The 67337-nt window shown below is 34.5% G+C and overlaps 7 protein-coding genes across 8 annotated transcripts; 3 read left to right on the top strand and 4 right to left on the bottom strand.

The window, feature by feature from the left end:
* Positions 1 to 1865: 1865 nt before the first annotated feature.
* LOC122602907 lies at positions 1866 to 9600 on the top strand. The gene is made up of 8 exons (XM_043775517.1): positions 1866 to 2116; positions 3229 to 3597; positions 3688 to 3947; positions 5353 to 5494; positions 5946 to 6317; positions 6430 to 6561; positions 6714 to 6842; positions 7610 to 9600. The coding sequence occupies exons 1-8, from the start codon at positions 2003 to 2005 to the stop codon at positions 9392 to 9394; spliced, it is 3303 nt and encodes a 1100-aa protein (XP_043631452.1). The 5' UTR covers positions 1866 to 2002; the 3' UTR covers positions 9395 to 9600.
* Positions 9601 to 10644: 1044 nt separating this feature from the next.
* On the bottom strand, positions 10645 to 13793 carry LOC122605146 (metal tolerance protein 4). The gene is made up of 7 exons (XM_043778028.1): positions 13351 to 13793; positions 12734 to 12909; positions 12451 to 12649; positions 12181 to 12359; positions 11939 to 12089; positions 11447 to 11580; positions 10645 to 11042 (listed from the first exon to the last, which is right to left on the bottom strand). The coding sequence occupies exons 1-7, from the start codon at positions 13535 to 13537 to the stop codon at positions 10863 to 10865; spliced, it is 1206 nt and encodes a 401-aa protein (XP_043633963.1). The 5' UTR covers positions 13538 to 13793; the 3' UTR covers positions 10645 to 10862.
* A 13207-nt stretch (positions 13794 to 27000) lies between these two features.
* On the bottom strand, positions 27001 to 29286 carry LOC122603765 (fibrillin-5, chloroplastic). The gene is made up of 7 exons (XM_043776563.1): positions 28966 to 29286; positions 28766 to 28881; positions 28554 to 28676; positions 27983 to 28081; positions 27545 to 27589; positions 27365 to 27438; positions 27001 to 27204 (listed from the first exon to the last, which is right to left on the bottom strand). Exons 1-7 carry the CDS (start codon positions 29237 to 29239, stop codon positions 27120 to 27122), a joined length of 816 nt encoding a protein of 271 aa, XP_043632498.1. The 5' UTR covers positions 29240 to 29286; the 3' UTR covers positions 27001 to 27119.
* Positions 29287 to 32321: 3035 nt separating this feature from the next.
* LOC122603748 (DEAD-box ATP-dependent RNA helicase 37-like) lies at positions 32322 to 35677 on the bottom strand. Its single transcript, XM_043776539.1, has 6 exons — positions 34863 to 35677; positions 34680 to 34763; positions 34293 to 34535; positions 33552 to 33716; positions 33306 to 33419; positions 32322 to 33199 (listed from the first exon to the last, which is right to left on the bottom strand). The coding sequence occupies exons 1-6, from the start codon at positions 35589 to 35591 to the stop codon at positions 32738 to 32740; spliced, it is 1797 nt and encodes a 598-aa protein (XP_043632474.1). The 5' UTR covers positions 35592 to 35677; the 3' UTR covers positions 32322 to 32737.
* A 1681-nt stretch (positions 35678 to 37358) lies between these two features.
* On the bottom strand, positions 37359 to 41574 carry LOC122603568 (lipid phosphate phosphatase delta-like). Its single transcript, XM_043776303.1, has 8 exons — positions 41392 to 41574; positions 40630 to 40725; positions 39963 to 40037; positions 39738 to 39868; positions 38657 to 38760; positions 38447 to 38575; positions 38157 to 38272; positions 37359 to 37942 (listed from the first exon to the last, which is right to left on the bottom strand). Exons 1-8 carry the CDS (start codon positions 41554 to 41556, stop codon positions 37529 to 37531), a joined length of 1230 nt encoding a protein of 409 aa, XP_043632238.1. The 5' UTR covers positions 41557 to 41574; the 3' UTR covers positions 37359 to 37528.
* A 4198-nt stretch (positions 41575 to 45772) lies between these two features.
* LOC122604462 lies at positions 45773 to 46729 on the top strand. Its single transcript, XM_043777355.1, has one exon. The coding sequence runs from the start codon at positions 45773 to 45775 to the stop codon at positions 46727 to 46729; it is 957 nt and encodes a 318-aa protein (XP_043633290.1).
* Positions 46730 to 61533: 14804 nt separating this feature from the next.
* On the top strand, positions 61534 to 63898 carry LOC122603632 (myb-related protein 2-like). 2 transcript variants are annotated; one of them, XM_043776392.1, is made up of 7 exons: positions 61534 to 61660; positions 61785 to 61974; positions 62093 to 62169; positions 62371 to 62431; positions 62518 to 62602; positions 62692 to 62761; positions 63207 to 63898. In XM_043776392.1, exons 2-7 carry the CDS (start codon positions 61815 to 61817, stop codon positions 63798 to 63800), a joined length of 1047 nt encoding a protein of 348 aa, XP_043632327.1. In that variant the 5' UTR covers positions 61534 to 61660; positions 61785 to 61814; the 3' UTR covers positions 63801 to 63898. The 2 variants fall into 2 exon arrangements, with proteins under 2 accessions (XP_043632327.1, XP_043632328.1); XM_043776393.1 differs by having other exon boundaries at positions 63213 to 63898.
* Positions 63899 to 67337: the final 3439 nt, after the last annotated feature.

The following is a 67337-nucleotide window of genomic DNA, read 5'->3' on the forward strand; positions in this document are numbered from 1 at the left end:
TGAGATAATTTATAAATATCCGTTAAAAAAACTATGCTCTTATTTTTAAAAATAGCTCTTCCTGTATATATGCTATTGAAAAAGAAACTCCAGCAACAAAAATATCAAAATAAAACACCGAAAATCACTCTCTTCTAAACCTAAAAGAGTAAAAGACTATCATTTTTACTAAATATATGAAATCAAATATCAATTTGCCAACATCATTAGGGTCTTTAACAAAAAAAAAAAAAAAAACATGCACTAAAATTAACAATGTAAATAAAGTTAACAAAATAAGGAAGTTCTTGAGTGTTCTCAGGCTATTTTCATTTTAAGGGTAATTATTTTAAGTAATAATAACTTTGTGGATTTTGTATAATGTTTATTATAATTATTTTTATTAAAAAGGAATTTAAAAACGCAAAATGCGAGTAAGATGTACTTGTATGTTTTATCCTTGGGAGGAAAGAATCAAACATGCAACACAAATATCTCTTATTAACTCAATAAATATGACAACATTCTTTCTGAGATATGACAACATTTTTTTCTATCTTCAGAAATAAAGTATATTATATTATATATTATTATATTTTAATGTGAAGTAAAATAATATATTAAAAGTTTATAAATTACAAAATCTTGCAGCAGTTAGTATAATTTTCAAGTTAAAACCTTATACAATGTTATTTAGATAAGAAAAACAGAAAGATGAACTATATTATAGAATGTTAAGTATTATGTTATATTATATAATATAATATAGCATATATAATATAATTAAAATTAATTGTTTTTATGCTTAACTTTATAAGAGGGTTATAGAAAACTATCAAATTTATTACTCTATTTTAAATTATTACATAACATTTTTTAATTAAATTAATAGCAATACTAAAATTAAAAGGTTAAATACATGTGCAAGTACACCCCTCACTTAATTTAATATTAATACAAACCCATCACAAGTAAATACACCTTTTTTAATTTCCTTTTCTCATTGATTTGTTTTTTTCTTCATGTAGTGGAGAAATGGATTTAACTTGAAATAAAAAGACAATTTTGACCACTTTTCCTTCTTGAAGTTTCCATTACATTTTTTCATGAATTTTCAATATTTGTATGTGGCTAGTGTTTATGTTCATTATAAATCAAAACAATCATTTACAAATTCAAAAATAATAATAATCTTACAATAAACTTGTTGTGATTGCGCATTAATGGAAAGAAATATATATTTTTTTAATGTAATTTCAAGTGAAATAAGTAAAAAGTACAACAATAATATGTAAATAAAAACTTTTCTTTTTTGAACAAAAAAATCATGAACAATAAAATACGAAGAATAAATAAAAATCAATAATTAATTGACTGAACTAGTGAACTCCAATTACTACTATTTTATTATTATGGAGTCCTTTTTTTTAACATATAATAAAATACAAACAAGCAAATATCAATAAATAAATAAAAAACAAAAATGAAAATAAAACAATAACAGTAACTATCTCATCATTGTTACCGTGCGCGCGTCCATGAACACAAGTCACACAACAACACACACACATATATATATATATAACACATATACATATACATACAACATATAGATATAGAATATAGAGATATATATACGCACAACTAAATCTCATCGAAATTATTCCTTGCCTTCTTTTTTTTCCTTTCCATTCGCCTCACAGATCCTTTTCTTTCCTTTTTTTTTATAACATTTCATCAGGTACACACACATACACATCCAATCATCAATCAATATATATATATATATATATATATACATTCATTTAACTATCAATTCAGATTTATATATAAATTTAATTAAATGATATAAATAATTATAATTATTATTAATTTTGTTAATTTTTTTTACTTTTTATACATCAGATTGTTGAATTATATGAGAAATCTGAGAATTTGAATCGGTTAATGGATAACTTGATCAAGATATGCGCGGAAGATTAAATTAAATTAAATTTAATAATTAAATAAATAAATAAAAGAGATGCCGGAATTAGCGTATGATGATACGACGACGTTTAATGGATCAGTTTCATCATCAAGTAGTGGATTTTGGTCTAAGCATCGAGGTGATATCAGCAGTAATCAGCTCCAGAAGGTTTTTTATTTATTTATTAATTTATTTTGTAATAATATTAGTTTCTAAAATGTATTTTATTTAGTTATTATAATAATGAATTGAAATAATTATATGCCATTTTGTATTGAATGTATTATTAGTGATTTGTAGTAGTTGATTGAAGGCTCATAACTTATTAGGTTACATATTGTTTCGGTGTCGGTGAGAGTAGCTTAAATTGTTTACTGATCATAAGAATAAAAAAGTATCATTGATTTAAAAAGTAAAAAAAGAGTTCGGCTATTTACCTCTTGAGCGCGTGGGTGCACCAGTTATCACTCCTGTTATGCAGGAGTGTGCGGGTTCCAACGTTCAACATACTGCCCACCTTGGATGTCACTGCTGGGGTTCGAACCATTAAAATCTAACACTTTGCCGTTCAAAAAAAAAAAAAAAAAAGAGTTCGGGCAATGAGACGAGACGGGATTAGAATTATTGACCTATTCTTTTACTGCATATGGTCCACCACTAGGCTAGAACAACTTTTTTATGAAGTAGTAAGGAGAGACTACCTGGAATGGTTTGGACATGTAATTACTCTAAGCCGCTTAGTGATTCATTTAATGTAAATGCATTTTGTTGACCTAATCAAGAACTTATATGGAAGAATGAAAATTCTAATGTCAAAAATGCTGGCAAAGTTTTTCACTTACAATGACATTTATCGAAAAGACTTTGAAGTAGCCAGCTCTTGTTTTAAGTGTACTAGTTGAATGACTTGTGGAAAATTTGATGATTTGTAGACAGGTTTAAGGAATATATAGCAATGCTCAATTGTACGTCTTTAAGTGAGGAAATCGTGTTCATTTTGTAAAACTCGGCAATGTCATTGCAACAAATGAGATAAAAAAAGAGGTTATTTTTGATTAGTTGGATCAATGTGGAGGGAGTCTGGGCTTGTGTTGTACACTTGTACTACCTTGATATGCAATGTCCGAACCACCAGTTCTGCCTTTTCTCTAATTTGCATGGAAGGTTAAAAGCATTTGTTAAAAGCCTTAAATCCCAATAAATATGAATTTAATTGTGTCTAATTTATAGGATATAAATCAAACTTGTTACTTATGTGGAATTTTTTGTATTTATTGCAGTTTTGGAGTGAACTATCACTGCAAGCGCGGCAGGAGCTTTTAAGAGTTGATAAGCAAACCCTTTTCGAACAAGCTCGGAAAAATATGTATTGTTCCAGATGCAATGGGTTACTTTTGGAAGGTTTTTTGCAGATTGTCATGTATGGGAAGTCTTTGCAGCAGGAAGGAGTAGTTGGTCAGGTTTCTTGCAATGGGCACAGGGCCTCAAAAAGTAAACCGATTGAAGACACTTGCTTGATATCCAAGTGTGATGATGACATTCAAGATCCATCTGTCCACCCTTGGGGAGGTCTAACCACTACTCGTGATGGAACACTTACCCTCCTAGATTGTTATTTATATTCAAAATCTCTAAAAGGGCTACAAAATGTACGCCGTTTTATAATTATTTAGTTGCTGCTTCACTGTATCTCATTCCGTGGAGTGATATTCTTTTTATCTCACATTCAACTCAATCAGGTCTTTGGAAGTGCCAGAGCAAGGGAACGGGAGCGTGAACTATTGTATCCTGATGCCTGCGGGGGTGGAGGTCGTGGGTGGATAAGCCAAGGAATGGTGGGCTATGGTAGAGGTCATGGTACTCGTGAAACATGTGCGTTGCATACTGCCAGACTTTCCGTTGACACTTTGGTTGATTTTTGGTCTGCACTTGGAGAAGAGACACGGCATTCTCTTTTAAAGATGAAGGAGGAGGATTTTATGGAGCGCCTTATGTATAGGTATACTCCCACGATTAACTATAACAAGTTATTAAGATATTCCCGCGAAGTATTCTAAATGCATATCCTCATCAACTGTGGAGAATATATCGGTATTCCCTTTTGGCAGTTCTGTATGTTTATATCACAGGAAAAACATCTGATGTATTTACATTTCTTTATATAGTCTTTTGGAAGGCTTGAATGGGATATAGTTGTGGGTCATTTGAAGTTTATTGAGGTTATAAGACAAGTAAGCTCACATTGGTTGAAAAGAATTTGCTAATTGAGCAAGCAACAAGTTTTGGATGACTTCTTTACTTTTAGAAATGGAATATTAGTCACATGTTTTGGATGCCTTCTCTAAGGCTGTACGTCAGTAAAATACTAGAATCAATGGGCTTTCATACGAAAGAGAAGAACTTCACTCAAAAAAGTTTATTCCAACAACTAAAAGAAAAATGATTCACTTCTCATCCTGATTTTGCAAACTTCGACATTTTGAAAAGTCCAAGAAGTATTTTCTTACAACTAAATGTAAAAAGGTCATTTAAAATTATATTTAAGGGGCAGTCTATTACTATTTACAGGGAAAAACATCCATGCATTTAACTGCATGGAGCATAGGTTTTTGTAGCCTATAGATTTTTGAAGGCCCGTGTGTAATCAACTATTCGTGTTAGATATACTGTGACACATTGAAATCTGTGGATGGTTAAGGGGTGTTTGCTTTTGTGTGTAGAGCTAACAGAGCTAGTTGACTTCATGTAGAAGGTAGATATGTTTGCTATCCTATAGATGGGGGCTAAGTTGATTCTGATTTCTTTTTGCTTATATGTAACTCGTTGCTTCTTGGTAGTTTGAAAAGTTAACTGCTGAATGCTGATTGCTTAAATGTTGATCACATACATTAGAGGCTGCTTAGAGTGGCACTTCAACATGTTCTCTTTTGGAGATCATTTGTACTTGTTTGTATTAAGAAACTACTCTGCCATTCATGGGTTGCTTGCTGGCTTTGACAAGTGACATCGAATGGGATCACCGGGCACTCTGATATGAGTGTGACTTTAATTGGAGTCTGAAACTTACTTGAACTCCTTCTAAGTTTATCCTGCCACCAAGTTCCAGTATTTCTTGCTCTCTGTTTTGCAACACTGTGTGAGGGATTCACTTTTCAGTCTCCATTGGTGCCTACTTTCCTCATGACCAAGACTAGGCACTTTTTGTGGAATGGATAATTTTTTGCCTTGAATAGGTTAATATAAGTCAGAATCCGCAGCTATAATAGAATCGTGAACCTGCATGTGAGAAATGAATGAGTTTTTGCGGATTGAATTTTTAAGCATTTTGCTTCCTTTCATAATTGCTGATTTTTTATTTGGTATTTCAGTACTTGTCTAACTACCTTTTGGCACTTGTGATACAGGTTTGATAGCAAGAGGTTCTGCAGAGATTGCAGAAAGAACGTTATTCGTGAGTTTAAGGAGCTAAAAGAATTAAAGCGCATGAGGAGAGAAGCTCGCTGCACGAGGTGGTTTTGTGTGGCTGATACAAGCTTACAGTATGAGGTGTGTCTGACAACAAATTATTTGACAACCATAACCACATGTTTCTTGCTCTTAGTGTTCAATAAAACATCAGTTTTCACACCTTAACTCTACTGTAAGTTATAGACCTTGGGCTAATTAGGTTTTAATTAGGTTTTTAACTTATTTAGACTTTAGACCTTGGGCCCCTGGCAGTTGATGTATCAGTAACTTTTTTCCCAACGTGGGGTCTGGAAACCGGTTAACTGGGTCAAACTCTGGTTGTTTTTTCCTCGAGTATAAGTAGTTGGCTAGCTAAGATAGAAATTTGGCCAAATATAGTTACTTTTACCATTTTATTTGTTTTGCCCTTAAACTTATGTCTCATGTGATTTTTTGCATTGCCGTTCTGGCAGTTGGAAAACAGTATGACTTCTAGTTCTTGTTATCAAGTGGAATTTGTAACTTAGATGAAAAAACTGTATTCTTGTAGGTGACTCAAGACACAATCCAGGCTGATTGGCATCAAAACTATGCTGATTCTGCAGGAACTTATCATCACTATGAATGGGCTGTTGGAACTGGAGAAGGAAAATCTGATATATTACCGTTTCAAAATGTCGGTTTGAATGTAAGGGCTAAAATGAAGGGTCTAGACCTGGCAGGTTTGAATGCCTGCTATATCACTCTAAGGGCATGGAAAAAAGATGGACGCTGCAATGAAATATCAGTAAAAGCTCATGCTTTAAAGGGTCAACAGTGTGTACATTGCAGACTTGTTGTTGGTGATGGTTTTGTCACAATCACAAGGGGAGAAAGCATTAGGAGGTTCTTTGAACATGCCGAAGAGGCTGAGGAAGAAGAGGTATTAATGTCTGCTGCCTTCGGGTGGGGTTTCCAGGGCCTTACAAAAAAATATGTGTCCAATAGCTTTTATCATTCTTCTAACTTCTTTGAAATTTGAATGTATCATTCAGGATGATGATTCCATGGACAATGATGGGAATGAACTGGATGGAGAATGCTCTCGTCCCCAAAAACATGCAAAAAGTCCTGAACTTGCTCGGGAATTTCTGTTAGATGCTGCAACTGTTATTTTTAAGGAACAGGTGTGTTTATCTATAACAAGAAGTCATTTTTCTGTGCTTTATCATAAGATTTAAACTAACAAAACAAAATTTTCAGGTTTATCTATACAATGTGCAATCTGGTATTAAATAAAGTGTATATTAACATAGTAACTTTTTTAAAATTTTGATAGGTTGAGAAGGCTTTTAGAGAAGGCACGGCACGTCAAAATGCCCATAGCATTTTTGTATCCCTTGCACTAAAATTGTTGGAAGACCGTGTGCTTGTCGCGTGCAAGGATATCATTACTTTGGAGAATCAGGTAATATCTAACTGCCTGATAAACCTTGTAGGTTATTGTATTGAACTGTAATTGTTGTATTATATTGTTGTAATTAAAGAGGATTACAAGAGGCTATATTTATAGAGTAGCCTAACCTAATACATGGAAACTAATACTATGGAAACTTAATATATAGAAACTAATATATGTCTATTGTCTAATACTGCCAATGCCCTTTTATGTTTTTAATGGTTGAAGTTTAACTGATTTATGTATGCCCGCGTTGCTTTGTGCAATGTCTTTTTCTTAAACAAGTCGTATAAATAATCATGGCTTAAAAGCTTTGGGTCAAATAGGTCTAAAGTGGTCAAAAGTATGTTTTTGATTCATAGATTTCTGCAAGTATACAACCTCCAAGTTTATTATATTTAAGAACTCAATTTCTTATAACTAAATAGTTTCTTGTAATCACATCCTAAAGACGTTTGTTTAATTAATTTTTCTTGTGAAATGGATGTAAAGTTTTTTCGGATTAGTATTAAGCTGATGTGAAGTATACAACCTCCAAGTTTATTATATTCAAGAATGTAAATTCTTACATTTGGGGTTTTTCGAGAGTCCTGGTTTCCATCCCAGGCATTCGTGTAAATTAGAACTAGGAGTAGAATAGTTTGTCATTAAAAAAAAAAAAGCACAGTTGTTTGTCATGTTGCCCCCTCCTGCCCAATTTTTCACTTCTAGTTTTCATGTGGTCCAGGAAGCACAATTTGTGTTTGGTGTATGTCTTAGCTCTATTCTTTTTGTAGGTTAAACTTCTTGAAGAGGAAGAGAAGGAAAAGCGTGATGAAGAAGAGAGAAAGGAGCGTAGAAGGGCAAAAGAAAAGGAAAAGAAACTGCGTAGGAAAGAAAGACTAAGGAGTAAGGAAAAAGAAAAAGAGAATTGTATACAAAATCAAGTTTCAGTTGTTTCCTATACACATGAGGAGGAGGAACCAACAACAAGTATAGACAATGAGTCAAATGCTAGTGACACGATAAATCCCCTTTGTAAATCAGAAGAAGATACAGCATCATCCATGCCCGTATCAGAAGAATGTAATACTCAAGACCAGAATTTGAATTGTGATGTTTCATATGCAAGTGATCACCCGAAACATCTTCGCAGGAAACCGAATTTTTCCTGGGATCAATCCTCAAAGTGGTCTGATAGAGGGAGGTTTGCAGTGGTCTCTGAAAGTGGGGGTATGGTAAGCAAAGCAGATCCAAGGATTCACAGTGATAGTTTTAGGATTAACAGACCACTAAGAACCAATAATGTTCGTGGTAACGTAAGGTCAAGTGGGTCAAGATATGGTGAGAGTCTATATTGTTCTCATAACAGGTCAAATGACATATACGACTCTCAAGCTTGCAGTTGCTACCAACATGATTATCCAGATGTCTCGAAACCATACAATCGTGGAAACAAGTTCAATAATCAAACAGAGTATGTTAAAAGCAATGTTTCAAGTGCAAAGAAAGCATGGGAACCTATAGATTCTCAAAAGAGATACACCCCCAAAAGCAAATCTGATACCTCTCCTGCAATCGAGGTTGAATCAGTCAAAGTCAAACCTATTGACCCATCGAATGGTAAGATCTCAGATGCAACAAATAACGAGCACAATGATTTGAAGGAATCCAAGAACACAGTAGAAAATGTAGATACAGTAAGCGAGCCTACAGATCTGTGCACCGCTAGCAACTCCAGTTCTGATAGTTGCTCATCGTGTCTCAGCGAAGTAGATGGAAATACTTCATTTTCATCGAACTCTCAAAATCCAGATTCGTCATCTACCTCAGATTCAGAAGATGCTAGCCCCCATTCAGAAGTAGCAAAGGAAAACGGCTTTCTGGACAAACAGGATAATATGAACGAAGCTGAAACTCAATTACCGTCAAAAACAGCACAATTTTGTGAAAATGACAAGAAAAATGGTGTTACAGGCTCTCTTCATGGTAATGTTATCCCACCTCCATTGCAACCTCAAGGCATTCACTTTCCAGTGTTTCAAAGTCCTACTGTTGGCTACTTCCATCAAGGGCCTGTTCCGTGGGTGGCTGCTGCCGCCAATGGGTTAATGCCACTACCACATCCAAATCACTACTTGTTCCCGAGCCCATATGGGTATGGTTTGAATGGGAATCCACACTTTCTTCAGTATGGAGTAGGTAACCTCCAACCCTTGGGTCCACCTTTGGTTAACCATTGTCAACAGCCAATGTACCAACCAGTTCCACAGGTCAGTGGTATTAGCATGAAGGATCATAATCATGGAAGGGTTCCAGTTCTACAAAAAGGCGAGAAAAATGGAGAAAAGTTGCATGATGAAAATTTTGACAAAACACCAAAGGGTAATAGTGGGTTCTCCCTTTTTCATTTTGGTGGGCCTGTAGATCTTTCGAACGGGTCAATTGAGGTTGATGCAAGTCTTCCCTCAAAGCCGTTAGGAGACGCCATTGAGGCTGGTCATTCTTGTGCAAAGGATGCCGTTGAAGTTGAAGAATATAACTTATTCGCAGCAAGTAATGGGATACGTTTTTCGTTCTAATATTATGTCGAGAATCATCTTTTTTTTCTTCTTACATTCGTTCATGCAATAAACCTCAAGAATCTTTGATGTATTAGTTTGATTGGTTGTATTTTCGGTCAAATTTTTTTCGTGTAAAGATATATAGAGTTTGAGTTGTTTGATGGGTGCTTTGTATAAGTTTTGTTCTTTTCATATAGCAATGGAACGTTTACTTTAATTTTTAATCGTGCTCCTTTTCTAATCTTTTTATTAACCATTTTGTTTGAATTTTATCCAAAGTCAACTAGTGCATAAATTTCGGTTATTTGGAAGGAAGTCTTCTACGCAAATTCTAAGTGATGAAATGAACGAAAAGAGAGTAAAAAAGGCAACTTAGCTAGACTATATTTGACATGTAGCATGTTTTCTTACTAACATTATGTTCAGGACCATGATCAAGATGGCTTATTAGGCCACTCCTTATAGTTCTTCTACGGGGTGTCCGAAGTGCTTCCGATGCAGCCAAGGAAGAAGACGCAAGTAGCACCAGGCGCGTCTAGGCCGGCGTGTGGTGCTTTCTTCTAATATTAGACACATGTTTTGTGAAGGAAAGTGGGGCCCGAAAAGATGATGTGAGTGGAAGAAGGGGGGTTATAAGGAGGGGGGTGTTCTTAGTGTGTCTAGAAAAGAGAGAAACTGATGAATAGTGGAAGACGTGGGTTAGAAGTGGGGTGTTATAAGGAGGGACGTTTTGGTTCGAAATCTTGTTTCCTTGTAAGAAGACTCAGAAACCTTTTTAAATAAACATCTTGAAGGGGCTCAGGGAACTTGCTGGAAACGGTCACGGGAATAGACAACTTACATCCAAGTAAAAAATATTCTGGTGTGTACATATACATAATTCTTTGGCACTTGGTAAATCCCAAGAACCTGTTATCATTTCTTAAAAGTACAAGGATAAGGAAAAGCTGCAAACCCCATCATCAGAGTCTTGCACCAGTAATCACAATAATCACACCAGTTGCAATATCAATATTTATAACTTGTGTGTTACAATACAAAACCACATCTTATATCCATTGTCACTACAATTAGAATTTATTTTTGCACTTTAAAGAATATAATTGAACTTATGACATAACCATGAATTGATGTCATGCACTGATGAAATTACCATTCAATGTATCATAGTTTTATCATGCTCTATGTTTTTAGATTTTGTACACAACTTTATCCAAAATGCCATGAAATGGAATTTCATAATCGGGATTCAAATTCGAGCAGCCTCATTAAATTCTTAAACTGAATTTGAACTCACTCTCTTCAAAGTAATCTTGTTCATAAACCACATTACATATGTTGATGCAATGTTGATGTTACATTTGAGATAAGATTACAGTCTCACATCAACATTTATCGTCCAAAAGACTTAAACCACCTAAACTCCATTCAAACTACCACAAACTAGACCTTTTCATTAAACAAACCTCTAGAGATGACCAAGTTTTCAAGGCTGACTGTTTGGAAGTCTGCTAAGAACAGAATGCTCTGGTTTGTGATCACACTCGTAATCAAGATGAACGAATGCTCGTTCCACTTCTGGAAGCTCTTCTATCTTGATTTGCAGCGATTCCCCGATTCCATGCGCTTCTTTCAGTGGCAAATCTTCAGGAAGTTCTATGTCAACCTGTTTTAGATCACAAAGTTAACACAAGCATTTTAAATTAACTTTCCATTACACTACCTATTTTTTTTCAACACCCATTACCCTATGTTTTTGAAATTATATGAATCGAAGCAGGTTAGATGAATCGACCCAAAGCTTTTTTTGTCCTAAAAAACTATGCTTTATAAATCATAAAGCGTGTCAAATACCATTACCAAAGTTATATTGTTTTAACTATTTCATCTTTTCAATAAAATGATATAGAGGGAATAATGGATTAAAAACAATCTTTGAGTGAATCTTGACATGTTGCCTTTTCAACGAGACTTACCACTTATAGTTAAAAAACTTTGCTCGCATAGACTTATTCATAAGTAAAGGAGCCGAAATGGAACAACTAATTCTATTATGAGGGAAAAACAAACCTCAACAAAATAGAGAACACCAAATGTGTATGCGCGAACTGTGTCCACTCTGCTGATCTTAGGATGGTGTCTTAGGACTAGATAAGTAAGTGTCTGTAGAAAATCAGGAGGTGCCGTTTGCCCAACTAGTGAAACTGCAATATGAAACGAGTACAATTTTTTTAGTCCATGATAAGTAGAACTCATATGCTTCCTGAAGCTCATTTAATTTGGACCGGTTCTGTTTTGATGTACCATGAGACTTTTAACAATGTTAAATACTGAGTAGTAACTTTCTGATCCAAAATTAGTTGTTACCAATTGCTATCCCTTCAAAGAACTGAAGATCTGATCAAATACCATTAGATTCTTCAACTTCTTCACTAATGAAGCGTATTCAAGACATTTAGGTAATAGTGAAAAGCATTTTAATTCAAGAGTAGCTTGGACATTACATTAACTGGTGAACCTTTCTATTAGTCTATATGCATATATGTGAGATTAGAGATAGACCTGCATTTTCCATGACAGTTCCAGACCAATTGCTAATCGTGTAAACAGCAAGAAGTATAGCACCAGCAGGATCAATCCACCAGTAGAACTCGTCACCAAGTACCGCAGCAACTAAACCAACCACATTTGTTACCACATCAAAATAATGGTCCTGCAAGTAGTCAAAATAATTAACTTGTTAAATTTAATATCAAAACATATGGTATTTACAAGGACAAAAAGTAGCATATTGTTTTTTGTACCTTGGCATAAGCTCGGACAATCTTGTTACCAGAGCTTCTGCAGTATATATAAAGTACTAGTTTTACACCAGTAGCGGTCAGCATAATTGCATACAACCAAATTAACTGAAAATCAGTCATCTTTTCAGATGGTGAATTTCTTATTAACTGCTCCACTGCCTGTATCAGCACTTGAAAGCCTGTGTATACATGATATGGCTGATAATGTTACAAAAATAGCCGATGTGTATGTGCATTTATTGAAGTTGTATACATAGAAAAAGAACACACCAAGAGTGGCCATAATTGCTGCAAATATGATAATGCCAACAGGCTGCACTCGCAGTTTTCCAATAGGGTATTTGTAGATGTTAATGCTTTTCATCGACCGATGAGTGAACCATAGAATACCTCCTGCCATGAGATCAAGCAAAGAGTCCAGTGTCGACGCTGCAATTGCCAAGGATCCACTTTGTACTGTTGCATAAATCTGCATTTCATAAAAAAATATTCCATTAATATCAAAAAGTAATCTACAATAATATGAAGTCTGTAAAAAACAAAACCAGTTTACCTTAAGTGCAAGTAAAAAGATGTTTGCCCAATTAGACACATTAATTGCTCTTTCGTGTTGAGCTTGTTCTTTCAATTCTTGCTCTTCATTATCCGTAACATTGGTTGATTGTAAAGAGTCGACTTCCTCAAAAGATTTCAAAGCTGCAAATTGCTTCTCATAGTATTCTTTCTCCCCTGATCACAAGCAGCAGATAAATATATAAGATACAAAACAGTATTCAATATGCATAACTCATTTCAGTACATATCTGAACTACAAATATGCATTATAAAAACCATCCTTGCTCAATTTTATCACAAAACTTTTAAAGATCATGAGTTCTAGTATAAAGATGAAATATATATATATATATATATATATATTTTTCAACTAATATCAGACAAATTTGTATAAGTTAAAGGTTCAAGTAGGAAGCCTCCTTAACATAGAAAATGTATATGAAAAAGTTTTAACACTTTGATCCACCACTTTTTACACTTCAATGCACAAAATAAAAAACTTCAATATCTTATAGCTGCATCAAAGTGTAAAAACTAGTGCATTTTATACTTTCAGGCCGCTTCTCTCCATAATCTCACTCGTTTAACAAATACGAACCGAAAGCTTTGAATTACCTTCTATTAGTCCAGTAGTTTTCGAAAGATCAACTTGGAACGGCTCCTCAGGGTCAAGTACACACCGGACTTTTTCAGGCAATTTCGAAACGAAATCACCTCTCAAGCTAGTAACCGATGTACGCCTATTCCTTCTAATATGCTTAGAGTCTCCCTCACTTGACAACAAGGGTGTTTTTGTATCCATTTGATTTACAATCTTGACACTAAAAGATCTAATTTTTATCAAGAAAACACACCTTGATCCACTTGCATTACCATAAAACTTTTTTCTTTAAGAAAAATCTTATGTTCACAAAACCATGCACATATATCACAAAACCATTGTCATGAATATATATATATATATTATTGATCTTTTGAAACAAACACACAAATTAACCATCCTTTAAGAGTCCAATTATATATATACATACAAACATGTACATGTGATACACCACGTACATCCAGCCAGCCTTTTATGAAATTATGAAAAAATAGATATATACGTATATAAAATGTATAGTAGTAGTATAGATGATGTGCATATCTCATTTTTCTGATATGTTTTTGTTGTTTTGTGTAATTGTTGGTATGCTAAATTCAGATGGGAATTTTTGTTGGTTAGTTAGATATGATTACAAATGTTTGGTATTGAGACAATGGTTTGTTAAGTTGATCCATCAGACTCTCTCTACATACATATGTCATTGGCTCATGCACACTTGAGATAATTTAGTGTATTTCATTTCTGTACATATTTGATTTTGTACATATTTCCAAAAAAATATCACACATTTCCATGTTGCTGTTAAGTCAATACTGTATCTTTGTACGTATATCAACGCTTTTAATTCCGTGAGTATTTTATAGGTTATATTTGATTTGTAGTGACGATTCGACAACAAGAGATCTAGCATACGTTGTCTTAACCGGGTCCGTGCTAGAGAGTTTTTTCGAAGTAGAAATGTCTATTTCAAATAACCAATAGGGGAAAAACCCCTACTAATCCGCCCAAAACACGAAGATTAATAAAGGTAAATCCTGCCCGCTCAGACTTGAACCTGAGAATGCTCAAGCCAAACCTTCATAAAAGACTACCTTATATCTCAAAATTGATGGAATAGAGATTCGAACTTGAGACCTAAAAATCACTAAAGGAACTCCAAACCACTACCTTATATCTCATGTTAGAAGTTAATTAGTACAAAAAGTAGTCTTCCATTTTGATGTATGTGACGCCGCCAGTATCCTCGTGATTATTTACTAAATATTTTCTCAAGATATTTATCTAATAATGTTTAAACTCAAGCTTATGGTAAAAGTTCAAAATGTCTTATGACTATGCACTGGCGTCATGATTCTCATTTTATGTCGTCAAACACTTTTTATAATACTAACAAAGATTATAAATTAAGCTATAGAATTAAATTACATTAGTTTAAAGTTGTCAATTACCTTTAAAACTATTAGTCAAATTGGTCAGAGTTATCCCAAGTTTTAACCAAGGTTTAGAGTTTAATCCTTAGGGATGACAAAGTCTTGAGGTTTTTTCCTCCAAATAATTGTAATAGCTCATGGTCAACATCTCGCTGCCTAGGATACGTGCAAGGCTTCACCATTATACGGTGAGGTTTTCCTGATGTCCCATACCGACTGAATGTTCGAAAAAAAATATATACATAAATAGTATTAGAGTTCTATAAAAATGATGGAGTTGTCATCTCATGGCCACCCTTGACCAATCCAGAGCTGGCCTTGCATATGGGCAAGCTGGGCGCAGGCCCAAGGCAGAAAAAGGATGGGAGGCGCCCAAGGCAGAAAAAGGTAGTACGTTTTACCGATAGATAGTAGTCTTATTTTTTTGCTTTTAATCCTTAGCCCATCAAATAAAAAAGAGAATTGATATTCGTACAAATGTTTTTAACTATTTTACTGCATTTGTGCAGTGAATACTTTTACAGTATGTTATGACACTTTTATATTGTGCTAAAAGTATTAAACATCATGGTACGATTATCAGGTCCTAATAAAAAATAAGTATAAAAAATTTCATAGTCATATTGCAATATTGCATTGACTTTTGAGTTTCATACGGAATACTTGCCATTTGAATAAAATAAAATGAAAACGTCAAGATTATATATTTTTATTATACAGTCTAATTCAAGTAGGTAACATCTTTCCAAATTTTCATTATATTTTTTTATATTTTTTTTATGTTAAAATTTATTTAGTTTAATATGTATTAGAAGTTTAATAGAATAAAATATATTTTTTGTAGTATTCTTTACTTAATTTAATTTGTATCAGAAGTTCTGTTTAAAAAGTTATACAATTATATATGTCTCCTCGAAAACACACTTGACAAGAGTTTTTAAATAGGTATTTTGTTTAACAAAGAAGATGAATATGATTCTAAATGTTTTACATGCATAGCTAACCATAGCCGCATATGAAAAATGAAGTTTTCCAAAACTGAAGTCGTTTCAAAACTTATTTACGAAGTACCATGAGTCGAGAGTAGTAAAATGGAGTTAAAAATTCTAAGTAGTGAAATTAAATTTAGCTAATATAGATTATGACAAAATAATTGAAGTTTTTGCAACATAAAATGTACCTAAAAATCATTTTAGGTGATCCGTATGTTGTAATTTCAATTTAAAGTCTATCTTATCGGAGTGTAAATTTGTAACTTTTTTATAGTAAATTCGGCATGGGGATGATTCTTGTAGACTAGGTTCCAAACCCTTGTATTGTGTTGTATTATTTAAGGTGTTTTACATGGGCATAACTACAACCACTGAGCCCTGAGCATCCAAAATTTTAGGACCGGCCTTGACCACCACAAAGCTCCGACAGTATAACTATGTTACATAAAAGATCGTTTTATGTATTGTTAGATGAAATGTTTTATTTAATGTATTGTTTTATGTGAGGCCTTTATAAAAATGATTAACTTTGAATTTCATAAAACTAAAATGTGTAATCAACTTTTTTATACATACTTTCTACTCTTTTTTATTTTTCATCCTCTTTTTTAATTGTCATATGTTTAATATCTATTTAGACATATTTAAGTCTATTAAATTTGGTGATTTGTACATTTTTGTTTGATAGAGTTTGATTTTATGCTATTAATCATATATTTAAACAAATTAGTGTGTGTTAGTTGAACTAACACGAATCTTAAATGTTGCATGTGAGTTAATCAACATTTGGTTCTAAAGTGAATCATACTATCATGTGGTGGTTTGTTCAATCAATAATTTATTAATTTATAATATTTTTTTAATAATTATAATGTCCAAAATACATTTTGCTATCCTGATTAATTAGATTTTTTAACTACCTTAAATTATAAAAGGCCTAAGAGAATTTCCCGAACTTGAGTAACAAAGTTTTCATAATAATTTGTTTCAAATAACGAGCATTTTAAATTTCAAATAACTATGTATCATATCTATTTGATTTAATATTCAAAATAAAATATATTTAAAATCTCATTATTTCTAAAAGGTATATATTATAATGGTTTTATTGAAAATCTCATTATTTCTAAAAGGTATATATTATTTAAGATAACTTGTGTACAAACATGATAACTAAAATTCACCCAAAATGAGAAAAATTCCAAATGGAAATAATTGTACGTAGAAAAACTTAACTAGTTTTTTAATCATTATTTTTGAAAGCCCAAAAAAATCTTTTAGTAACCTCAATCAAAGTGGTTATTAGGTATTTTACTTTTCTATACTAAAAACGTAAATTAATTATGCTAAATGAGAATTACTCACTCTTATGTATATTTGAAATGATTTCCATACAATGCAGTGACAATGGTGATGATATTGACGGCACTGTGGTGTTGGTGGTGGCGATTAGTGATGGTTGTGATAGCGTCGAATAGTCTAGATTATTAATATAAAATTAATTGTCATAAAAAAAAAGTTGTGTAATTATGTTAGGAAAAAAAAAAAGATTTTGATAGTATAATCATAATTTTTACATTTTTAAATTGAATGGTTAGGGGTGGGGAAGGTTTTAATATGTTTTTATATACTCCCGCCTCATTAAAAGTATTGAAAATTCAAAGATTTTTTTTTTAAAATTTTGTCCTTAAATGTATGTTGTTAATATATAATACCTGATGATTAGCTTTATCTAATAGAATTATATTTAAAACTCAATCAATTAATAAAATTTTTATCAAGAGACGATAAAATTGTAGCCATTATTTTTATATGTATTTTTTGGTGTTTGACCACTGACACGTAAAATATAATTTTATCCACACACCCATTATTATTGTTTCATGGTGTGATACATGTGACACCACATATCACAAGTAAATTAAAAAAAGAAAATCAATATTATACAAGTCAAGTCTCATAAATTAATTCAAACACTTATTTGGTGGCAAATAATGCTACAACAAAACAATATATGCACATGCATGTATTTGCAAATATACACATACATATAAAAAAAATTAATGGGGGAATATTAACCTCGATATTACAATTAGATACTTATCGACTTATCCCATTCGAGCCATATGTATAAGATCTTCATCTTAATACCAACATAATTTGGGCAGCCCAATCGAACTCGTGTATTTAGAACTTCACATGTCGGCTTAGACTTCATCGTTAACAAGAGAGGATCAAACTTGTGTCATCAAGTGTTAAGCGGGTTTCACATTTAACCTTAGGTGTCAGACACATGTATTTATAATTTTATATATAACAATTAAGGTTTGTTTATCTATAGTAAACTTTTGAATTTTTATAATTTTGTTATTAAACCTTTAATTATCTTAACTTGTATTCAAGTTGGGTAATTTGAGGGAAATAATCTCTTCTTTCTATATATATTACATGCTATAGTAAACTTTTTAACTTTTATGATTTTTTCATTATCTTTCAAATCGTTTTACATATTACCCTTTGAAATAAATATCGTTTGCTATGCTCAAGGTTGGCTACTTGTCTTTTTCTGAATAAAAAAACTTCTTTTCATAATCTTGAATTTAAGGTTGCCAGAGACCTGCATCTTACCATGTCTTTTAGATTTTTTATTCTCCGTGTTGTCCCTTTTATTACGTTATGGTACGTTTTTGTAATGTACATTTATCGTTTTGTACGAATCACTGATTTTGTATATTATACAAGCTTTACGTATCATTATGTTTTTTGGGAAAATATTCGGTAAAAAAAATAGTTAGGACATAAATATGGGCCATTATGTATGAGAATGGACAATACGAGACAATTGTACATTGTAGATTTACATCAAAGTGTTTGCGCATGAATAGATTTTTGATGTAAATGACAACTGGTAGTTGTGGTGGTCTATGAATCCTTTTAGACATGATAGTACTTTGGCTTATATGTAGGTATTTATAGATTATAGATGGAGAATGAGAATAAGAGTAAGTTATATACCTAGATACATAACTCTCACGTCTTAATACTTTAGTACTCTCAAATCTTAATATTTTAATTCATAAAAATATAATATTAAAATTCATAAAAATATAAGATCCAATCATTTATAAAAATATAAGATCCAATCATTTATGTAATTTTCTATTTGATTTGAACTCTTTCACTGGCTTCTCGCTAGTTTTTAACATATAACATTCAATGTTAAAAAAAAAACTTAACATCCATATTCTCCTTTCCAAAAAGCCTGATATGACTATGTGAAAGGTCAGTTACTCTTTATATGACTACAAACATTTATTTTATCTCTATATATTACTAAGAGATGATATGTTAGGATTTATGTGTCATTATTCATTTTTTGCCAACTAAAATTAATCATATGCCAACTTTTTTTTTTTAGAACATTAGGTTGTATATTAATGGTGAAAAAACTAGCAAGGGGCTAGTTAAGCAAGTACATCAAGATAGAGTTATAGGAGAATATTAAAGACATAAGCACAGATGAAAAACATACCACTGGTACAAAAAAAGCTAATAAAGACCGGTGTACAACCGGTCTCTATGACTAGTGGTTTTTTAAATAGAGACCGGTTGTCAACCGGTCTCTATACTTGTTATAAAGACCTGTTATATATATAAACACCGGTCTCTATTCTCTTTTTTTTATTAAAAAAAAATAATTAATATTAATCGTTTTTATCACAGATCTAAACTAATTCAAATTTCAAACCAATTTCATCTAAACTAATTCACAGATCTAAAAAATTTCAAATTTAAAACTAGTTTTCGTTCCATCCAAACAATACAACTTAAAATGTAAAAACATTCATCAATTCATACTATGTACACAATAAGAAATCAAAATAATAAGCTAACTAATATATGTGCAAAAATCATGTAAACTATGCTCCTATAAAACCTTGGAATCCATCATAAGCCGAAAATCCAACAATGGCATATGGGAAAATGAGTCTGAATCTTCTTGCTCCATATATTCTCAAACAAATAGACTAAAAAAATCAAAGAAAACATTCACAACTTTAAAGTTCCTACGAAATAAAATTAAAAATAAGATTAGATGATATACGAGTATTTATATAAAGTAAATAAGATAAGATATGTATATATGTGGTATGGTATATAATAACTTCATAAGTATAGGTCTAACCCTTTTTTTCTTCCTAATCTTGCTGGTAATGGTAATCCATCAAAGACAAGGTAAATTTAAAAATCTCTATCTCCAACCATACAAGGTAAATTTAAATCTTGATCACCAAATCTAAAGTATCACAACCTGTGAATAACGAATAATTATAATCTTAAAGGTAGCCATGTATAATAATTTAATAAATAGTAAAAGAGTTGATGAACAAAATAAAGACCATCCGATCTATAAATATAAATTTGGCTTGATGAAGTGAAGTGGGGTTGGTTGGTTGTTTTTGACACTGATTAGAGCACTAGTGAGATAGTGAAAATGAGTGTAAGTTTTAAAGTAAAAGTTACACGATTGGAATAATATAGAGACCACCTAATTAGAAAGGCAGAGGTCTTTAAACTTTTTAAGTTTAGAGACCTGTTTTATTATAATTAACCGGTCTTTATCTTTAATTTTTAAGTGGGAGCTATTAATTTCACCGGTCTCTATACTTGTATGTGTATAGAGACCAGTTGTATAAGTTTAGAGACCACACTTTTATAAAATAACCGGTCTTTATTTTAAAAACCGGTCTCTATTACATTATTTTTGTAGTAGTGTATATAGAAGAATTAGAGACTAAAACTACTCCATTGGGGCCAATTGAAAGCTGACTTGTTCGATCTATTTGTAGACCATAAGAAGCTTGTACTCTTGACTTTTTTGATTGCAAAGCGAATGGAAGGAGTCTTATTTGAGAAAATGCAATCATTTCTTATTTTCCAAATTATCCAACAATAGGCCAAAATGACAAGGCTTATGTGTTCCTTTTTTAGTGGGTTTGCCGGGATCGTATTATGAAACTCAAAAAGTTCTCTGGTGGAGGAGGGCTTGACAATTGGTAGGTTACACCATGTGCAAAGAAGGCTCCATTCAGAATCGGCAAAGGAGCAATTCAAGAAGAGATGATCCGTTGTTTCATTATGGGTGTTACATAGAGAGCAGAGGGGTGAGGTGATTGGTATTTGACGTGCCATCAGCTGGTCAAGGGTGGCTAAACGATTCAAAGAAAGTCTCCGGCACATTACGTTGACTTTAAGGGGGCAAGTGAATTCCATGAAAAGATCCAACAATTTGGGCCATGGAAGGCAAATTGTAAGAGATGTCTCATTGATTTTATAGTAAATAGAAGGATCTTTGTTCCAGCGCTAAGAATCATTTTTTGTTTGTTAAAGAGACATGTGATATCCGAGACAACAATTCTAGGAGCTGATATAGTTCGAGTGAGGATGATGGAGGGTGGACCAGTATCATTCCCATTGAGAAAAGCGTCTGTTGCCGGTGCATCTATCCATGATGAGACGGTCTTTTTGCTTTTCCAACTTGAAGAGGTCGGGGTAGGTGCGGTATAAAGGAGCATTGCCAATCCAATTGTCCATTCAAAACCTAAGATTTGAACCATTTCCGACGGTACCTGTAAAAAAATTCTCCAAAGCGATATCAAAGGGTGCGAGGTGGGAGTTTAGATTGGCGATAGCCTTCCAAACTCCCGCCAAATTATACTTGAACGGTATTGGTGAACAGTTACGCGATGAATGGTGAATGACATTAATTACACGAGCCCACAAGCTATTGGGTTCTTTCTTGAGTCGCCACCACCATTTGGAAAGAAGAGAAATATTTTTCTGTTGTAAACAACCCAACCCAAACCCGCCCGAGTCAATAGGAGCAATAATCGAATTCCAGGAAACCCATGGAATTTTCCTATTTGAAACCGACCCCCCTACCCCCAACAAAGAAAGATCTTCTTATTGAATCTAATTTAGAGATAACACATACTGGGCCTTGAACGAAGAGAAAATAGTAGGACGGGAGACTATCAAGCACAAAACGGATGAGGGTTATTTGACCTCCAAGTTAGAGCGTAGATGCTTTCCATAAAGATAACCGACTTTCAAAGGTGGAGATAACAGGAGACCAATTTTTCAGAAGATTCATATTGTACCCAACGGGCAAACCGAGATAAGAAATAAGGTATTGGCCTATTTTGCATATGAGAATTTTGCTGGACAAGTTGATGTTGGTAGGGGAGAGATTAATACCGAAAAAAGAATTAATAAAAATTAATAAATGTCAACTAATCCTAACTTAATCATATTCTAATTAAAAATTAATAAATGTCAATTAATATATTTTTGAATTTTAAAGTTTGTAATTTGGAATTTTATACGTTAAGTTTATCAAGTTTTCAAGTATCATCAAAATTTAGAATTTTATATTCTAACAAAAAAATATTTATTATTATTATTATATAACATTTATTTAGTAAATACTATTTTGTTGTCAACATTAAAGTTTCCTATATTATTATTCTCTATTTTTTATCCTAAGATCTTACCATTTGTTTTATATTTTTCTTCTATTTTTTCAATATTAGTTGGTTAATCAAGTTTTCAATTTTATTAAATATTATTTTTTTATTTTGTTTTATATGATAAGAAGACGATATTATTATAAGGTTTATAGAAGATATGCGTATTCATGATTTTTTTTAAACTAAAATTTATATAAATTAGGATAGATTTAAAGGAGATATATATGTATGTACATTATATATATGCGTACATATGCACTATATATGTAGATTATTATTTGTGCACACATCATTGTTCATTATTCAGTTGTCTTACATTATATATTGCTCTCATTTATTAATCTAAAATGAAAAATTATTATGTTATTAAGATTGACATTTATATTATTAACGTAAGTTAATTTATACTCTTTACGTATATATGTTAAGACGTGTACAAAAAAACCGTAACCGAAACCGAACCCGAAAGACAACCCGTAACCGACCCAGTCAACACCCGGTTTTGACCCTAACCGGTTCGGGTTCTCAAAAACCCAAACCGAACCCGAAAGACAACCCGTAACCGACCCGGTCAACACTCGGTTTTGACCCTAACCGGTTCGGGTTCTCCAAAACCCAGTGGTTAAGACCCGGTTAGGCATATAGCCGTTAGAAGTTGGTTAGGACCCGGTTACCCGACCCGGTTATTCTAATCGGTTAGTAACCGGTTATGTTGAAATGGAACAGGAAAGAGACAGAAAGATACAACAGCAGGAGGAGCGTTTTTCAGGCCCAAATATGGCCGTTTATAGCCCTTTTTTTGTTTTTTGTTTTTACTAAAATGCCATTGTAACATCTCTACATATACATGCATTCATATTAGTTAGTTAACAAACAATCAAAAAGCTTCCAAAGACTCTAAAATCATGTCAAAACACTAAAATCACTCACTCAAAAATCACTTTAACATGGCAACACCAAGTTTTTCGACTGACCAACCACGTAAAAACGTTGTTCGAGTGTTATTTGCGGATTGAGCACAAGATGTTTGGGTTCATATTTGGTGGAGTATGAAGGTACATGATGCGTTTAGTTTTTTGGAAAAATAACTTTTAATTAAGAAAACAATGTTTTAAATCATTAAATATGTTGTACAAGAAAATACATAAAAAAACGCAAACTGTAACCGGTTAGAGACTATAGTTCATTTGCGGCAAATTGTGACCGGTTACTAACCGGTTTGGTACCCGACCCGATTACTAACCGACCCTAACTAGTTACAAGTGGGTTGGGTTTCATGCCTATTCAAACTGGGTTGAACGCAACCCGGTTAGAGGTCAAACCTGGTTAGAGAATAGTCAACTCTAACTAAATCGGGTTCCAACCCTAACCGGTTTGGTCAATAACCGATTAATGTACACGACTGTATATGTTAATCATTGTTTTTCAAATAATATTACTTATACTATATTTATAATCTACTTAATGTATATATTATCATGCATCGCATGTGACATCATCTAAATATAACATTTTTCTTAACATAGACCTCTAACAGCTCGTCAATTCGTTACGTGATTAACATGGGAAAAGGTAAATCACATGACGTTATGGTAAAAGAGACATGGAGACGGAATTTGCTAGTTCTATATATTAACTTGTTAACACAATCAAGTAATTCGAAGTCTAAGGAGTAAAACTTTATCAGATTCGAGTTAAAACTATGATTTAAGAACACACATACAAGGTGGCAAAATCACTGTGTCAGACAGGTTTAATTCCTACATATAGATTAAATACCGTGCGTGATTCTTCGTGCACCTCACAATGGCCCCATTTTTTAATTCTTTTTTTTTTTTTCGTTTCCTTTTCTCCTTTTGTCGGCTAGCAAAAAATAATATACAATTCCTCACAGTAACTTTTTAAACTGTCCTTAAAAAAAAAACTGTCCTTCAAAAAAAAAAAAGTTTCTATTGGTGCACCTCACAATACCCCATTTACTTTTCGTTATCTTTTCTTAATCCTTTTCATTTTAATCATTTTTCTTATAAATAACTTAATCCATGTTGTAACGCACGGATTACGGACCGCAGCGAAGCGCGGGTGAGAAACTAGTTACAGTAGAAATGCCGTGAGTCTGTGAAACACATTATTGTATTACACTTTACAATTTATACATATTTCGTGAGTTAAATATAATTACAAAAACTAAATAATAACAAGATGAATCTCTCTTATTTTCTAATCAATAGTGATTTTGAAAATTTTATTAGATTTAATTAAGGTTAGTTTTGACCTGTTAATGTGTGTCCATTTTGTCTTACACTCTTTTGTGATAAAACATAACCCAATTCGCATGTTCTCTAGCAATAAAAACTCAAGTTTGTGTTCATAAATCATAATAACCCAAGTACGAACATTTCGAGCTCCATATATATGTAGATGATCTCAGGTCAAGCTCGAACCATATATATCAAGCTTAGTTTAGATATAACTCAAGTTTGCAGTCCTTTCTATGAATGTGCTATACCTATCTACCTTCAAAATTACGTTTTTCCAGTTTCCCAGGAACAAAAATATTTGAGAGCTGCTATTTGTAAACCTGATATGGGTAAACCATTTCTTCTAGAGAACTAGCTGCTAAAAGCCGAAAAAACCCAAAATGGCGTTTCGGTCCAAATCGAACTGACCTAGCGGGATTCCAATTCGAATTAAATATAATAACACAATTGGCGAGGACAAGATTCAGTCGAAGCCCACCAGCACGGGTCAATAGAAGGAAAACCTGAAATGGAATAATATTCAATGTTGGATCTGAAATTACTAATAAAAGAAACAGAAAACAAGAGGGCCGTTTTGGTCTATTTCCTAATGAACGGGCATATTCTGTTCAGGTTATCTATTATCTAAGAGATAAATAGTTAGTATAAGATGTTTGAGAAGAAAATTAATATTACATTTTATTAATAACCAAATAGTACTAAACATAACTAAATAAGCATAGACACCCATTCCCAAACTATATCCAATTCCTAATCCATATCAAAACAATATTCTAGATTTACATCAACTAAGGTATATAATGATAATTATAAATTATAAACCAATACACACCAAGTCTCTTAAAAATAGGTTATAATAACTCTAACAATACGGAAACCAGATTCCAATAGTTCGGAAAGAAGAAAACAGGTCAAATGGGTGTGAGGATTGATCAATGTATAAAACCTCCTAGATCACTTTATTAGAGAAATGTACTTATTGTTGAAATAATACAACTACCCTTTTCATTTTCACACATTATATATTTACAAAAAAGCTTACAAATTGGGACAAATAGTTTTAAAAGGTCAACCAAATCCGACCTGGACCGAACTTTCAAGGTCTTACCAAAAAAAAGCATGCTTTTACCCAACCCGTCTATTTTGCTACTTCTAAAATGCCTGCATGATTTCAATTGTAATATCCACCTGTTTGCTTGGAATTGAATTGAAGCCATTAACAAGATATTGGCACCAGACAGTCGGGGTTGAGCCATCAAGCCTTGAAAAAGTGTATCCTTTACGGATAAGAAACTTTTCTAGTATATCCAGCATCCTGCGGGAGTGGCATCGTCAGAATGAAAGAGAAGTATATACTTATTACACCTATGTCTCATATTAGGCTTAAACCCAAAACCATTTATTTGTTGGTACACCTAATACCGCTATAGGCCAAAAGCGTGCTAATGATTCTTTTAGGTTCCATATTAAATATAGTTATGGCACACTTTCAATAATATTTCTTGTAATTCTTCAAGAAACTAGAATTACCTTCAGAACCCCCATCCAAACACCCTTTAAATTTGTTACAATAACGACAATACCTGACAGTGTAACTGAAGTCAAGAATCTTATTCCCCTTGTAAAATCCAAGATGACACCAAATTTTCTAAAGCTCTCATCTTCCCACAATGCTGAACATCGCTTTCACCCATAAAGTTATCGTTTAACCTCCCACCAGATTGATATGACTATCAAACACAGCTGTGGCAAAAACCTTGTCTTTCTTCTGTTTATGTAAGTCATTTCTGGGGTTAGGCTTCATGTGCTCCAAATGATTGACAATCTGTACAACACAAATCAAACTCTTATTATGGTGGGTAGCTTACATACATGGGTTGAACCTCTAAAACATTGTTTCGGAGTGTATGTCTCTTATTTTTTATTGCATTCTTTTTAAGTATGCAATAAATATCTTAAATTTACCAATGGTCCTCTGCTACTCTGTGGCAAGCCCTGTAGCATATTCTTTTAAGCAAGCAAATTCAAATATTTAAAAGATAATGACCTGCAGAAGCTTAGCGAGGCAAGGAAGAACAGGACAAAGGTGGCATGAGCACAACCATCTGGATAATCCTTGTGAAGATAGGGCCAAGTAACACCACGGAACATTCTTATTAGTAAGACAATGAATATCGGATAGTTGTAGCATCTTGTAAACTCGCTGTGAACCTCACTCCTTGCAAAAAAATACAACAATATCTTCCTTACCCAGAATTGTCTCTCCTCTTTTGTTCATCTCAATACAGCATTATCTTTCTTACCCAGATCGTGAATTGGATGGGGTTTGATTGACCAACTGGAACTCTGAATCTTTTCTTCTCTCTTTTGGGATTCATAAAGCGTGCATGGGATTAATCATGTAATAAGCAGTTACTCGCTTAGTCGCTTGTAATCTTAAATACGTGATAAATAAAACACAATTACTTTACCATACCCACAAATCAAAGAATTTTACAGCTTTAGATATAGTGAAAAATTTACAACATGCAAGAAACACTTGTTTCGAAAAATAATGAATACATGGCTCAGGGATTGGTTTCCTTTGATCTCTCCAATATGAAGATGTTGCCTTTATTATCCCTCCCTATTCTTAGGGTATCGTCCACAAATCTATTTCCATGAAATCAAGGGTAACTCCGACTTGTATAAACATCATTTCCAAATAAGAAATAGATTACTTCAATGAATTATGTAAGTCATGCAGCATGTTGTGGCAAGTTATTTCAGATTAATTGTTGAAGGTTTTCATGAAAGTTATAATAAAGGATACGTTATCTCTAACCAACCATCTGGGTTGAAGATCCCAAGAAGGACGTCATAGTTTTTACGAAACATGTTCATCAACTGTAGATACAGAAAGTGCACTTCGGATAAACGTTCACCATCCAAATACTTTTCATAGCTCGAATCATGAGCTAAGGTAAAAACTGATAAGAGAACATGGGGATACCTGATCAGGGACAATAGTTGAGTTGCTGTAATGGATGTCCACTCTCTGCGGAAACACATTAGTGTGAGAAATTTTTAATCCAATATATATATATACACACACACACACACATATATACACAAAATGTTAAAAATAAATGTTTGTTCCATGTCAATTTGACCATCGTGCCAACAACAAAAGGTTTTCCATTACCTCGTAATCATTATGTTGCAGTACAATAAAACAAATAACCAACATTCGTTTTTGTACCATATCATGGAGAGGATGTGATCTATATTTTGTGTAAAAGATGTCAATCAAATTTATTGCAAATGATTAATGATAATCTTACCATTTATTTAACAGAACAGATTGAATTCTCATAATGTGTTTTTAGTTATTTTGTTCAATATTATCATCACAAAAACAAGGGAAAGAGGGGTATCAAGGCGGCTTAACTGTTTTCGAAGTAACGTTGAAGGAGGCCTCAACTATTAGCTCCCCACTGAACAAGTTAAGCCCTCTAACATTAAACTTGATCACATTGACTGCTTTCCCCTCCATTTTTACCATCATCAGAATATGTCAGTCAATATCTTTTGTCGTAAAATAAATGAAAGTATACAAAAAACAAGAACCATTCTATAACTTTCTGTAACAACAACTAAATGTATCCATAAGTTGAATGATAGTGATTCTCATAAAATCTTGACTGAAAAAAAAAAAGAGAACTCTTTTCATCACCGATAGATAAAAAGCGGGAAGTGAACGATAAAACCAATCCATCAATAGATGGAGTGATACCGTTACCAATGCAGCTTGGGCCCACATGTGAAGTTGAGTGACGTTGGTTCGATCCTTAGGGATGCCCAAATCATGTGGGTATTAAGTGAAGATATTTTACCGGCATCATAACCGATGGGGATCCAATGTGGTTCCGGCGACAAGGTGCCCTCCATTACGCCCTTTTTTTTTTAATATAAACATAATGAATGAAAGGAAGGAAGTAGACAACATGTTAGTGAGTTACCTTAGCGACATCGATAACTTGAAGGAAGTCTCCCAAAGTGATAAAATCCCTCAATCCTAACTTTGTCCTTTTGGATCCCAATATTGTTATTGTACTATATATCAACTTCCAACATCCACCCAACTGAACATTTTCATTCATATAATAAATACTATTACTATTCTCATAAACATAATATATAAGTATTTTGATTATGGTCAAAGGGGGCTGACCTTATTAAGATGAAGAGTTGGGTGTGGATTTGGATTTAAAGACTCCAAAAGTTTGACTATATCTTCAATTTCAGACTTTTTCTCACTCGGGATTCCGAAAATGCCTCTATTGATCCCTATCACATTATTTTATTTATAATAATAATAAAAAAAAACTCCCCCCATATAATGTAATAAGTAAGTAAATTGATGAATTGGACCTTGGAGAGTGTTGTAAATGTCCGACTTTAGTCGAGTAATTGTTAAAGAATATTCTTTCCCAATTAAAGCTGATGCTTGTTTTGAGTTGCTGCTTGTTTCTTCTTCTCCGGCAGCAGTAGCTTGAATGGTGAAGGAATTGGATGATCTTCTTTTGTTGGAAGAAGAGAGTGGTCTCGTCGTTAGTATCGTTGTTGATATTGAAGAAGAAGAATAAGAAGTAGGCACGTGTGAAGCGGATGGGATTTGATGGGGATAGATGAGCTTCAACGCCATTTATTTCTTCGGTTTTTCTAACACTTCCAATTCTTTTATCTTCTCCTTTTTTTTCTTTTTCTTATTATATGTTTGTTTTTAGCTTATCATGTTTGGCTACAATTTAACCATATGCTAAATAAAATTCGTATAATAAAAATAACGGAATAAATATAATTTTTAATGATATAAAACTCTTTTAATTTTGTTACATTCAGACTTTTTTTTATCTGTATTTGTATATATATATTAAAAAAAACAACTGAAACGAGTTAGTAATTAATAGTTAGTAATTAGCATTCGTGACACCACAGTGATATATAATTGGATAGTGAAATAATAATTTATTAACCAATTGCATCTTTTTTAATTCCTTCAAATTAAATCTTCCTTATGATATATCCACCAATAAATTAAAACATGATTGACACGTGCTTCAAACAATACGTGGCGTAATCCTTGAGCGATACATGTCCTTTTAATTTATTTATATTGTTAATTAACCTTTTTAGTTGTATATAAATTCAACATCCTTGTTAGACTTATAATTAAACTCTAACTCTTGCTTTATTAATACAAAAGAAATTATAACCTTATTTGATTGGTCGTTTTCATTAATAAATTGTCTCATTTTCTTTCTCAATTCTTCAAATCCTATTACTTGTATTAATTATAATAAGTTTTTAACATAAAAACTTAAAAATTTTGAGTTTATAATCCGAAATTAGAAGGCTATTTGTCATCATCCACTATGCTTATAAGTTCCAATTTCGATGTGGTTCTAAAAATTTAAGGTAAATCCAAAATTCTAACTAAACATATATTATATTCATTATTACTGTTTATTATAATTTAGCTTCGGTCATCGATTTACTTTAACCACAATTTATTTTATACACACGAATCATGTATCAGGCATATTTAAATATCTTTATAATACAATCTACATAATTAGGACTAGTTTGCAAATAAATTCCTTTTAAGAAATAATAGGGGCTATGTTTAATTCGTATGGACATGTTTAAAGGTATTATATATTTCATCTAATCATCTCCTAAAAATATGGATAAATATTGCAGTATAACAATATTATACTACATGTCTAGACAAATTATCTGTAACCCCAGCCATTTACTTTTTTTTTTTATTCAATTATTCATTTAAACAATTTAGAAAATAATTCTCTTTCCACTATATTTTTTCAATTAAAACCCTACCAACAAAGTTACTTGACTATTCATTCGTCGTTATTATACCGTAATTTCCATTTCCATTTCAATGTTTTATAGTTAGTCCCAAAATGCGACTTAGGAATTTTATAACTTAAGTTAAACTCTAAGTTTTTTTTTAACAACAGTGGTGATTGGACTCAGCGACATGTCTCTTCATCGTCCGATCGACCACATCACCAGCACAGTCAATCCGAGGGCATGACAGACAGAGCCGACCCTGCTACCGGGCGAAGAGGGCGACAACCCGGAGCAACAAAAAAAAACGAAAGAATTATGGGCATCAAAAATTATATCGAAGTTATATTATGCTAGGTTAATTAAGCATCAAAACTTTTCATATAAGATCCATTTAGACATGATAAAAAGATGCTGCTAAAAAAAGGTCTTGGAGCTTTAATAGCGGAAATTGTTACAGGTCAGGGTGTTAGTTCGAGGAAGACAAAGGCAAATATGATGTCTTCTTTCTTTAAATTTTCACTTACAATCCTATATTATTTAGTTTGTTAAACTTAACCCTTCATATTTAAAAGCTTTTCCATTTTAACCTTATATGTTTTAATATGTTTTTAGAATAACTTAAATATTTTGTCATCTATGTTTTTTAAAAACCATACACCACGTGTCCTGAAGTTTAAAAATTTAAAACAATCAAATTTATCTTAAAATAAATTATATTTGAATATTCATTAATCATAAAATAAAATGAAAACAACACTTTTAAACACAATCCAAATATAACAATGGAACACAAATAAAATTTCCAGTACTCTATAAATTCATATCAAAATTTTATTTAACAAAAATATTCACAATCCAAAACATACTACATAGTTATTAAGACATATATGTATTCTTTTTACCCTTAAAATGATGTAAAACTCCGTTTATAAGTTTTTGTCAAATAAAAAACCAATAACAAATTAAGAATATGATGTATAAGTATGTTATTTTAAAGTTTAAAATTTTGTAAGATAATAATATACCAACTTAATATAGAGTAACATGTTTGCCATTATAAACCTTGACAGAATCATTGATCCATCTGGTATGGGCATAATTTGCTTATCTCGTCCTGAGCATTAGATAACTCAGGACCGGCACTGATGACAGATTATCAATAATTTGGTCACTCGATAGTCGATCAAAGTTGAAAAACGAAGTTAGACCATCTAGATTGTACACATTAAAGATAAATGAAATTAACTTTGAAGTCTAAAATATATATTGAAGATACAAATATGCAATAGAACATTCATCAGCAAAAATGATGTACTTGCTGATGAATACATTCGTTGAAAGGGACTTTGAAAAAGTTGAAGTATCAAGATTTTTCAAGTCTTCCTGTTTGTCGTTGACGCATAATAACAAAATATCTAATTTGGTTCGGATAACACAAAAAGGACAAAAACTCATGGATTGTGCTAGATGAGTTTCGACAAGTGTACAACACATTTCCATGTTGATCTACGGTTATTGAGTAAACTAGTTTCAGAATTAATTTTGTTATTGGTGAAGAGTAAGTTTAGATTAGAATATAAGAATTCCATTGAAAATTATACTTTGTGTTTTAAAATTCCACTGTCAAATTAATTTCGTGTAGATGAACGATTTATTGTTGATCTTCACATTGCATATCAAACAGTTAAGTTCAAATCATTCGAAGAAACGAGTGAAAACATGACATCTAACTGAAATCGAAATCAGTAACATGACAAAAAATCAGAATAAGATAACCAAGACTAGGTAAGTGTTGACAAATCAACTGCTAACTGAAAACTCCTCGTTAAACATTAAATGAAAGTGTCATGGCAACTGATAGTCTGGTGGGTATCTCACCAACGGTATGTATGAATCCTATGAAGCCTGATAAATTGATGATATAAACTTCTTTTAATAACATTATTAAAACCAGGTTTACGTAGTATGAAACGTTTAGCATTTATATCTAGATAGCAATATTACATTTCTCTTAACATAGTCATATCAGGCAAGGTAACCGACCACCAACAATCCTCCAACTGATCGCGGTCAACATGAAAAGGGTAAATTGCATGATGCTAAGGTAAACGAGACATGGAGACAGAATTTGCTAGTTCTATATCTCTTTTACCTTGCTAACAAGGCATTGCTATGACTCTATGGGTTAGGCCAATGCTCTTGTGTTATGTTATAATCGGAGGAAGAGGGCATGGCGTAATCATATCTGTCAACTAAACAAAATTTTCATACCATGGTTCATCATATCTTTTAGATGAAGTTACATATATATACAGAAACTTTTTTCTGATTAATCCCAGGCACTGGGGGCACCGGCCGCACCATATCCACCCCCACCACCATAGTAATCCATGGCGCCACCCATGCCCCTGTTAAAAGTATTATCCTTTCTGAAGTCACGCCCACCAAAACGTCCTCCTGATCGCCTGTTCTTACCACCACCCCCGTAAGCTGCCCGACTGGCGTAACGAGTCAGCCATTGAGGTACCTCTTGATTGGCTTCTTGCATCAGGTCAGCTAGCGGTTTTGCTAGTGACATGTTGTTCTCGTTGAAGAAGGCTGTAGCCAATCCTGTCTTGCCAGCTCGTCCTGTTCGGCCTATCCGGTGTACATAATCATCAATGTCGTTAGGGAGGTCAAAGTTGACAACATGAGATACGTCTGGGATATCAAGACCACGAGCTGCCACGTCAGTGGCTACAAGAATTGGAGTCTTTCCACTCTTGAATGACCTCAATGCTAGCTCCCTTTCCTGTAGCCATTTTATCAACATAAAAACACGAATGATGAGCAACAAGCTACATAAACCTTTCATAAAGACATTATCAACATAACATTTATCAATGTAACTTCATTACCGGCTGTGTTCTATCACCATGAATGGTAGTAGCCGGAAACCCGTTACCACATAGCCAATATTCAAGAGAATCGGCTCCTTTCTTTGTCTCAACAAAAACCAGCGTAAGTGGTTGCTGCATTAGTACCAACACAAACATCAATCCATTGCTAATGACTAGTATTACATTCCAAACACTATAACTATCTGTATTATCATCATATGAATATTTGGAGTTTTGGATGCATAAAAAAGGATCTAGTTGTACCTTGCCAGATCCATTATCCTTTTGTGCGTGAAGCAGGTCCATAAGATGGCTCCTTTTATCAGTTTCTTGAACAAACTCCACCCTTTGGACAATCAAATCAGTACTAGAACCAACACGTCCGACGGTCAGAAATATATAATTTGAAAGAAAATCAGATGCAAGTCTCTGCAGAATACAAAGTATAATCCATTAAAACAAACATTCACAAGAATCGTTCAATGTGGATTATCTATCAATGATAATCGGGTCAAACACTTGAAATATTAGAAAAATAGCTAAATGAGCTGGGTTAAATGGATCTAACAGGTCAAAAGTTGCTTGTATTCATATGCTTATTATGTCCTGAATAGTTTTTCCCCCATTATATACATAACCATTCTGATAGAAAAAACTCCATATCTGATCCATTCATATTTATACATCTCGAGATACAGACAATATATGTCGACACGTTGGTCTGATTTCATCTAGTATGCTCATAATGGTGCCATTTTAACATGCACATAATAACACCTTTTTGGCATGCAATAAAAATGCAGCCGCTGACCCTCAAGGAAACAACCCAGCCGGCTGTTTTGCCAATTCTACTTAGGCGTATCAGGAAATATGCCAGGAACTAAGCACTCAGAATGTGGTCAATGAGTCAATCAAGTGGTATCTGAAGTCATAATGTGTGATAAAGGTACGAATCATTAACTCCATTGCATCAAAACATTTTTGAATGAATTAAACCCAACGAACCTGGATTTCTCTAGGAAATGTGGCACTGAACAACATTGTTTGTCTTCCACCGGGTGGGGGCATGTCAGTTTGTTCGACTATTTTTCTTATCTGAGGCTCAAATCCCATATCCAACATCCGATCTGCCTCATCAACAGCTAAATACCTTATCATGTGCAAGGAAACTTTTGCTCTCTCAAGCAAATCAACTAATCTTCCAGGAGTCGCCACAAGGATATCTACACCTCTCTCAAGCTCTCGTAACTGCCATGCATCAAAGGAAAACCAACATTGAGCAAATGTTTATATAATTATATATGTGACTCACTAAATTGTAAAAATACAAGTAACAGATGTAAAATTTCTGTGACACCAGATATTCATGCAAATAAGGTTGAGATACTTTACCTGTTGATTAATCGGTGCTCCTCCATAAACAACCACTACCTTGACACCTGTTTGGTAAGCAAACTTTCGAGCTTCCATGTGTATCTACATGTAATAAGCAACACACATACATTATAGATATACACAAGGGGCCAATACATACATAGCATAAAACTTCTATACAAAATTGGTTATGAATCAAACCTGACAAGAGAGCTCCCTAGTTGGAGATAGAATGAGAGCAAGTGGAAATACTGTCCTAAAACCATGTGGTCTTTGTACAGGTTGTCCTCTCATTATCCCACTAATTATTGGAAAACAAAAGGCAGCTGTCTTTCCTGACCCAGTCTGAGCACAAGCCATAAGATCTCGACCCGCTAGAGAAATGGGAATTGTATACCGTTGAACAGGGGTCGGTTTGACATATTTACACCTCCTAATGTTAAGATTTAATACTTCTCCTAAATCTATCTCAGCAAATGTATTTACAGGCGGCGGCACATTAACCCCACTAGTCTCAACCGGAATATCCTCATAAGCATCAAAATTAATGCCACTACTTTCTTGAGATGACACAACCTCATCTACGTCATCATTACCAAACGGGTTAGCCTCCAATTCTCTACCACCCCAACTACTACCTCTATTTGCCCGACCACCACGACCACCGCCAGTACCGTATCCCGTCCTACCATAATCTGACCTAGAAGTAGCCCAGCGTGACCCACCCGTTTGTCCACTATATCCTAACCTATCGTTACCAGGTAATGGCACATTATTTGATGTAGCTGGGCCCGTCACCTGTTCAGGAGTACGTGGCCTGTTACGAAGATGAGGCGGAACATATGCAGGTTTATTAGAACACCCTCCAACCCCATAACCATCAGAGCCCGAAGCTGCATTATCAACAGCATCAGCCCACGAGGTTCTCATGATAATAAAAAAAAAATTACCAACCTGCAACCCAACCCTTACCTAAACTCCCAAAAAACAAAAACCCGTAACCCAAATCTCTTAACACGAAAAATAATAGATACCAACAAAAAGAAATCCTGCTTTTTGCAGATTCTTCTGGTATCAAAAAGCCGCAAACTTTAACACAATTATAAATCCCTGAACACAAAAAAGAAAAAGAAAATCAACAATGTAGCTACATAACAGCTAAAATATCATGCATTTGCATTCAAAAATGACATCAAAAAAATACTAAAACCCAATCAAAGCCAATATATCTATACCTGTATATAAGCAGATAATTCAAATAAATACAAAAAATAATCAAGCATGACATCAAATAATACAACAAAATGTGACATTATAAACTTCAAGGTGTATATATATAAACATAAACAATAGATGTATGTATAAAGATGAGAAGAGAAAAGAAGAACCTGGATACGAAGAGGGAATGGAAATGTTGGGGGATGGAGAGAAATGCAAAAATGTAGGGAAATCAAAACAGAATCAGAATCCCTAATAAAAAGGATTCCTATATTTCTGAGATGTATGTACATGTACTCTAATTATTGGTACAATGTATCGAAAATATAGGGATCAATATATGTTTGTACTTTCTATGATTAAACGTTGTCTCACTAGATTTTAGGAGAAATGTGCTATCATCAATATATGTGTCACTCTTCTATGTTGCTAGATTACCAAATTTTATTTGGTTATATAAGGTAGAGTTTTAGAAGAATAGTCATAATAACTAGTCAGACTTAATGGGGGGAGTTAGAAGCGAAGCACATCGGCTCCAGGTCCGGATACAGGATCGGCTCGAGGGCGTTGGGGCGTAATGTGGTGCACTTCGCATCGCTGCTTGGAGCCACTTTTTGTGTTTGGCTGACTCGGCCACCAGATTCAACAGCTCAACTGTTTGAATTCTACTCGTTTCCCATTATGTTGAGTTTGAATAACAATGATGACTCCCATAATTGTATAACATTTTTATATACTTATCATATTGTACATGTTTCATAGCACACTGTATAAGTATGCAATGCACAACAGTTGTAAATTTATCAAATGTTATGGTACGAATATCACTTCCCCTAATGTTAAAATGGTGAACATCTTTCCCTCACAACAATGACCGTAGTATGGTACTTGACCATACTACTTGTTTTGTAATTTTTTTGGATGGATGGAATACAATTTACAGGGGAATGACCCATTAACCAAAAAAAATAAAATTACAGGGGGTATGGCCCAAAAACACCACTTGAACACACCACCAAAGGACACACTCACAACAAACTCCTTCGGGCAAATCAACCAGAATAAAGATCTATACATCACCTAATTTTGACCTAATTTTAACCGTACACTATCAAAACATCCTACAACAAAAATGGTGGTGTATGGTTAAAAATAAGTGGTGTACAGATCATCTTGATATAATTATATAGATGTAATAGTATGTTAGCCTGGATAAAATGCTTTATATAATATAGTATATATATAGATAACTAGAAGATTCACAAATCATTTTACCTAACCATAAGCTGTTAAATGTAATTAAAAGAAAAAAATAATTGCCTTAAATTAACTTTACATATAATCGTACAAACAATACCAAGAAAATAATATTACAGCAATACATATCAAGTCTCTGTATCAACTAATGTTAGCCAATAAAAAAAATTATATATATAAATAAATATACATGTAAAAACGATTTTTAAGAAAACCTAACACTAAAAACAAAATAAAGTAAAATATAGCTTGCACTATAATACAACTCGTTTTATGTCAAACCTAATTTCCGTAGCAATTTTAAACACATCCAACAATATTTTCGTTGGTTCAAAAACTATGTCAGGTGTAAGTAAAAATGTTTTGGAAACAAGTGTCAGTGTCATAATAGATTACAAATTGAGATGAAAAAATATTGTAGGAACAAGATCTACCACGGACCAAGCAAGACCAGCATACTGAAGCAACCGTATACCTGTATCTACATCGAATGAATCTTGATTACTATAAAACAGCATTTTCTGGAGAAACTCATTTGACTGTTTGACTTCGTTTGATTTTTTAAGAGTTGGGGAAGCGATCAAGGCTGGGACGTACCCTGAAGATTGTATAGGGATGCCTAATGCATTAGCTGTAATAGGGAGAATCCATTTTGCTAAAGCTTTGGCGCAGAATTTGACCAACAGTATGGTTGGGATACCAACTAAGATCCTACCGATAAATGCAGCGACAGGGAGCTGAGATGTGAACACACGGGCCACGCCTTCATGGTGGAAGTGATCATATGTCTGCTGGACCCCTGTTACCTGGATGTAGAAATTAGATGTTTGTACAGTATAAATTACAAAATTAATGTTTTTTGCAAACATAAATCAAGATTATTGGTTTTTTTTGTAATGATCAAAATGAACAGAGGTATTTTCCGAAATAGAAATAAAGCAATTTACATGGGGCACTTCAAATGAAGACTTAGAATTGTAATACTTGAATGAGGAGTATATAATGAAGTAATATTCTTACAATTCCCAATGCCACACCGGTAAATGCTGTGTGATACTCAAAACTTGGAGTTGGCAACTCTGGTGTCGGGTAAGCAAATAGCAGCAAGAGGCTAAGAGCAATCCAAAAGGATGTAACTGCAAGAAAAACAAAAGCCGTACGTTTGAATCTGTAGAAAAAAACCTGAACTGTACGATTGGGAAGAAGGGTTTATGGTTTGTGGGAGTGTTCGATAAGGCCTGCCATTTGAATTGCAATGAATATTGAATGCAGAAAATTGAACATCGATTAATGAGTGGATGTATCTGTACCATTTTGGCCCGAAACAACAAACTGGTCAACGTGTTCATGAATACATAGCCAAAAATGGAGTATTGCAAATCCAAACACAAGGCCACCAATAATATCAATCACGCTATGCATGCCGAGATATATTCTTCCTAGACAAAGATGGAGAAATCAACTAGCTGTGGATGATATAAAAGCTACAGGAGACAATAACATATTATTATGAAACATACCCAATCCAATAAGGGCAACAAATAAGCAAACAAATGCAAATGCTGCTAACTGAAAGGTTGCAGCTGGATTTTCATTGTATGACAAGACATAATGCAAGAGGTACCTGAAACTCCCAGAAAACACAATCAATAAACATGATATACAGTAAACACCGTTTAGCATCCCATATTTGATTTTATGATCAGGGAGTATCTAAGTTCAAAACCATGTCCTTATGCCAATCTTTTCTTAAGAGCATAATAAAACGCATATTAGAACGATGGCACTTAGAGAGTTAATGATTGATGGAGATCACTTAAAGAGTAAGAACAAGAATGAAACCTTAATTGTGTGTGTGGCTGGGAGGGGTTGGCAGAGTGTATACAAATTAATTTATACTCTCTTTTTGGGGGCGCATATTTATTTATTCTACTAAAAAACCAACTCCTTAATTAGTTAAACATTTGGAACGTTCAATATGTCAGAATACAGTTGCTAGCTGCTAATTTGTGCAAGAAAGAAAAAGGCTATAACTTGTAGCCTACAAGTTATACTCCAGATAGCAAGAAATGCATTACTCATTTACTTTCAAGTTATAATTCATAATGCAAGAACACTAGCCTTTTCATTTGTAGCAGCCTTCGTTTGAAATATATCACAATCAGGAATTTACATACGGAATTATTTTTTTGCACTTCTCCAAGGATTTATATACCAGATTTAAAAACTTATATCACTAGTGCGTTTTCTGATTATTAGTCTTAGGAAAAAGGCTTGGGACCAATGACTGGAACTCTGGAAGTTATATGAGGACTTTTCGTGTAAAAGTGAAACCGTGGTTCATCTAGCCTTTTGGCTTTTTAAGAGGAGTACTTATATAATTCTGTCAATACTCATGTTACTTTAAAGATTCATGTAGAATTGAAAAAACAAGTGATTTGGATCAGGTTAGGCAGACCCACAAGCAAACATCTCCTTATTAAATTTATTTTGAACTTTATATATACCAAAAACTAGCTATGATGATAAAAATAATAGAAATGATTCAGACATTTTAATGCTTTTTTAATGGAATGTTAAGGTTTAGAAGCATGAATATACCCAGATAAGCAAACGGTGTTAAGAGTATGTGAAGAAGGCAATCCATATTCCATTGCATTCTCTTTCTCATCTTCAGTTACTGTCAATCTCCTCACAAGAGGTGACGCTGGTCTAGGAGCTGACACCACATCCTAGAAACATAAGCAACGTAGAAAATATTAACGAATGGTGAAAGGACGCCTAGTATAACATAACCAATAATAAAGAATAAACACGACATTATACCTTTATACAGTTTCCTGCATAATCACAGAATGCCATCAAGAGGGTCATTTGCCTTGCCAATTTCCCATGTCCACTCTACAACATAAAAACCACCATTACACATTTAATTGAAATCTTTGCAGTTATTTGAGAGAAAAAAAGAATACTTCTATGTGTGAAGATAAGAGCTGATTTGGTAATCCATTCTAAAGACCAACAATCACTTAATCATTTTTGGATAAAAGTTAGAACCTTTCGGCATTTGAGGGTATTTGTGAATTGTGATTGTTTAGGCTAGTTAAACAAATTATCTGCTCATGATGCTCTGAGATAAGCTTACTTAATAAGCAGTCTAAGATGAGTCATCTCAAACTGATTATTCATGCAGGATTCAAACTTACACGTTTACCCTCTTAAGGTAACAACCCGGTTATCAGCTTCTTGTTACAGGCACGAGTGTTTTGGATCGCACATTGTTAAGCTTTTATGGCTTGACGTGTTTAATAAAGCCAAAACGCAGTTTAACGTGTTTAGACATCTACTTCATTTTATAGCTTACTTTATAAGAAAAAGTTACTTTAAAATCATCTTTTCGCCATAAGCATATCCAAATATGCTTATGCAAAGAAGCAATTTTCTGCTGCTACAATTTCCATAAACAAAAAGAAAAAAGGATAAAAGAAAATACCCAAAATAGCAAGGGAAGAAAACCAGTATAGAATGGAACAGAAACAACACAAGATAACCCTGTAAATAACCCATCCAAATATGTGTGTTGGTATTTCTGCATAAACAACAAATAATATATATCATTATATATATATATATAGGGGTGGGTTAGATTAGGGACTCCTTATTTTAGGGACTCGATCTAGACCGTCCATTTTCATCAGATCTAATCACCATTGATCATCTCCGGCGACATCTCCGGCGAGACTTACACATGTGTAAGTCGAATAAAAATTATGATTCGGAGCGGGTTTCGCCCTTAAGGATATTCATAAACCAAAGCTGGTGGGAGTGATAGGTCATTGAGGGTGATAGGTCATAGAGTGATAGGTCATAGAGGGTGATAGGGGGGTGACCGGTGATGGATGATCTACCTAAAAAAAAGTGTACTTAAAACATGTGTAAGTTACTTACACATGTGTAAGTCTCGCCGGAGATGGTCGCCGTTGCCGGAGGATCATGGTGGTGGTCGGAGATGATCATGGTGGTGGTGGTCAGAGATAGATGGTGGTGGTGGCCGGAGAAGGAGGTAGAACGAGTCCCTACCGTCCCTAAAAAAAGGAGTCCCTAATTTAACTTTTCCCTATATATATATACGTGTATACTATTTACACTAAAGCAGCCCTACGTTAGCTGCATACATCAAATTTTAAACACAAATTTGTACAAGAGAATTTAAAATTTTCTCATTGACATTTAATCAAACAGTTGGACTGCATACCTGAATTTGAAGAATGATAGGTGTACTAGAGATTACATAGCTAGAAACCCATGATTGGATTAAAGACCTAATTATGTGGGTAAGATTGAAAAATGAAGACATAATAATCCATGTTAAAATTCCACATAAAAATGATACTTGCCATGTGGGTATTATTATCATCATTAAGCTCTACAAAAAAGGGGGGGGGGGGGGGGGGGGGGGGGGGGGGGGGGTTATGAAATGGAAGTTGAATTGTAATGAATTTGACTTTGGTTATGGATTTTGAATGGGAAGAAAACTTCTGTTTCCGGTAGGAACATTCCAAGAAAAAAAAAGATGCGAGGAAAGTGTTCAAGTTTGACCAACTTGCCAGTTGTTGTCTATGGATGGGTGACTCCATTCGCACCAAGTTTTGTATTGAAAACGAAAGTGATTTTTGATGTGATGTAGGGATGTGAAATTGAACTAAAAACATGTGACTCGTTTTTGACATGTCTCCACCTGACTTGAACATAGCTGTGCAAGAGGATAATGGGTTGAGTCACGGTTTTCATTTTGAAACACTTTCGGGTTTTGGACTGGGTCTATTGATTTTTGACACATGAATAAAACAAAGTTACTTAAACCCAAGAACCGAATTAAAATCTGTTCGAACATGGCCCGACCCGACCCGCCTCGCCCGAGAGGTTAACAAGTCGGGTCACGGAACCCGTTTTGATGCATCTGCAGGTTACGAGTCGGGTCGAATCGAGCCAGTTTTTGACTCGTTCACATCCTTAATGTGATGTTCTGTTTGTTTAAAACTTAGTAAACATAATAAAAAAGTATTTTTTTAACTCATTAAGTCAATCAAAAATTATTTATTTTGACTTTTTAAACTATAAAATAATTATATTAACTTAGTATTTACAGACATTATATAACCGGTCCCTTAATGGTTCAAAAACAAAAAAAGGCTAACTTCCTCTCGAGTTTTGTCGGCTTCAATTCATCTTCTCATTTTAATATTAATTTAAAATTGATCATTAACAAATTTCAATAATACTTTTTTTTTTGCCATTGGGGTTTTAGCCTAGTAGTGGGGGTTTTTCACAGTGTGGTTTCCAATTTGGGTTGGGGGGGGGGGGTCAGGTTCGAATCATGCCACATGCAAATGTGGTGAGAGGGTCTTAGCAATGTTATACTCATCTAACACATGGGGAGGAAACCCTTTAGGGCATTGCCAGGAATTGAGCTGGGGTAGGCGCATCTGCGTTGAGGTGTTAGTCATTTATTCGTTTTTGCCTTTCAAAAATAGAATAATTCTTTTTTTTTACCTTTTTAATTCTTATCGCTTATTTTATTATTTTATTATCCATATATTTATTCAATTAAAATAAAATATAAAATAAATGGATATCGATAGTTGGGGATCCACTTATCCTCTTCTCCACATTTCAAAATACCGACAAAAGGCAAAGAACTATAAAACCGGTGAGGGGATTAATGAGCGAGATTTGTTAACTGATGAGCGCCCATTTTGTGATAAAAACCCCTATCGAAAGGCTTCGTTTCAATGCTTAAATGAGTTAATATTCCGAAACTATTGGTACTTAATGGAATCATATGTTTATGCAGGTTCACGGAAGATGCGAGATAGGGTAAATGACATCAAGTAACTCAAGAAGGAAGCCTATGAAGTTACAAGACACAAAGAAGTGATTCGGGCGCCGAACGATGGAGAAAACCCAGCGCCGCTAGCCACTGACCAGCGCCGCTGGCCCAGAAAAGCCCACAGCCAACGTCACTGGTGAGCCCACCAGCGCCACTGGTCGACCCTGATCATCAACCGACTTAAATCACTATTTAAGCTGAACTAACCCTCAAAACCCTAAGAGAGAGCCGATTTAGCAGCCCTAGCCGCCCAACAACAACCCTAGATCGATTTGCAGATTTCCAAGAAGGTTTTGGAGCTTCTAACACCTTCCGATCTTCATCCTTGGTCTAATTCTTTTATCTTATATTTACTTTACTTTATCAAACAATGTCTTTCATCTTTTCAGACTTTGATATCCCTTTAATAATGCTAGGCTAGTAGGCTGAATACTTGTTTGGATCGATGTGATCATGTAGACGTTTATTGTTTTACTTTGTTTGTTTAGATTCTGTTGGAGTGTGTTTTACTAGTTTATCGTAGATCCATGTTTATTAGTAATTCATGATATTATAGGTTCTATATCTGAATATATTAGTTTAATTCTGATGGTTGTCTATGATCATACACTAGGACTAATATGCTTAGATGGAAAACACTAGTCGGTCAATAACTAGATGTAAAAAGTGATTCACTTGTAACCGAGGCATCCAGAACCATAGTAACTAGGATGAATTGAACATGAAACTTAACAATGTCAGACGCGATCCAGTGACTTATAACCGAGCATTGTGGTCACCGGAGAGAATTATTATCTGGTCATGGCTTAAGAGCCGGATAACTAAAAGATGAACTAGTAACACAAACTTTAGATCATTAATGCTTAAACAATGAATCTAGTGAGAATTTGTTTATAGGGTAGTGTAAGTCTAGCGACAGCACTGGTAATTAGGCAAAGAGAATCTAACGAGAATCTGAGCCGTGATTAAGTTTCCAACAGTATAACAAACAAGTAGAATAGTATTTGGTCATACCATGAGATCGGAGATGCCAAACAAGTATTTTAATTTAATTACTGTTATTTGCTTTTCAATATTTTACGTTGTGTCTTCTGACGCAGTCTGCCTCGGTAATACCGGATAGTTACTGTTAGGTAGTAGTTTATTAGGCATTAGTGACAAACCCCCAAAACAAACTAGAATTACACATATTATTAGATTAAGTAGTGCAAGCGTTCCTACGAATGATCCTGTAATTTACCATTAGACTATACTACACAAGACTGGGCTCTCTGCTCGTAAGTGTGTTAGTTTTAGGATAATTTACTTGTACAACTTCATAAATTTAAAAGCTAGAATCAATAATAAAAACGCACATCAAGCTTTTTGGCGTCGTTGTCGGGGACGCGACGCATTCTTAGTTTAGTAGTGTAATTTGATCCTGCTTTGTGTTTCGGTACGAAGTAGTTACTTTTCAGTATTTAGGTTAAGTCATTTAGGTTAAAAGTCAAATTAGGTTAAATTTGGTTAAAATTAGGGTTAGCTTAATTAGGTCGTATTTTCATTTTTCTTAAATCCAAAAATATTTTCTTTTTCATTTTTAGTTTAAGTAGTTTAATATAGTTTTTCATTTTTATCTTTATATTGGTGCGTTGATCTTTTTCTTGAGTTTTGCAGCTTATTTAGGTAGTTGATGCGTTTAAGATCGGGAACGGTTCTAAGACGCGTGTCCACAAGCCTAAGCAGACTCAGACGTAGGAGAAAACTCACAGGTCAAACTCAACACCCGTAGGTAAATTAGCAAACCTTTTCGACTTAGAAGACCCCATAGGATCAACCGACACTATGTATCAACCAAACTCCCCTAGAGGTGTAGTAGACGATTTCGACCGACCGATGATGGAAAGGACAAGGGTCGTGGCACCGACACCGGGATCGACCATAGTCTTACCCAATTTAGGAGATTCGTTTTCAGTCAAAGGACACCACCTTAAGTTAATCCAGGACAACCAATATGACGGCCGAGCCAAATCCGACCCCCATAAGCATGTAAGCAAGTTCACCAGTTTGTGTAAAATGTTCAAATATGGTGGAGGCGTCACCAATGACGATGTGCAACTTAGCTTATTTCCGTCGTCTCTCACCGGAGAGGCACGTGCTTGGTTCGATGAGCTCGATGAAGGTACCATCACTACATGGAATCAACTTCGTGAAAAGTTTGTCTCGCGATTCTTTCTCCCTAGTTTAGCTAGGAAAATGCTTCGAGATATCAAGGATTTCAAGCAAGACGAAGGAGAATCACTAGTTGATGCATAGAAAAGGCTTAGGGAAATTAATGATCAGAAATTGTCACGGGACTGGACTTAGCAAGGACGAGATCATGGAAATCTTTTTCTATGGTTTAACCAAGAGTTCCCAAAAGGATTTATCTAACCGTTTTTCTACTTTTGAAGATAGGTTGGACGTTATGGATAAAAACCTCAAAGTGATTACACACGAGTGCAACAATTGCGGAGGAATGCACTATACCGAGGATTGTGAAGAGGAAGCTACCGAGCAAGTCAATTATGTTCAGAACCAATACCGAGGAGGCTTTCAACGAGGACTATTTCAAATAAATCCCGGTAATTCTAACTTTAAATCTAGTTATGCTAGAAATAACTTTGGTTCATTTCAAAATAGGTAGCAAAGAAAAAATGGTCAACCCGAGCAACCATAAGCGGAAAATGAAGTCAAGGAGGATCCGATTGCCAAGCTTACTCACATGATGGAGAGATACATGGACATGAACGACAAAAGGCACGGCTCCTTAGAAAGCTATGCAAAAATGCTCAATGAGAAAATAAGCAATCTCAATCAAAAGATTGACGAAGGAGCAAGGAATCAACAAGCCTCAATCAAGGAGCTGGAGAGAAGGATAGATAGGTGGATTGAGCAAAATGCAAGAAAGGAAAGCAGCTCTCCTCCAAGGCAAATCATCCACGGAAGCTCAAGCTCAAACCCTAGCACGAGTCAAAAGTACCAACCACAGATCGGACGGAATGAGAATGTGAACGCCGTGTTCACCGAAGGTAATGACTGTACTGAGGTTTCTAATTATTCTTGTGAAGTTTCAAATCTGGTACATGTCAAACGGGAGCAAAATGAAGGCGAAACGAACAAAAACGCAATTCTGGAATCTGCCCAGGAGCTACCAGCGCCACTGGTGACCCTCCAGGTGCAAACCAGCGCCGTTAGGAGCCCCCAGGTTGCCATCCAGCGCTGCTCAAACACAACCAGCGCCGCTCAGGAGTCCGTCAGACCAATTTCGGGTGAAACCTTGTTTTCGGAAGGAGATGTCGAGGTCCAGTTCAGTGCCAAATACAAAATCAAAGATGGGAACAACTCGGACAGAATTGAAGAAGTTCATAATCCCGACACGCTGGATGACGAAGCACAGCTGCCGCAAGCATTTGAATATCCAGGGAGTTTTCTTATCCCTTGCACTATTAATAATGAATACTTTTCGAGTGCATTAGCTGATTTAGGGTCAAGTATAAATGTCATGCTTACTGTGATTTATGAGAAACTTACCCTTTGTTTGCTAAAACCTGCTGACATGAGCATTCGGTTAGCTGATCAGACTTACCGACAACCCAAGGGGATTGTCGAACGAGTCCATGTCAGGGTTAATGATTTAGAATTTTGGACTGAATTTGTTGTACTTGATAAGTGTCCTCTTTGAGGAGTGATAAATTTTACTTGTTGATGAGGCAAGTGTCCTCTTTGAGGAGTGATAGGCCTAACTTGCTGATGTGGCAAGTATGTTCGCTGAGGAGTTACAAGTCTTACTTGCTGATGAGGCAAGTATCCTCTTTGAGGAGTGTTGGACCTGTACTGAGAAGACATCCTTCCTCTCTGGGGAGTGGAATGTCTTGGAATCAATTGAATGGGCACAGATCTGTTGATGAATTTGCCTATCGGCAGATATGTTCTTTGAAGAATATACTTGCTGATGTCTGGCATCAGTGAACCTAACACGTCTTTTTATAACACATCTTTTCATAAGACGCTCATGCTGGTCATTTTTATTCACAGCATGGGTAGGTTCATGCTGAATGGAAAAAGGTATAGAAGATTGGGGTTGCTGACTAATAGGATTAGCCCTCTGAGGAGTGCTATAGTCATAGGGAACAGGAATGGAGCTTCGTTTGAAAGGTTCAGCAGCTCCTATGGAGAGCTGCTATGGAGCAATTTGTTGGAAACCATCGCTATTAATATCACCTTCAAACGATTCCCCAGAAGAGTATCGAACTCTTCCTTCATTTGGCATCATGCCAACAATAGGAAGATGGGAGAAGAGATTGCTGGTGCTAGCAGAAGAGCTTGCACCATTTCGTTATGGTAATTCTTTCGTCCCTTAATAAAGTACCATTTCTTCATCTCTTCAGAAGAGACTACAACAGATGGGGGAATAGAGATTTGAGGTTTTACACCATCATTGAACGAGTCTGCAAGTGAAGCAGCAGTGTCATAATCACCACCTATCACTGCCTGAACTTGGGCAGGGACTTGTTCACTCAAGCACTGACGGTGAAACTTGGAAGCTTTTGACCAGGAGGTCACAATCTTCTTAAGATTGGCTATTTCAATTCTCAAGTTGAACCTTTTGAGTCAACAACTCATGAGATTGAAGCTCAACATGAACATTTTTCAATTTCATGAGTTTTTCTGATTTATCATTTAACTCGGAAGTGGTAGAGTTAAGCTTGGATTGAAGCTCAGCACGTAGAGATTCTACGAACTGAAGATCATAGGACAAAGACTCAATAAGTTTCGTCTTGTCCTCATCAGAAGCAGAAGAAAGAGAATGTACCTTTTTGACAGTGACATACACCCACTGACTGGAGGAGACTTGGTCTTTTGTTAGTGCATCACTGATATGTCCATTTATATATACATTCCCATATCGTTTCTAAGACGTTTTAAGCTTAATTAGGTGCAAATTATATGTATACTCGATGCTTTGATGGTATTGTTAGTGATTGCAAGCTTAGAATAGGTGAAATGGTTACAAACGGCTTTTGGATGACTAAAGGATGCATTAGGATGGTTCGTGGACGTGTACGAGTGAAGACGGAATGAAAATTACAAGTTTTGGCTGAAAACAGAGCTGGTGCATCGCACCTGGAAGGCTGGTGCGGAGCATATTTTGATCAGAAAGTTGGAAGATGTGAGAAAACAGAGAGGTGCGGCGCACCAACCCTGTGGTGCGTCGCATATCAGGCAGAGATATTTTTGGAAACAAGGCCAGGTGCGGCCCCACACCTGATGCTTGGTGCGTCGCACCTGTAGATCGGTTTGAGAAGACTTTTGCAAAACACTATAAATACAAGACCAAAACCCTCCCATTCGATATACTTTCACTTCCAGTCGATTTTAGGGTTTCTTGAGGCACTTTTTAGCAGCTTTTACGTTCTCCAAGTTCTAAGGGTTGCTCGAGGGATTCAAGGCATTCAAACATCGATTTTCTTAGCTTTTCATTCTCTTTCGCACTTTGGTACAAGATGTTTACTCTTTCTTTTACTATTTGTGACTTATTTATGATTATGTCTAGCTAAATAACTTCATCATCCACTGAGATGAAGTGACACATTGAATAATGGTTGCATAATCTTTTGAATTCAAGTTGATTGTTAAACGTTTTGTTGTAATCTTAATGTTTTGAGTTCTTGTGCTCTTCTCTACTGTTTTGTTAATAATGTATGAATGATTTAGAGGTATCTAAGTTTAGGAGTATTTAATTGGGTACAAATAATATGTGTTGACTTGTGGTAACAAGACAATAAACAACAATAGATAATAGAATTCAAAGTGTTAACGGTTTGGTAAAATCGATAGACAAGATTGTTTACAATAACAATACAAATTCGTCAATTTAGTAGGTCTTGATAGTGAAGGTGGTCACCGGAACTTAGGGGTCGAAAGATTGGTTAATGGGTCGGATAGGGTAATAAGCTAGGTGCGAAACTAGTGAGTTCTTTGTTCTACCTCGTTATAAAATCAACAAGTTGAATTGGTTTTAACATAGATGCAACCTAAATAATGTGTGTCATGGAGTCGAAGTGGATGATCTTTTAATTCTATTTGATATACAACAATTCTCTTTTCGATAAATTATTCGGAATTTCTAACTTTTTCAATCAACTAACTTTTTAATATAAAAACCAAGATGACGTGGTGTCTTTAAAAAACCAAACTCTTTTTAGCTACTTAAAACTCGCTAGCTCTTTGTAGTCTCTGTGGAACGAACCCGGACTTACTTTAGTCTATATTGCATACGGACGGGTCCACTGCCCGATTGTGTGTGGTATTTGATTCGGAGTATTTCTAGTATTTAAATTTAACTCGATTTTCACACATCAATCACCATCAGCAAGTGCCATTAAGCACATTGCATCCACATACTCCTCATCATCAGACTCATCAGAGTCAGCCCAATCATGTTTTTCAGCAACCAGCCCTTTTGCTTGTGTTTTGGCCTCCTCTTCTTCAGCAACTTTTGCTTTTAGCTGATAGTATTTGTTCCTGTACTCATCAGCAGATTCAGAATGATTAGATTTAGGAGCAGCAGGGGTAGGATTAGAAACCCTACATTCCTTTTGGTAATGGCCTTTTCTGCCACACCTCCAGCATTCCTCCTGAGATTTATCAGTAGGAGGCTTATATGGAGCAACCGACTTACGGTTGTTCCATTTTTGAGAATACCTTTTTCCAGCGATCAGGGCAAAGTCCATGAAATCACTGAACATCTCTTGTTTCTCTTCAGCGTCGAGATCATCGACAAGAGATTGGATAGAGGGAGGAAGAGAAGAGTTGCTGATGCCCACATTAAGATTTATGGGTTCAGTAGAAACGAGGGCAAGAAGGTCAGAGACAGAAAAGGCAGAAGTGCTGGTAGAAGAAGAGGGACCAGCATGTCTACAAGCATCAGCAGCAGCTCGTATGTTTTCAGCTAAAACCTTTTCTTCAAATTGAGGAACACCAAAGAGTTCTTGAAGATCATATTTTTGAATCTGCTTGGTGGTACGAAGGATTTGCCTCCAATTTTGCCATTTGAGTGGAAGACTATCGATGAATTTGTGACATATTTCAAAATTATCATAAACTATGCCAACATTAGTCATATCATTTAACAACCCTTTGAATCGGGTATATGTGCTGTCAAGACTTACATCAAGAAGAGAGAAGAAGTTTTCATATGCCCTTTTTAAATCAATTTTCTTGGTCTTGATTGTGTCAACAGATCCCTCATACAAACTACACAATCTATCCCAGACTTCTTTGGAAGTGGGATATTTGATTATGAGCTTCATGATGTCAGTAGGAAAAGTGGTGACAATCATGTTCTTGAGTCTGGAATGAAGATTTACCAGTCTCCGCTCATCATCTGTCCATTGAACTTCTGGTTTTACCAGATCAGTTACAATCTCAAGAGCTTCAAGGGTGGCTCCTGGGGTTCTTTGGACATAAGTAGGTAAGGTTCCACCCCTACGATGTGAAGAAGCATTCTTTCCTTCCGAGACCCAAAATCTTTGGGCTCAAACTTGGGAGGAACAGACACATAACCAAAGTCACGTGTATTCACAAGGGTAGGAACCAAAGTCATGTTCTTGTTTTAAAGAAAAGAATATTTTTGAGAGAAAAGAAAGTACAGAAAATTAATGTAACTACAAGAAGGCAAACAAATCTTGTTCCAATGATTTAGGAACCTGGCTCTGATACCACTTGATGGTCCATGAGTACACAACTTGTATTATGATTAACTAGAAAGAAAGTAAAGAACCAAAAAGTAGATAACAAGAACAATAACAAGTTCAAATGCAAAGGATCTAAGCAAGTCTAATCATATGTATCATTGATTAAACGATTAATACATGGTCGATATTACAACTTGAGTTACCAGACTACAAATGAACAAAGTAATTGCTAAGTCTAGACACACTACAAACTTTAACAATTACAACAGAAGTGACACACACTTTTTATGGTGACTAACACAAGTATATGTTGCGGTTGTGTTGCTTTTTATAGAGGAGAATTAGGGCAACACAACCTTCCTTTGATAGTTCCATTAGCTCGAAATACTTGTATGCAGGAGCCTCTGTCTTTTTTACCAAAACGGGTATGAAAGAGAAAACCCTTGCTTTGGTCCCAACTGTACCTTTGCCATACAAGGCAAATTACAGTTGGAAGAACCACCATGTGAGTCTTGTCTTCATCTGGTTTGAAATCTTCCCGCCTTGACTAACAAATTGGGCAACATACAACCCGCTGAAGAGAGTCACTGGACTCGCTGATGACTCACTGACGACACACGTCAGCGAGCAAGTCTTGTCAGCGAATCCAAGACTCAACATGTTGTGAACGCATCAAAATGGGATAACTATATGTTAAAATATGTTAGGCCACATGTTTTTATTTTTCGTTGATACATCAACAGACATATATATATTCTTATGCCATTTTCGGTCGACAAGTATGTTAATTAAACTTTTTAGACTTTTCGATTTTTACCTTTTTGTGGCCGGAGGTCTTTATGGAAGCAGTCTCTCTACCTTTGGATAGAGATAAGAGTGTCAACGCATATGCCTCTCAAGGATTAAGTATTATTTTTGTTAATGTTGTTCAACTAATGAGTGAAGTCAATAATGACAGTTGTCATACGATATTTGTAAGATACTATCCGAAGTATCAAAATAAAATTTAATGGAAAAGACAAGTTTTATGAGACCACAATTCATGTGCATAACTAATTATAGATTAGTATTTTCTGATAAAAAGTATAAAATTGTTCAAATTATTTAAATTACTTTAACTACATTCCATACATTACTTAAGTATGTGTCAAAATACATTTCATCTTTGTTGTTAGACTCTTACGAGTCGACTCGGATTATAACAAAAACGACGCTAGGTGACTCTTTTTTCTCTTGATTCTTACGAGTCGCAATGAGAATTGGGAACGAGTCAATATGATTCGCAAACTTATTATTGTTGTAGTTTGATAATATCATATATCATATTTATGTTTACATTATTTTGTATGTTAAACATGTATTTTTGATCATTTTCGTACGAATTTGGAAATAAACGGTAAGATTATGATTCAAATGTATCGAATTATTTTGGTAATGTATTAAGATAATCAACTTATGTTTTGTTTATAAATACGCCACATATATATAGTTTTATAATATTATGTAGTATATAGAAATATTCTGACTTTTAAGTGTTGAGTCACATTTCGAGTCACGAGTCAAAAATAAGGTTTTCGAGTCGAGTTAAAAGTTATGAGTCAACAAGTATGTGTTTCTTACATTACTAAAGTATTTGTCAAAAATCAAAATAGACATTTACCCAACTCACCTAAAGTCCCAAACAATACCCGTTTTGACTATATTACCAACAAAGAAAAAACTCGTTTACCCATACGAAACCAAAAGGAGCAACCCGACCCTCTTATAAAACAAATATCTCAGCTAGAAGAGCAATAATCCTGTACACACCATCCCCACCGTAACCAACAGAATTTCCCTCCAAAACTTCCCCCTTCACAAAAATAACCCATATATATACTCTTCAATATACATATATATTTTCCTATACATATATATATATATATAACACTTGTTACAGTATAGATTATAATTCTTTATATTCTTCACAATTTTCGCTCTACAATGTCCAATCTAATGGCGATTAAACAAGCATTGTGAGTTATATCATTTATATATATATATATATATGTATATATGTTATTGTATATCTAAAATTTAAGTATTATTAGGTTTTTGACAAATGTATTTTATTGTAATTTACAGACTGGATATATGCATTCTTGATCATTTAAAGCGAAAAGGGCTAAATCAAACGGCTGATATCTTTCAAAGAGAATCCCTAGTTGATGAACATATTGCTGGTATTTGTTTCGATTAAATTTGTTCCGATTTTGATAAATCTTGAATCTTGATTGTGTTTCTTTATTCAATTATGGTGATTTTTTTTTTCTGTTTTTGATATAGAAATTGATGGATATTTGAGCGATTGGTGGGGGGTGTTTGCTGACACGTATTTCTCAAGACCATGCCCTAGACGTGAAGAATATCCTTTTCCGGTAAACGTTCTTGGAGAAAATAGTTTTCGTTAGTTATTTATTTGGGGAATTGTGTTTTGGAAATCTTATATGTCATGCTTGCCTGTTTTGTATAATCTTTAGGGGGGTAATTTTTCAGGTTATCCACAAGATCAGAAACTTATGTCACAGAGTTTGGGTAACAAAACCACATTGCCCACAGCCCATCATCCGGTAAACAACAGACAGATTATAGATTAGGTTGCAGACTTTGGTCAAAACAATGCGCAGATCAAGCCTTTTTTACCCAGGATTATCTCGTTATCAGGTTTGTCCAATTTAAGCCCCAAGTTTTGTATATACTTGCGAGGATTATGCTGTAACACACTATTTTTATGAATGTAAAAAATGGTTAATAATGCCTAAAGAAATAGTATAATATGTTCATTGTTGGTATATTTTTTAATTTTGGTTCTGTTCACAGGGATTTAAGCCTCCTTTTATTAACAAGATGCGAAGAGAAATACCATTTACACCTTTGCGTAATGAGTTACCTGGTTTGACACATGTTACTGATGGATTCCCTAAGTTGCCAAACATCCTTGGTGGATCAAGTTCACATGAGATACCAGTAAGCTTAGTGAGAAAATTTAGTTAAAATAATTAGTGTTTTATACTTACTAATCTGCATTGTTAATCCTAGTATCGCATCGTTTCCAAATTCTGATAGGATTTACTAATTTTTAGGCATGTGGTTTGAAAAGGTAAGAGTTCTGTAAATGTTCATTTTCTTCATTTTCTGGTCACAGGATATTAACTTCACTTCTAAAAGGGCGCCAAGATTGGATTCATCGACAAGTTTTTTAAATGAGTTCCAACGTATGCCAGAAACAAGAAAGGTTACCCCACAAGAAATTTCAAGTTTTAACTCTGGATCAAGTTCACATGAGAGTCAGGTTAGTCTAATTAAGGAATAAGTTAGTTAAATTTTAAACCCCCGGGTTCATGGCAGACGATTTTGTTGTGATTTTGCTGAACTTTCTAACATACAAATTATGTTTCCATTTCCTTGTATTATGTTTTTTTGGGCTGATTGGGGGTTTTTCGTCTCTTCACAGGAGGCAATCTCTCCGATAATTCTACCAAGAGGCATGCCATTGACACACTTTCTAGACAGTTTTCCTGAAGTACCAAAAACTAGTGACAGACAAGTAAGTCTAATAATGAACATAATTTCAAAATTGTCATGTCCCTCTTCATAATTTTCTCCTAATTTTAGATTCTCTTTCTGCATTCCTTCTGCTAATAAACACTTTTGCTTCTAACTCTAGTTTGGAACACCCAAGATTCCGAGTAAGGTTCTTAGACAGGATAGCAGAAAGCGTAAAGTTACAGGTCAACTGGGATTGAAGCAAAAGTCAAATGAGGTTTGTGCAGTCTGTTATGTTGCTTTTCTGCTGTGAATTTACTTGTTCATCTTGTATTTCTATGTGACACTCATGTTAATTTTCCCCTTTTAATTATCTAGGGTGGCGATTATATTGAAGGATGATGAGATATCATAATATTGTCTATGCGATTAAGAAGGTTTTGGTCATTTTTGCAACTTCTGGATAATGAGTATATAAGGTTTTTTAGTTCAGTTGTTTTCCTCATCACTTTGTTTTACAGTATGTTGTTCCTATGATGTTACTCCCTAACCATTAGCATGTATAGCCTGTACGTTCATGAATGATGGAACCATATGCAGAGTCAAGTAAATACAGTATGTTAGTGGTCAGTTAGGTTTGTCAGTAACTCATCTTGTTTCCGATTTGCATCATGCTTTAGCCTGCTCAAGTTCATTTAGTCTATTTGTTATACCGACTGTCTTAGACAAACAATAACAAAAAATAATCAAAAATATGCATTACCGTCCCTGTATAACATGTCAGTTAGCCTATCAAAAGAAGATTCTGAACAGACAAGATCTAACAGAGACCATACACGACGAACATATTGAACTACCCTTATACCCGTATCCAAAAAAATGAATCTTGAATACCATAAAACATTTTTTCCTCGAGATACTGGTTTATATGCATCTGACTTGTTACTCATTGAAGAAGTTCTGAAAACCGAAACTTAAGCCAGAGATATTATGGAGATGCCAATCAGCAGTATGGTGGGGATACCAATCAGAATCACACCATCAGATGTAGCCATAGGGAGCCGAGGGGTGGACAAATGAATTGCCTGCTCATGGTGGAAGTGATCATATGTATGTTGGACCTCGGTCAAGTGGACAATGCATAAGTTTTTGTAACACGATAATCAATGTATATGTGATTTCTCTCAAGGCAGAATCAAAATTACTTTTGTTATTGGCCATTCCTTCACCCAAAAGGGGGGATCAAGATGCCATTACAACAACAGCCCACCACTCCACAGTTTAAGCATATCTACCCATTTTAGATACTATAACCCAAACAAAATCAACCATCTGAAGCAAATTAGCATATGTTCTATTTTTATTGTTCGATATTAAAATTTTAACGAGAATAAGGTTTTATCTAATCCAGATATGTGACTAGCCGCCGTTATTGTCGCGTCCTAGTTGTCCTGGCCGAGGTTGTCAATTCTTTTCTTTTTACTTATTTTTATATCTGATCTTTCAATTCTCGGTGGTTTGATTTTCAATTCATGTGTCACAAGTGATCTAATAGTTGTCGTGCTTTTGTTTTATTATGATATCACCGCAACAAAAAACACATTTTTGTTGTCATTGATCCATGTGTCGCCTCTTGGGGCCGCTTATCATTTATTAATTCTTGTGCATACGATATTGGACATGGTTGCTACTGTTTGTTTACTAATCTTTTAAAGGTATTTGTCGCGCCACCACCATTTTATCTCCCTTTGTTAAGGTTCTGTACACTTCTTTCAATGCATAAACACAGCTCTGCTATCGGTTCATGTTTTTTAGTGACAATCCTATTATCGATCTTATAGCTTGACACCAACCTCTTTTTTAGCCTAATGTTTAGAGCACGGACCTATGTGCAGTGGACCTATGTGCCTGGCCCATTCAGCCTTTTACTAGGATCTACTATGTCGTGTTTTAGGCTAGATCTCAAACCCCTGGCATGTTCTTGGTTCAGGTTTGGTTTGCAACACTTTGGCCCGGTTAGCACTCGGTTTCAGCCACATAGATCTACTACCTCCCTTTTACCTATATCAAACGTCAACATCAACATCAACAAACTACCCTCATCTGTGTTATTTACAGGTTTTTACTCCAACCAGACAATTATAAATCCCTTACCCAGGCTGTGAAAATTATAACAGATTATGACAATTGTAAAATTGTAGGTTAATTGAGGATACACACAAAACCTTGGCCCATAAGCCTGGCCAACTATGCTCGCCTATAAGTTATACTTATGTGATTTAATTAAATATCAATCAAGTTGGATCAGTGGTAAATATCTTGGCCTTTAGAGACAGAGGTCATGGGTTTGATCCTCATCCGATGCAAGGTTTTATTACCATCTAGGTAGAAAATGGAAGCAGATTGGGACTCAAACTCCCCAGAAGGCGGCACTGAGCAGTTTCTTTGGGTTTTTTTTTTTGTCAAATATCCAAACAAGTCATGTACATAAGTGACCTAATAGATTGTCAAATACTAGGTTGCGTTTGTTTCACAGAATTTGATGGAATCTGATGGAATTGAATTCAATTCAATTCCTTAGTGCGTTTGGTTGTTCAAAGAAGGAGGAATCTCATTCCGTAGGAATGTAAACATTTGATCATTTGACGGAATCTCCATTCCTTGGGGATAGAGGAAGGAATTTGATTCCTTCCGTCACTTGAATTCTCAAAAAATCAAAAACATTCCGTCACTTGAATTCTCAAAAAATCAAAAACATTCCGTCAAATTCTATTCCTTCAAATTCCAATTCCTTTGAAAAATTCTATTCCCTTTAAAAATATTCTGTTAACTTTTGTTGCGCTAATTTCCAAGTAGACACAAAGACATTAAAATGCTGGATATTTCTTTATGTAGGTTTGTTGGAGTGTATATGGGTTTCTATTATTATTTTTGTGATGCAAGTAACACCAAAACTTTTGTTGACATTTTAGGAAATTGTTGACTTTTTAACGTGACGTTTTCATATTTATTGATCGATAGTATATTTAAAATCTTTTCAAATTCATATTTTAAGTTGGGTGTTACCCTGAACTACATTCTTGCAAAAGTAATAAAAAAGAAAAACGGTGTTTATGTGACCGACTTTCAAAATAGGAAATTCAGCAATTTGTTAATATATATCCCTAATTCACACATTACCTCTAATTTTATATCTCTAAACACTAGATATCGATTCTTCCCGGCCCACTATCACCAACCCTCGTTTATTTAAAAGGAATGACTTGAGGATCAAGTTTGATATACATCTATTCCTTAAATAATACGAATATAACTTAACTTTGTTTAAACTTCCATTAATTTTCGTGACTCTCAAGAAACCCAAAATCAATATTTTGGTGGGTCGACAGACAGCAGTAATTGTGATGGCGGAAATTGAGACTAGTATTTGCAGTAATGATGATGATTTTAGCCGGCTACCAGATGAAATTGTTGGTGTGATATTTAATAAAATACTTGATTTGAAAAGCTTATGTGTTTGTAAACCCGTTTCTAAAAAATTCAATTTGATGGTCACTCAAGTCGACACCATTTGTTTCGTTGCCTCTCGTGAGAATTATTATTTTGATTATTCCTATTATCACGGCGGTGACGAAGAAGATTTTCTTTTTGAACTTCCTGAAAGGGCTTTGTTATACCTTTCTAAGCCCTATTATCTTGATCCTACTGCCCGACGTTGTCCTCCCTCTACTTTTGAATCCAAGTCTTTCCGGTTTGCAATTCGGTCTATGGATATGTTTACTAGACTCAAGTCTCTATGTATCGACCTCCCGTCTACCGGCCAAGATGGTATTATTGGTTATCATCGTAGTCCTGATTTATACCGTCTTCCGGCTGTGAGGTTTAGGATGTTGTTGGGTTGCACTCTTGATTTCCCATTGTTGGAAAAGGTTTTGATTACGCAATCGGGTATTAGGGGGTACGTTCACCCCCTAATCGTTTGGAACATAAGCTGATTCTTAGCAAGGATCTTCCTACAAAATTTAGTGTGTGTTGCGTCCTTTTGTTGAAACTGCTAGTTTCAGGTTACCTGATGAAGAATGTATCTCTTGTTACGATTCAGAAGACTAGGGATATCCTAGATGGAGATGATAGTTTTTATATGAATCCTATTAATTTGGACGATTTCGAAGATAAACAAGAGGCTGCATATGCTGAAGATCCATCATAGGGACCTTCCGGTTCAACCATGGTGTTTGCTTAACAAAAACCCTCCACCCTGTTGTGACCATTGATTTGATGTTAATGTTTGTACAATGCAAATTTGGATGACAAATTAACTAACAAATAACATTTGCTGTAAAAAAGAGGGAGATGGAGTGACCAAATATAGGTAAAAAAGGATGGGTGGAAACCAATTTTTTTGGCAATGGGAGGACAAGAATAGACCAAACATTCTTAATCCATTGGCTTCCCTTCAAACTTAAAAGTTTTGATTCTAATGTTCCATTCCCATAAGTAAAGGGCAAATTTTTTTTTCAAATATGTCTTTGTTCTGATTGCTTGACCAAGTCCTTGTGGAACATGATTCAAATATCAAGATTATGATATGTTGGTTCATTTAACCTTCAGAATAGACACTTGAAGCCAATCAACACAAGAGCCTAAAATGGATGAACATACCGATGTTCTAAACTCCTTTTTTCGCCTTCAACTTCTTGATTTTACATCCTTCATTTAACAACCCCGAGCCAAACATATGAACAACAAAGTTGCATAATACCGATACTGGATTACACTCTCAATTCTTTTGAGTTTATAACTTCTAATATGCTTTTGGACTACACTAGTTAAATTCCACAAAACACTACTTATCTAAAATGATTCGGGTTACCCCTGCTAATCTAAAAGATGCCCACCTTATCTTTGATACAGAACCCGAATATATGAACCCATCCCATGTGTCGAGTACGTAAACATAGAAACTGGACCTAACTTAATATAAGCAAATTGAGTTAGAGAAGCACACTAAATTATCTTTAATGGTAATTCAATTTCCTATCCAATATGACACAAAAAATACCAAGGAATATCTTCCACTACAACTTTACATGAAGACTTGCACAAAGATTCCTTGCAAACTGCACAAAATATCCTTAAATTCCTTGCAAACACACTATATGATGATTGTAAGAAATAAAAGATCTAAGACATAACATAGTTCAGCATCATACACACATCCGCCTTATCGACAAAGAAGGATAGAACCATATATATAAGAAAATATATAATTCAGTCATAAAGCACATAAAAAAGGGAAGTGGAGACGATAGCCATATCAATAGTTTATAATTATCGCGGTTCAACTTAATGCAATTTCATTAAACAAGGCGCATGTCGCTTGCTCTCCTCCTTTATTCAGGCTATGCAAGAATAAACATACGGATCAGTATCAAAGAATCAAGATAACTAAAGCAAACAGAAGTATATATCATCTGCAAGAAAAATTATTTAAAATTAAGTGGTCTTAAATATTGACAAGTAAACTGCCATGGATGCAAACAGAACAAAAGGGATGTCTTATTAGTTCCTTAAATGCTTGTCTTAGACGCTAATAGGAACATAAAAATGAGTGGACTTACATTTTATTGGAGCTTAGTATCTTAATTAAATATAAAACTCGATTTAGCACATCGTCGCCCATTAGTTAACAGGCGAACTTATTCTGCAATTAGTATATTATTATGGTGTTCTTATGTCTAGCTAGTAGCATAAGTTCCTGAATATGTCTGTATTAAGTGTGTCATTAAAAAAAGCACATAAATCCCTACATAAGATTCACATACTTAAGGCAACTAGATCTAAATTTTGATTTTAACGTAACAAATGAAATACGACCTACAAAAGTAAAGTCATAAATGGCTGCGAGTAATATAGGTTTGGGTGTACAGAGTATATTAGTACTAATTTACAGACTTGAAATGACATAGACGTTACGTAAGCACTGCTTCACACTAAAAAAATATCCAAATGAAATAATGAGATAAATGAAAAATAAAAGACTGTCACATAAATCAACAAGGATATGTAAAGATTCATACCAAAGAATCAGCATAGGCCAATAAATGTGTTGCTTTTCCTCAAGTGCAAGTATGGAAGCAAGTACACCCGTCGTTTTTTCCTTTTTTTTTCTTTTCAAAGGTCCCATAATTCGGATTCTTTGTAGCCGGCTGTCTTATACCAACAGAAGAAGAATAGAAAGATTGTGATTAAAAATCCTCTTCCATCCAATTTTAAAATTTGTGTAGGCTGAATAAGTTCCAAACTTATTGAAGGGGACAAGAAGGAATGTATACCTTATTCCATGCCTGCCCTTCAAATATATCTAAGCAGAAAAAGCATCTTTTGCCAATTTAATTTTCCTGGGTGTATCTAATTCTAGTTTTCTGATTCTTAAGTCAACATAATCTTTTTCCACTTTCACCGAATTTAACCATTTCGGATTTCCCTTTGTGTCTTTGTCGATAACCTATATAGAGAAAAATGAAAACGAAATACCAACCTAATGCGCTATCATTTTCTAAAAAGAACTTGTGAAGTGATAGAAAAAAATTAGAGTTGGAAACCCGACCCGATGGGTCAATATATGAGGCAGTGTATTATATGTACGGATCAAATGAAAGAAAGAACTAAAATATAAGTGGTTGAAAAGTTGCGGAAAGAGCATTTCAATGCATTAAACCTCCTAAATCATCTTAATATAAATATTTAGATTATTCTGACAATGTTATAGTAAGAGTTGGGGAAAAAAAAGTGTTTTCGGCCAGCCCAGCCACACTTACAAATTTAACTGATTTGACCCGTTACCAATTTAGGTGGCGTGTTCATTTGGACAATATGATTAACACAGTTCTAACTTGAATGGCGGAAGAATTAAGGTGTTTTTCAAAGTTCGAAGCTACTGGATTCCCTGCAATACAGATAAGAAAATCCGCGAATGAGATTCGTATGCTTTACAACGCTTGTGCATCTATTCGAGTTCATATTGTTAGATGTTAAGTGTATTATAGTGCATATGAATAAAACTAAGTACTTAGAATAGAAAGTCAGTGATGTAAAGAAAAAACCGAAAAAATGTGATATACCTTTCTGAGGCTCTGTCAAAGATTCTATTCTTCACTTCAAACACACCTGTTGTAACCCCACCCCCATCTCATCCATCTATTCCTCATATGCTATAAAAGGACATTAGTAGCAGACGGTTGGTTTGCAAGAGTTGCTCAAATTTGACATAGGCAATACAATATAGATAAGAGTCCGGAAAACATCAAGATTCAAACTTGAGAAGAGAAGAATCGACACTCAAGTATTAAGGTCAGAGATCAATATTCAAGAGACATCAACGCATACAGGTAGCATCTCGTATATCAGTGGTATATGAAATATGGGATATTTTAGATAACAGACAGTCAGACACGAAACTTATTGCAAATAACCTATGTTTTCTTTCTCCTTTTTTTTGGGTACTTTTTCAAGATCTAACATCATCTACAAGAAAGCAACAAAATGACCATTACACCAGAAAGGCACATGTTTCTGCAAAGCGGGAATGGTAGAGGCAACTCGGGACTTGTTCTCTCCACAGATGCTAAGCCTAGACTTAAATGGACACCAGACCTTCACGAGCGGTTCATTGAAGCGGTCAACCAGCTTGGAGGCGCAGATAGTATGTACTCTTTCTTTTTATTCTATTTTTCTTTTTGTAACAAGGGTCGAAAACAAACGGAAAGCAGTGTACTACTGGTATTTCCTGGTTCATTGATTTCCTGAATTGTTTGTTACAGAAGCTACTCCAAAATCGGTGTTGAAGCTAATGGGAATTCAAGGACTTACGTTATACCACTTAAAGAGTCATCTCCAGGTACCACACAAACTAACCAAATTTCTCAACACACTTTCCTTTTGAATAAAAAATTAATATATGTTATCTTAATAGCAAACTTCCCTTGTAAGACCCCTTTGAAACATTTTGTGATCTTAGAAACCTTAAAAAGGAACATGCTAGAACTCTTATCAAAATGAAAGTAGTTAAACCGAACGTTTTGGCATTTTTGTCTTACAGAAGTACAGGCTCGGTAAGAATCTATGTGGGCAAGCTAATGGCGGTGGGACACATAAAATCAGTAAGACATTCTAGTAGTTAATTTCTAACGTTACACTATCATTCCCAAGATGGAACAGTTCATGATGATAAATCTGTGGGTTTTAGGTATGTCACCACAAAAAAGAGATCGGGTCGACGAAACAGATGGAATCCAATTAAGCAATTCAAGTGTAGGACCTCAAACAAACAAGTATGTGGTGTTTACCATCAGTTTAATTTGTTCAGTTGCACATATGTTTTTCCCAAAAGACTTGATCTGACTGATAGGTTTATATACAGAAACTTACAAATAAATGAAGCACTACATATGCAAATTGAAGTTCAGAGACGGTTACATGAACAACTTGAGGTATGATCATTTTCGACCATGGTTAAAATTTGACTAATTCAAGTATAAATTGTTTGATTTTTCTTGTATGTATTCCTCGAACGGGTCATGTAAGAAAACTAACTAGAGGGGGGGATGAGTCAAACAGGGTAATCCAAACTCAAAGTCCATTAATTATAACACACCATTCTAAATTGTGTTATTCAAATATTTAGATTAATATGATGTTTTACATAATAAGTTTAACAAATGGACAAAAGGTGTTTGCCGTCAACCCCGTCCTGCCTTGTTTATGATGGTACTTCAGCTGACACGTTACCTGACCCACCCATATTGCCATTCCTAATATTACTAAAGCATTTAAATATATGTATTGTATGCAAGTAAGTATTTTGAAAAAACGAACAAATTTTATAAAACTATTCAAGATTATAACTATGTATTTATCATACATGGACTTGAATAGGTGCAGAGACACTTGCAACTTCGAATTGAAGCACAAGGGAAGTACTTGCAATCAGTTCTTGAAAAGGCACAAGAAACAGTTGGAAGACAAAATTTGGGTGAAGTGGGACTAGAAGCTGCCAAGATTCAACTATCCGAATTAGTCTCGAAAGTATCCACACAGCGCCTAAATTCTGCTTTTTCAGGAAAGAAAGATAACCAGGCAACAGACTGCTCAATAAACAGCTGCTTGACCTATTGCAAAGGTCAACAAACGGGTCAAGAAATGATTGGTCTGAATTTTTTAAAGTCAAAGAAGGCTGAAAATGAGCCAGAAAGTGCATGGTGCGAAGAAATGAAAGATAACAAGAATTTTCTTTCCGCAAGTGATTTGTCTATGAGAATTGGACTCGAGAGTCACGCATGGAATGCCAGTTTTGAACAGAAGCAGATGAATCAGAATACTGGTTTCTCAGATCAAGTTACACGAAATAAAAAAGAACCAGTTAAATCAGAGTTTCCATATTTTGAACAGAAGCTAGACTTAAATGGACGTGACGAAAATGATGTTGCTTCAAGTAGAAAGAATTTTGATTTAAATGGACTAAGTTGGTGATGACAAGGAGGTCACCTTTGGAGTTCACGTTAAGAACTTATGTAAAATATAAATAGTTTGAAAACATGAAATATATGATCAAATAATTTATTTGGAGACGGGATCTGGATACTTCTATTGTCTTCAAAATCACTTTAACTATGTGCAAACCATCAGAAGTTCGGTTTAACTAAGGAGTCTGAAATGAAAAGGTAACTAGGCAAGGAACCAAAGGCAAACATAAAAAATGTAACAAGAAGATATCAATTAAACAATCACACGATGATGATAGTGGATTACACTGAATACTTTTGAGTTTAGAAGTTAAAACTTCGAATATGCTAATGACTTATACTCCACAAAACACTGAAAGTCTACAATGATTCAACTTATTTAATGACCAAAACAACTACAAATGCACATTAATCTTTAAAGATGCCCACCTTATCCTCGATAGAGCAACCCAAATATATGACCCCTTTTATGGAGAAAAATTTCAAGACTCTGAACCTAAAACTAATACAAGTGAAGTTAGATGTGTGCAAAAACTTCTCATGGAGTGGCCCCCTTCTTCTCACCCATTTGATAAAAAAAACTACTAAGGAATCTCTTTCATTTTAAATTCACATAAAGGCTTCACAAAGATTCCATGTATACTGCACATTATTTCCTTAGATTGCCTGAAACAAAATATCTATGATATTACATAGTTTAAAAGCATACCTACAGCCACTGCACCTAAAAAAGGAGAAGTCATGTAGCTATGTCAGTTTGTTGTATATATACGTTTTCTATCCGTGAAGACTGTGAAGTTATTACAATTTGAATTGTGCACCATATCCAACTATATTTGCATTTAAATTGGTGCTTGGTTAGATAGACTTATTTTGAGATGTACATGCAATCATGCATACCAAGTAGACAACAACTAAGTTTTAGCATCTTTTATGGTGGTAAGCGCCAAAGGAACTTAAACGTTATCATTGCTTCACAACAATCAAAATATGCAGTAGAATTCATTAGAGAAAAGAAAAGAAAAGACTGTCACAAACTTAAATCATCAACAGAGAATGTTTGGAGATTCATATCAGAGAATCAGCATAAGCCAATGGATGTGCTTTGCGTCAAGTGCAAATATGGAAGCAAGTACAACCCATCTTTTCTTTTTCTTTTGTTTTGTTTTCTTTCGTAAAGAGTCCTATAATTCAGATTCTTTGTAGCTGCATGGCTGTCTTAAAAAAGTTTTGAATAAATATCCTCTTCCATTCATTTAATAAATGTATTGGCTGAATAAGTACCAAAGGTATTGAAGGGGACAAATAGGAATGTATACCTTATTCCATGCCTGCCCTTCAAACAATTCCAGGCAGAAAAAGTTATCTTTTCCTATTTAATTTTCCTCTATGTATCTAATTCCAGGTTTCTGATTCTTAAGTCAACATAATCTTTTTCCACTTTCACCAAATTTATCCATTTTGCATTTCCTTTTGTGTCTTCGTCGATAACCTATATAGAGAAATTTAAAAGCCAAGTACCAACTTCATGAAGTGAAAGTGAAACTTAGAGAACACAGTTTCGACCCATTTAGTATTCGATCAAATGGGTTAATTTAATAAAAATACTAAAAGGGAAACGGGTCAAAAGGAGAGAAAGTCGCCCAAAATGTACTTAAAATGCATAAAATCTTCTTAACGTCGTCAAAGTTTCAGATTATTCCTTGCAAACACAATTACAATTGCTAGTTCAAAAGCATTCCTAGTTTCCTATAGCCACCTAAGAACAAAGGAGGGTGGCGTGATATACATCATAAGAGATTATAATTGCTTGCTCTTATAAAATGTTATAATAGCAATCAATATATAAGGTATAGAGATAAAAGATAAAGATATGGTTTCCACATAGGTACCCTTTATTAACTACAGTTAACTGGGGCTAACTACAAAAAATTACTCGTACATAAAAACGGGTAAGCACTAGCTTGGATTATCAAAAGAAAAATCAGAGAGTTGGCGACTTTGACACTTTGTAAAATTATCTTACGAATGACAAGTTGGCGTTTTGTAAATTTATCTTACGATTGAACCAATCTATGACAACCACACTAATTTTAGTAGTTCATGTTAGATTTAAGGAACGGGATTCAAATTTGCCGTTCAAAAAGGGAAAAAAAAATGGTAAAAGATAATTTATACTTTTTCAGACGGAGCGACCTGGGAAGAGAGGATTGAACACCGCGCTGACCTCCAGGTACCGGTAGAGTGGGGAGCAACTTGGGGACAGTGGTGCCAGTTGTGGTGCCTATGTTTTCGTTACAGCCATAAAAAAATAATTAAAAAAAAGTGAGGAGGGTGGTGAAGCATTTCTAGCATTAGGCAACGGCCAGGTAGGAGAAGCAAAACCGGGAAGGGGAGGGGTGGCGAAGCACTCCCCTCACCCTAAGAGTTAATAGAACATTAATTATGTACATATGTTTTGATCAAAATAAAATAAATATTAAAGTAAAACAAATTATAAAAATAAATCTCTTAACTGAAAATTATTGTGGATCATGAAAGTTTTCTTGCATCAATGTCTATACTTGTGTTTCATATATTTTCATGCATCAACTTTATTATTGATCTAAGGTCAAAATTTTATTTTATTTATTTTACCTTAACACTTGTTTTACGATAACTAGCTCTATCTATACTCCTTATAAAAAGGTTGCCCCAACCTCATCTTCTCGAGAAAAAAAACCAATATTCCTATTTTACCCCTTTATTTTACAATTGTAATCTATCTTCGCATAGTAAATTCAAAAATTTTCACTTCAAACATCTTCTCCTCTTTAGTGTATATAAAGTATCTCATGGTTACCTTTGACAAAAACATATGCTTAAGCCTTGAAATGGAGTACCCCAACATATAGAATGTGCGAAACTCAAATTTCCTTAACATTCGAGCACATATCAAGTCCCCCCACGATAAACATTTTTTCCAACACGTCAAGACCTCCAATACAAGAGCGCTGGAGGCCCTGACAATAACGCACACATGAGAGACAAGAAAGCGGCGTAGAGAGGGCTTTGACCTAAACTCAATCCTTTTCAAAAATCATAAAAATTTAAAAATGCTAAATGCAGCCCTTAGAGCTGCACTTAACATGTAAAAAAAATTTTTTTACCTTCCATATAGAAACTCACCTCATAAATCTATATAAATATTAAAACAATAGGAATCCTAACTTTTTAAAACCCTCTTTAATTTAAAACTATTTTTAAAATTTGCCACATAAGATTTTATCCTATGTGTCATCTTTATAATTTTCCACAATATTTATTTATTTATGCAATAAAAATATTAAATATATATTGGTATGTAAAAATAAAATTATGAAATTAATAAAATTGATTTTGTTTCCTAAAAACCAACAGTAGTTTCATATATAGATTACATAATTGTGTCGACACATCACACCATTGTCATATTTTTTTTTTAAAGTTGGTTTTTGATTTCATCTTCAAATTCTTTTCGACTTTTAATATGAAAAGTAATTGGGTTGTTAAATTTTATGTGCTT

The sequence above is a fragment of the Erigeron canadensis genome, chromosome 6 (genome assembly GCF_010389155.1).
Source record: "Erigeron canadensis isolate Cc75 chromosome 6, C_canadensis_v1, whole genome shotgun sequence".
NCBI lineage: Eukaryota > Viridiplantae > Streptophyta > Magnoliopsida > Asterales > Asteraceae > Erigeron > Erigeron canadensis.

Bases quoted from the DNA above. Each gene is read 5' to 3' on its own strand.
- LOC122602907 (XM_043775517.1), top strand. From the start codon at position 2,003: ATGCCGGAATTAGCGTATGATGATACGACGACGTTTAATGGATCAGTT. The intron at 3,598-3,687 runs GTACGCCGTTTT...CAACTCAATCAG, and splicing joins CTCTAAAAGGGCTACAAAAT to GTCTTTGGAAGTGCCAGAGC. The intron at 5,495-5,945 runs GTGTGTCTGACA...GTATTCTTGTAG, and splicing joins ATACAAGCTTACAGTATGAG to GTGACTCAAGACACAATCCA.
- LOC122605146 (XM_043778028.1), bottom strand. From the start codon at position 13,537: ATGGATACAAAAACACCCTTGTTGTCAAGTGAGGGAGACTCTAAGCAT. The intron at 12,650-12,733 runs GTAAACTGGTTT...TATGAAATGCAG, and splicing joins TCTTTTTACTTGCACTTAAG to ATTTATGCAACAGTACAAAG. The intron at 11,043-11,446 runs GTTTGTTTTTCC...GATCTAAAACAG, and splicing joins GTGTTCTCTATTTTGTTGAG to GTTGACATAGAACTTCCTGA.
- LOC122603765 (XM_043776563.1), bottom strand. From the start codon at position 29,239: ATGGCGTTGAAGCTCATCTATCCCCATCAAATCCCATCCGCTTCACAC. The intron at 28,082-28,553 runs GTAACTCACTAA...GTAAAAATGGAG, and splicing joins AAGTTATCGATGTCGCTAAG to GGGAAAGCAGTCAATGTGAT. The intron at 27,439-27,544 runs GTATCCCCATGT...CTGTATCTACAG, and splicing joins CAACTATTGTCCCTGATCAG to TTGATGAACATGTTTCGTAA.
- LOC122603748 (XM_043776539.1), bottom strand. From the start codon at position 35,591: ATGAGAACCTCGTGGGCTGATGCTGTTGATAATGCAGCTTCGGGCTCT. The intron at 34,764-34,862 runs GTTTGATTCATA...TATTACATGTAG, and splicing joins CTAGGGAGCTCTCTTGTCAG to ATACACATGGAAGCTCGAAA. The intron at 33,200-33,305 runs GTAATGAAGTTA...AAATGGCTACAG, and splicing joins ATGGTGATAGAACACAGCCG to GAAAGGGAGCTAGCATTGAG.
- LOC122603568 (XM_043776303.1), bottom strand. From the start codon at position 41,556: ATGATGATAATAATACCCACATGGCAAGTATCATTTTTATGTGGAATT. The intron at 40,038-40,629 runs GTATTTTCTTTT...TTTATGTTGTAG, and splicing joins TTCTTCCCTTGCTATTTTGG to AGTGGACATGGGAAATTGGC. The intron at 38,273-38,446 runs GTACAGATACAT...TTTTTCTTGCAG, and splicing joins TGTTGTTTCGGGCCAAAATG to TTACATCCTTTTGGATTGCT.
- LOC122604462 (XM_043777355.1), top strand. From the start codon at position 45,773: ATGGAGAGATACATGGACATGAACGACAAAAGGCACGGCTCCTTAGAA.
- LOC122603632 (XM_043776392.1), top strand. From the start codon at position 61,815: ATGACCATTACACCAGAAAGGCACATGTTTCTGCAAAGCGGGAATGGT. The intron at 62,170-62,370 runs GTACCACACAAA...TTTGTCTTACAG, and splicing joins ACTTAAAGAGTCATCTCCAG to AAGTACAGGCTCGGTAAGAA. The intron at 62,432-62,517 runs GTAAGACATTCT...TGTGGGTTTTAG, and splicing joins CGGTGGGACACATAAAATCA to GTATGTCACCACAAAAAAGA.